General features: G+C 36.0%; 4 protein-coding genes across 4 annotated transcripts; 3 read left to right on the top strand and 1 right to left on the bottom strand.

The window, feature by feature from the left end:
• The first annotated feature begins 9202 nt into the window (after positions 1-9202).
• Positions 9203-16098, top strand: LOC141683465 (PGR5-like protein 1A, chloroplastic). Its single transcript, XM_074488198.1, has 11 exons — positions 9203-9473; positions 10484-10596; positions 11320-11416; positions 11498-11598; positions 12192-12248; positions 13419-13495; positions 14341-14392; positions 15191-15301; positions 15384-15481; positions 15564-15633; positions 15809-16098. Exons 1-10 carry the CDS (start codon positions 9278-9280, stop codon positions 15625-15627), a joined length of 966 nt encoding a protein of 321 aa, XP_074344299.1. The 5' UTR covers positions 9203-9277; the 3' UTR covers positions 15628-15633; positions 15809-16098.
• Positions 16099-16403: 305 nt separating this feature from the next.
• Positions 16404-18031, top strand: LOC141684432 (expansin-A7). The gene is made up of 3 exons (XM_074489417.1): positions 16404-16920; positions 17127-17442; positions 17564-18031. The coding sequence occupies exons 1-3, from the start codon at positions 16776-16778 to the stop codon at positions 17874-17876; spliced, it is 774 nt and encodes a 257-aa protein (XP_074345518.1). The 5' UTR covers positions 16404-16775; the 3' UTR covers positions 17877-18031.
• Positions 18032-18354: 323 nt separating this feature from the next.
• LOC141684071 (uncharacterized) lies at positions 18355-20671 on the top strand. The gene has a single exon (XM_074488905.1). The coding sequence runs from the start codon at positions 18947-18949 to the stop codon at positions 19880-19882; it is 936 nt and encodes a 311-aa protein (XP_074345006.1). The 5' UTR covers positions 18355-18946; the 3' UTR covers positions 19883-20671.
• On the bottom strand, positions 20308-22362 carry LOC141684072 (protein STAY-GREEN homolog, chloroplastic-like). The gene is made up of 4 exons (XM_074488906.1): positions 21902-22362; positions 21649-21822; positions 20878-21045; positions 20308-20793 (listed from the first exon to the last, which is right to left on the bottom strand). Exons 1-4 carry the CDS (start codon positions 22031-22033, stop codon positions 20449-20451), a joined length of 819 nt encoding a protein of 272 aa, XP_074345007.1. The 5' UTR covers positions 22034-22362; the 3' UTR covers positions 20308-20448.
• Positions 22363-60948: the final 38586 nt, after the last annotated feature.

Below are 60948 nucleotides of genomic sequence, written 5' to 3'. Positions count from 1 at the left end.
TCACTATTATGATCTCATCATAATCCATAAAAAGCTTTACTCTAAACTATGGTATATCTTATTTAAACACTTAAATAGATAGAGCCCGTAATAAAAACAAAATAAGTCTTTTTTTAATATCAATGAAATCAAAACAGATTACATAAAAGTTATTCCTAAATCCTAATACATGATTGGACTTAGGACATATTCCTTTCAATCTCCCACTTGTACTAAAGCCAATCACTCTGGTATCTAATACCCATCTAGTCTTTATGACGATCAAAGTGACTTTCATAAAGTAGCTTTGTGAGTGGGTCTGCTATGTTGTTATGTGTGTCAACTCTATTTCAATACAATACAAGAAATGTTATTGCGCTCCCACTGACCCTTTTGTAGACGCATGGTTCATCTACGTTTTTGATAAAATCAAACTCTTTGATTGTCTCATCAAAACGAATGTTCCATCTTTCGAGAAGCTTGCTTTAAACCACATATGGTTTGCAGTAGCTTACATACTAGGTTTTCATTTCCCTCGGAAAGAAAACCATCTAGCTAATTGCCAGATCTCATAGTCGTAGTAAGCAGCAATCGCAAGCAAAATCCGAACTGATTATAACAGGGCTACAGGTAAAAGGTTTCATCAAAGTCAATCCATTGCCTTTATTTGAATTCTTTTGCCACAAGCATGGCCTTAAAGGTCTCCACCTGGCCATCTGCTCTAATCATTCCTTTGTATCCTGTATACATAGATTTCATTCCGGATTTCATGGCACTATGCCATTTCTCTGAGTCAACACTACTCATAGCCTCATTATAGGTCACGGGGTCATCATCATCAATGATCGACAACTCATTGTCATTCTCAATGACAAGGCCATATTATCTCTCAGGTTGGCGAGACACTCTCCCTGACCTACGAATGGGTTGTTCCACAGAAGGTTGTTCAGTCAGAACAGGTGTTTCCACTTGATCCGTAGTAGTTTGTGCTTCTTGAACTTCATCAAGTTCAATTTTGCTCCCACTGTTTCCTTCAAGGATAAACTCCTTTTCCAAGAAGGTAGCATGTCTGGAGACAAACACCCGATGATCGGTGTAAAAGTAATACCCTAAAGTCTCTTTAGGATATCCCACAAAACTATATTTTACGGATCGATATTCCAGCTTATCTGGGTCAACTTACTTGACATAAGCTGGACATCCCCAAATCTTAACGTGTTTAAGACCCGGTTTCCTTTCTTTCCATATCTCATACGGAGTTTGAGGAACAGATTTGGAAGGCACCTTATTCAGTAAATATGCTGAGGTTTCCAATGCATAACCCCATAGGAATACTGGAAGATTCTCATAGCTCATCATGGACCGAACTATGTCTAACAAAGTTCGATTTCTCCTTTCAGATACCAATCTGGAGGAGTCCACTGGGAGACTATACCATTTACTTTGAGATAATTCAGAAACTCTCCATTCAAGTATTCACCACCTCGATCTAATCGAAGAATTATAATACTATGTTTGGTTTGTTTCTCCACTTCATACTTATACTCTTTGAACTTTTCAAAGGCTTCAGACTTGTGTTTCATCAAACACATATCCGAATCCAGATCTATCATCTATGAAAGTAATGAAGTATGAAAAACCACCCATGGCTTGCTTAGACATTGGTCCACATACATCTGTGTGTACCATTCCTAGCAAATTTGCAGTCCTCTCTCCATGTCTTCTAAATGGAGACTACAGTGCCACTATAAAGTGAGATTTTCATCATCCCTTTTCTTTTATTAGTTTGTTCAATCTGAAGTAAATTATGTCACATATATACAGACCATTATTTAAAGCACCACGTCCATAAAGAATATTATCTCTAAGAATAGAACATTCATTATTCTCAATAATAAATGAAAATCCAACCAAGTCTAACATGGGAATAATATTCCTCACAATCGAGGGGACAAAATAACAATTATTTAAAAAACAATAGTCTTGCCCGTAGGCATATGTAAATGAAATGATTCTACATCTTCAGCAGCAACTCTTGCTCCATTTCCTATCAGTAGAATCACCTCCTCTTCCTCAAGAGTCCTACTTCTCCTTAGTCCCTGCAACAAATTGCAGATGTCAGAATCATAGGCGGTATCTAATACCCAAGTAGAAATTTGGCTTAATGACATATTCACTTCTATCATGAACATACCTGAATCAGAAGCGGCAGTCTCACTACCCTTCTTCTTCTTCAATTCTGCAAGGTAAACCTTGCAGTTCCTCTTCCAGTGCCCCACCTTGTTATAGTGAAAGCAAACAACTTTGCTCTTAGGGTCTTCAACTTTTGGTGGAACCGGCGTTTTCTCACCTACTTTCTTCTTCTTGGAAGGGTTCCTCTTCCTTTTCTTAGGATTGGAACCTTCACCAATTAGAAGAACAGAACTCTTCTTAGGGGAAAAATTCGATTCCGCAGTCTTCAACATGTTGTGGAGTTCAGGCAGGCTGACATCCAACTTATTCATGTGAAAGTTCACAACAAACTGCGAGAACGAACTTGGAAGCCATTGCAAGACCAAGTCTTGGCTCAGCTCCCCATCCATGGCAAAACCAAGTTCTCCAAGACGTTCAATCAAATTGATCATCTTAAGTACATGGTCATTCACAGATGATCCCTCAGACATCCTACAACCGAACAGCTCCTTCGATATCTCATATCGAGCTGTCCTCCCTGCCACATCATACAACTCTTGTAGATGCATGAGGATAGTGTGAGCATCCATATGCTCATGTTGCTTATGTAGCTCAATGTTCATGGAAGCTAGCATGATGCATTGAGCAACATTTGCATCATCTATCCAACTACGATACACAACATGTTCATCATTATGTGCATCACTAGCAGGTTCAGTAGGCTTAGGTGAGTCAATCACGTATTCCAGCTTCTCAATCCTGAGAACAATTCTCAAGTTTCGAAGCCAGTCAGCATAATTAGGACCAGTCAATTTGTGAGCATCCAGTATGCTCCTGAGTGATAGTGCAGAAGACATAATGTATATTGTAAATATGTAAATGATAAACACATAACAACACTCAGCAAATATTCGATTTCATTTTAAAACACTATATGAATCGGGTCTTTATTCATAAGTGGCTCTCACTAGTTTATCTAATTTATTCAACCCCTACGTGAAAAATTAAGCATTCATAATGCTAGTGGGAATAGGGATCCTACATTCCATTACACAACCCCGGCTGTAGCACGAACCGCCATGTAATGTTCAATAGGCAGACAACTCTTGTCAATTACATCTTATGTTATTCCCTAATCAAACTTTAGCCTCTTGAATAATTGAGTATCGGTTGTGGCACGACAAACTCAATATTCTAAGTCAAGTCTAACCCAACATTCCGTACAGTTGAATCAGTCCCCAAAGGCCCACGGCTGTGGCACATACCGACCTTTAGATTCTTATTCAATGTACACATCTCTATGTAATAGACAAGTATTTCTTATTTCGAAATCAAAGCCCTCGGCTGTAGCACGAACCGACAATGATTCAAAAATAAGAACTACTTTTCTATCATGTTGGAAGGCTATGACCGACACAAGCCCGTTGTATCATTGGCCAATTACTACTTGATATTATTTAATTTTAGAGGGATTATATTACGTTACAATCATAATCATATTATAAAGAGATTCTTCCTTTTAAATTAAATATTTCAAATCAGTAATCAATAATCAGATGATTCCCAGATCGGGTGGAGCATTGTCAAGAGGCGTCACTTAATAACCATTTCTTACAGATAGAAATCTGTTGTTGACAGAATCATCCTTTCTCTCATATCAAAAATTCATATTCAATTACGTGTTTCATAAATACAAGAATCTCATGATTGTATTCATAATATTATTATTAAGGTTATGAAACAATTTCACTATACTAGGTTGTCTAACAAACGCCTTATGTTCATTTAAGTTCGCCTAAATCTATCATCGCATGATAAACTAAGCATATATCACATATATAAACATGAATAAACATCAAGGTAGGCATATTATATCATCTAGCACATTAGTCTAAGCATTATACATCTCTATGTATCACATGAAGCATTTAAAAACAGTTAAAACAGTTAAAAACAGCTTTAAAACACTTTCGGAAATATAAACAGTTCAAAACTTTTATATAAACTAAAATTTGATCACTCCATTAGATCCGTCTCGGAAAAACGAATCCAACGATATATTGCACGCCTAAAACGGAGTTACGAAACTCCCAGAAATCAAATTTAAAAATAACAGACGGGCTGTAACGCATTACAGGAACGCGTTACAAGCCCTGTAACGCATTCCGGTAATGCGTTACAACCCTTTTAAGCCATTAAAAGGTGTAACGCATTCCGTGAATGCGCCATAGGGTGTAACGCATTCCCGGAATGCGCAACACCCTCCCGTGCGCGCGTGCCCTACACGCGCCTGCACCTGCCGCCGCCTGACAGTCTTCTACTCGAACAGCGTGTTGTTCTGTTTCTTTGTCTTGCTGTGTCTTCTCTTCCGTGCATTCAACAGTACAACAACCAACACAGCAGCAACACAGATATATATATGTATACATACTTACAATTTATATATGTATATGATTATTTAATTACAAATTTAATTACAACAACTTCAAAAATTCATAATAAAAAATCTATACATCATAAAATTATAAAAAAAAATACCCAGACGATCTACAACACTTGTAGAACCCAGATCAACATTCAAAATTATTATGAGAAACGATTTCTCATCAGACAAAATTAATCCATAATATAACTTGTAAAAATCATAATTAATTCATACAAGCACATAAAATTCTGAAATTTTTACCACAGATCTATATGCATACAACCTAAGCTCTGATACCATTGTTGGATTTTAATCGCAGCGGAGGCATGGCAAAACAATTTTACACATACAAAATCCAAATAAAAGCATATAAATCGTGGTAAAAACATAGGGATCGATTACTAACCTTTAATATGCGATCCAAGAGCAACGATCGGAGATCCTTAGCAGCTGCTCCTCAAACGTGAAGCACTCCACCGGTATCCACCAAGAAAACGGCGTTAAGGTGGAGGAGGAGGTGGAGAGAATTGGGTTTTTCTAAAACTTTTGGGTTTTGGGTTAGAATAAAAATAGGGTTTATAATAGTATATTTATAGGCAAAATTTTCAGCTGAAATTTTCCCATAAATATTATTATTATCCCATTTATAATACTCATTAATAATTAAAACACCTTTTAATTATTAATCCTTTTTCTAAACACTTTAGAAATAATTCTCTCTCTTGATTTAATTTCTAAAAATTAAATTCTTAATTAATAATATTAAGAACTTTTCTTAATTAATTTATAATCAATTAAATCTCATTTAATCAATTATTAGATTTGCCAATTAATTATTTATTTCATAAATAAATAATTATCAGCCATTATTAATTAATTCCTCCACCATTAAATCATTCTATTTTTATGGTGTGACCCTGTAGGTTCAATATTAAGCCGGTAGTAGAAATAAATAATAATAAAACTATTTTATCATTATTTATATAAATTCTCTAATTTATTAAATATGATTAATTAATTAATCATATTTATTCTACATCGTGATGGATACTTCTCAGTATATAGCGACTATCCGGATAATACGAATTCACTGCTTAGAATACCAAGAACCTATTCAGTGAATAGTTACCGTACAATAAACTCCTTCTACCCTACAATGTCCTGATTAAATACAAGGCATGGATCTTGTGTCAAGCCTATCTAATTTAATCACTTGCTTATCATTTACTATGCTTAGTTCTATGCAAATTAAAAACTCCTTTCTAATTTCATTCACTCTGGCCAGAGATTCCTGAACTAGCATAAGTGGATCAGCCTTGAACATTCGCTTCCTTCACTGGAAGGGGTAGATCCTTTATTGATCATACACTATCTTCGTGTACAAATTCCTATACCCAGTAGAGCCCTAATAATTGTCCCTGGAGACTAAGAACTAAACCAAAGCATAGTTCAGTGTACACAAGATGACTATGATGACCTCAAGTCTAAGGATACTTGTACAACTATCACTATGTGAACAACTGCTGACACGTGAGTGAACTCCATCAGTTGTTCAGCTGTGCGAGTCATGTTCAGTGAACTTATTCTATAATAAGCACCTACATACTAGCTATAGTGTAACCACACAAATATCTATGAGAACAGACATCCTTCAAAATGAAGCAAGCATAGCATGTACCGATCTTTGCGGATTATTAATTACCAGTTAGTAATCCTATGACCAGGAACTATTTAAGTTTAGAGTTATCATCTTTTAGGTCTCACTATTATGATTTCATCATAATCCATAAAAAGCTTTACTCTAAACTATGGTATATCTTATTTAAACACTTAAATAGATAGAGCCCGTAATAAAAACAAAACAAGTCTTTTATTAATATCAATGTAATCAAAACAGATTACATAAAAGTTATTCCTAAATTCTAATACATGATTGGACTTAGGACATATTCCTTTCATGAACAAAGTTAATTAAATCTTGTAGTGAAATGTGTTACTGCATAAATTAAACATGCAATAATCAAGAACACAGATCTTTCAAAACTCACTTAATTTTATATTAAAATTAAGAATGTTTTGCTACAAAATTTCTAAACTCTTTGTTAATAAAGAGCTTAGCTTCTTCTTGAGACTGTTATAAGATTTTTTATCTCAAAATATTGCAACTAACTAAAGGACCACTGGTAACTTTATAATTTTGTTAACTACTGGTTTACACAGTGTACAATAAGACATGTTATTAACTTTTGTAAACTGTCACTTGTCATTTCCATTTTAGGAAAAATGTATCTTCTCTTTCCTATTTAGCATATCTTAGCATCCTGTGTTTACTTTGATCTTCCTTTGTCAGTTAATCTTCACCATTGATCTTGCACATCCTTCAAGCTGCTTTTTGTAGACTTGTCAATCCAGCTGTTTGGATTGTTTGTTGATTGTAAATCTTGGATATTGAACTGATCTGCAAATTAAACTTTGAAATTTTTCCTCGAGATCTCCATTTGGTCTATAGAGAACTTGACATATCGATAAGTATATTGGCTTATCGAGATCTCTAGTACTCCATAGTAAATTTGACTTGTAGAGGTCCCTGAGTTCTCTATAGGAAAATTTTGGCTTGTCGAGATCTCTAGTCTTCATATCTTCACTTTGACTTATCGATATCTCCGAGTTCTCTAGTGGCTTATTGACTTATCGATAACTCAAAGTTCTCTAGTCAAATTTGACTTGTTGATAACTCAGAGTTCTCTAGTGAATTTTGGCTTATCGATATCTCTGAGTTCTCTAGTGGAATTTGACTTATAGACAACTGAGAGTTCTCTAATGAATGTTGACTTGTCGATAACTCTAAGTTCTCTGGTGAAGAAATGACTTGTCGATATCTCCAATCTTCATGTCTTCAATTTGACTTGTCGATATCTCTGTGAGTTCTCTATAAGCTTTTCTGACTTCCCGATAAGTCATTTGGAGTTCTCGAGTGACTTCTCTATAACACTAAATTTGTGACTTGTAGAGATCTTTGACTTAAGATATTTTTATCTAAACAGATTTATTCAACTTCAAACTTCTTCATAATTCTTCTGAGGCATGATCTTCTTCCAGATAGAATCCTTAGGCTTGATACTGTTTAAATAAAAAGACTCCAGTATGCTCTTTTACATTTTTACAGACTTTAAATGTTACAAGTACAAATGCAAACTAAGATTACAATACAACTTACTTAGAGTTGTCAATTTGACTTAGTTTTGTTAAAGTACAGACAGGTCTTGCACAATAGCTCTAAATAACCACATTTTAATAATAATGACCCAAAATACTCAACATCATTTTTACTAGCCTAAGATACCTACAAGATACTCCATTTACAATAGAGTATTAACTTGATACTCCTTTATTGATGGTGTTGGAGGTGAGATACTTTTTTTTCAGTGGAGTATCATCAAAAAAATTAAAATAATAAATTAAAGTTCACATTTTAGCCAGGATTCTACAAGGTTTCTATATTAAAATTTTTAATTACTACTAAATTGTTGAAGTCTATATATATATATATATATCGTAGCAAACCCGCAACCGCTACCCTTCGGATGCGCACTAGGTAAACCCACGGGCTCACGCAATAGCATTCAAATCATGTGAACCAACGTAAACCGCATTTAAGCGACAAACTCTGACTCAGGATATACAATCATAAATTCTCCTCACGTGAGATTCGAACATGTGACCAAAATGATAGTTATCCCCTCTTTTAACCAACCGAGTCAACTTTGCGGGCTAATATAATATATTTTGAATTGAATATTTTGGGTAAGTGAACTCTAAAAAAGACATTTTTTTAAATTTTTAGTTTTTTTGTAAAACAAATTTTAAGTTTTGTTTAAAAGGGTTCTCCTAAAACTTAGGGATCTCTTAAAACTTTATTTCAGTAGTTCGAGTTTGATTTTCAATTTTTTAATTTTATTCAATTCGATTTAAATTCAGTATTGATAAAAAATTTAAAATATTAATAAGATATTAATTTTTACCGAATTAAACCAAACGTAGGGTTGACATCCGTATCGCACAGTCATCACGCCTTCCTAAATCAATTCTTACCCGAACTAAAAAACGGACTACTTTTCTAAATTTAATATGTTTAGAGGGCGTTTGAACTTACATTTCATTTCAAACGAGGAATTTTAAATGACATGATTTGAGTTGTCATTTCAAATTTTCATGTTTATACTAATATTTGAATGTCATGTATTTCAAATGAAATCCAAATTCAAATTCTCAAATAACGTATTTGATCAAATTCAGAATTTCAAATGAAATTCAGTTTTCCAAACGGGCCATTAAAGGAATTTTCTTTTTATATTTAATTTGCACAAAAAATGTAAGCACACGTGGGACGCGGAGCACACAGGAAAAACAAGAAAGCACATGAGATGAAACAAGGAGCACGTGATACTGCCAGGTAAGCATAGTCCTACATTTCCTGTTGCTGACCTGGCACACAATAATAATGTAAGAAATACAAAACATAGACACACATGATACTACATGTAAAGAGATTTGGTTCACAAATTTCCCTCCACACACGAAGAAAGTAGCCTTATCTTTTTATTGATTTTAGTATTTTTGTAATTTGTAAAAATAATATCAAATGCACCCCTCATTTTTCTCTTGCTCATCACCACCATTTCTTGAGCTTGACCAGCAAAAATGGCCTCCAAGATGGGGTTTACCATAACTACCCCTAAGTTCTTTAATGCCCCTTTTCGTAAACCTTTCATTTGTTCATCTTCTTCACCATGTTCAACAAGGGCTCATCAGTCAATTCACTTTATTAGAAGAGACCACCTGTCTACTAGCAGAAGATTTATCTTACTCTCTCCTAAGGCTACTACTGATCAACCAGGTCTGTTCCTCTTTTTATCTGTTTTTCCTATTTTTCTTGAATTTTAGATGCTTTTTTAAGTTTATAGCAGCGGCGGAACCAGAATTTCGATAAATTCGGTGCTAAAAATCTGTATTGTAAATTTCTGGAAGACAGATGGTGCATAAAATATTTATTTATTGTTTTTACCTTATAATCAAGGTTTGAAAAAAATATTTATTCTATTGATGTATTAGGTTTGGTTGAGATTGTAAAATAGGCTAGCTTCCCTCAGGTTCTTGCAGTGCATGCTAATATTGAAAAACTGAATTTGTAACCTTATTTAAGTGAAACTGAATGTCTATGTTAATCCAACTAATTCGCTTTTGTGTCGGACTCTCGGACATGACACTTGTTACTTGTTAGTTTTAGTTTCTTTTGTTGTAACTTGGACACTTTGAGCCTCTGGAAGAGAAAAAAAGAGAAGGGAAATGAGAAAATGAAGAGGAAAAGAAGATAGCTGTCTTGGAATTTATAAAAAGATGTGTAAATAATGTAAATTTAAGATTTGAGGGGGAAAACATTGTAATTTGCCAAGCATTTACAAGATTATGTTTATTTCAACTATTATATGAAATTTACTTGATTACTAAAAAGAATGCGATGTGTTCCCGCCCCATTTCCAGAATAAGAAAAGAATCTTCATTTCGCCAAATTTTAGTATGCGTGAGTCCGAAACTCAGATTCGTGTGACTGTGTCACATACTGACTATCTGTACCCAAGCTCAAGCAAACTAGACTATAATTAATACTTTGCAAGTAAAACCAGCACATATTGCCGTGAATCAGCAGACACTCTAATATGAATTTGTTGTTTCTGTGGATAAACATGTACCTTAAACATCATCTGTGATAATTTAATTGGAGAGTAACATTGCCATGACAATTAATTCTAAAAATGTTGAAAAAAAACATTATATGCGTGTCTGGGTGGTATTGCTTGCAAATGATTTTTCTCATACATACATTTCCCAACCCCCCTGTCCTTGCAGGTCAGGTCAAGGAAGATGAGGTCCAGGACAGTAATGTACTGCCCTATTGCAGCTTAGAGAAAAAGAAGAAGACAATGGGGGAAATGGAACAAGAATTTCTACAAGCACTACAAGTATTATACATAAATTAGATTCACCTGCTACTTGTATCTATTTTAATTCAAACAAAATAAATAATCTATATTATAGTTTCATTCTTCAGAAGATGTTTATAAAATATTTGGTTTAACCAAGCGCAGGTGCTTCTATATAGGCTTGAAGTTGCAGATAATTTTGAATGCAAGTCAATTGCCATAGTGATATACTCATATTCTAACCCCCCTTACCATGTTATTATATCCGGTCTGTTAAACTAGTAACTAAGATACCAGTCTGTGGATTATGTTCCCCCACTCAAGTTTTTTTGAGCTTAGAAATTGTAGGCTTCGAGTTGCAGTACAATTGGGAAGTAATTCAATCAATATTTGTCATTAATATCATTTTACCTTGACATCTCCTCTATTTGCAATATTTTAGATAGCATTATGAAGTTCACTATATCTTTAAAATCTCTAGATTATTTACCCACGTATCTTTCCAATTTAATCGGTTCAGAGCAGCCTAGCTTTATCACAACTGAGACATTACTATTAACATCTATGCTCAAGCACCTAAACTTTTTACGATTTCCTATTTTCCGGAGTTTATATGCAAGATATTGACTAAAATATAATGCTATTAATTATAAAAATATTATGCTATCATGTAGTTACGAATATTCTTCCGCTGCATAAATATACACTCTTCCAAATATTTATTCTGTGGTATATTGACTTTTCTCATTTGTTCTGTTGCAGTCGTTCTATTATGAAGGAACGGCTATAATGTCAAATGAGGAATTTGATAACCTCAAGGAAGAGCTAATGTGGGAAGGAAGCAGTGTCGTTATGCTAAGTATGCTGTACTTCCCTCCCTTGTGTGTGAGGCATGGATCTTTTCATTAGATATTATTAATGTTGAGTAATTGAATTGCAGGCTCTGATGAGCAGAAGTTCTTGGAAGCATCCATGGCTTATGTATCAGGAAAACCTATTTTGACCGACGAAGAATTTGACAAATTGAAGCTGCAATTAAAGGTTTGTAGGTTTAACTATCCGTTTTCACAACCTTCCACTTGAATTCAATTAAGAGGCGCATTTGTTTTTATGATAACTTAAACATACAGTATCATATGTCTCAGATTTCTCACCGAGAAAAAATAACCCACTAGAACCTACAAAAAAGGAGTTGTGTAAAAAAGGTGAAAAAGTCGGGATGAATAAAAAGAAGCTTCTCATGTCTAAAAAGTTAAATTAGAAATTTTGACTGTAATTGTTGTTACTAATCAATTTTTTTTGAAGTTTTTTTTGGTGTATATACATGTTGACTTCAGATCATAGCCACTCAGCTTATCGCAATCAAAAAATGACATTGTTACAACTTATTTCTCTGAAACAAACATAAAACAATATTGCTAAAAAATCCTTGTGGTTTAGTACACCTATTTCTCCATTCAGGCTTCACAAAAGTAATACGTGTCCTGAAATCTGGAGACAAACTATTTGCTTAATACAACGTGAAAAATAATAGTTCCATGATAAAATGTAGTAATTTTTTTTTCCTGTTTGATTGTTCTCTGTATCAGCTTTTATTATTTATTAACGCCTAACAAGTTTAATCTGGTCTTTAGATGGATGGAAGTGATATTGTTGTTGAAGGACCACGGTGCAGTCTTCGTAGTAGAAAGGTGTGTGCATGCATTTTACAAATAATATGCATTTTATAGACTGATTCCACTAACTTTCTTGTATTGTAATGCATATACAAGCGAAGGTGACAACTGCGCTTTCTAATTACAGCAATCACACATCTATCATTTAAGAAAAAAATACTTAAAAAATAGTAGTACTTGATCTCTACTTCTTTGATTATTCACCGTAAACTATATTAGGTGATGCAAATTCATCCTCCCTACATAAACATGAGATAGTCTTCATTCTGAAATAGTTGAGGAATGTCTGACAAAATGGTTCAGGCTCAACTCCTAAAATTCAAAATGTATCTCCACTCCTAAAAAGTGGATTCGGGTGCTTTATCCCTTTGATTTTGACTTAGTAACATACGATTATACAAATGTTAATAACATATGTTAATGTTGTTTGCATCTCAAGGAAGTTGGTGATCTTTTGTTTTCTTACAATAGCATTCCACATAGAGTTGTTACTTATGCCTATTGGAGTACGGGTGCACTCGATCCAACCATATATTTCTAGGCTCGAGCTCGACTAAATAGTTGAGGCTCGAACTCAAGTTCAACCAAACCATATATTTTAGGCTCAAAGCTCGGCTCGGCAATAGTTCAATAAGTTCATGTTCAGCTCAAATACTCAAATTTTGTACTAAATGTTGACAAAAGCTCAATTTTAATTCGACCTATTATATATGTAAGATCTGTATTATGTCTAAATATTTATGTAAGGATATATCAATAATATGAAATAAGTGAAAATAATAAATTCTCATTTAGGGCTTGCGAGCCATACAAGCCGAGTAATTTGAACTGCGAGCTTGACTCAATTATTTATATGAATAGCTCAAGCTCTGATAGATCATTGTGTAGTCGAATTTGATTTTTTTATGAACTAAAACTCGAATAGCTTACTATTAATATAACTCGTTTATAATCCTTATGTGATATGCTACTGTATATCTTATCATAGAACTTTAAATGGCGCTTAGATCTACAGATTTTCCTATTATTCTTTTTGTAAGTATATTTCAAATGAGCAAGGATGGAAAGTTGAATTCTTAAGGTACTGAATAGTAAATTTCTAAACTGATCAAAATTTTGCGCCTTTGTGTGAACTTGTGAAGTTTGTGTTAGTGTTATGCCTAAATGGATAATTTTGTCCTGCAGGTGTACAGTGACTTATATGTTGACTATCTCAAAATGTTCCTGTTGAATGTCCCTGCAGCTGTGGTTGCTGTAGGATTGTGAGTATCTGCATACTTTATTGCATAATTGCATTTCGATTATTTTAAGTCTTCTGCAGTCCATCAGTCTAGGTTTTCCTGGTTATTAATAAATGTGGCTACCGTCACTTCTGTGCATATTTTAAGTACTACAAATGCTTAAAAGTGGCGGGATGGGATGTGTTGTGTGAACTATTTTGATGGGTTCTGTCAGTAAAATATTATGTCTCTGTCCAAGGTACTTCTGTTCATTAGTTCATATTTGGTCAAGAAACAACAAATTTCATAAAAGCTTCCATTTTTTGCACTACTGCTGGACAGTAGAAACTTATTAAAATAATTATAAATAATTTTTATTTTTTTTTGGAAATATTTATTAATAATATTGTGAAGTCATCAAAAGTGAAATATATCTGACAAAGATTAAAAAACTGAATAATTGATAGTAAGAACAAGAACACTAACTTCTATTGCTACATGATACTAGAAAACAAGAGAAAGTAAATGGATTTTCACATCATCCTCATCGAAGTACTCAGTTTTTTCCCTGAAACCAAGTACTTAGTTTATTTGAAAGTACGGATTATGATCCCTTTCTTAAGTTCTCTCTGCTTTTCCTTGAAAAGATCTTGTTCTTTACAATGTGGTGTTTTTTACATTCCTGGTTATTAAATGCAAAGATTTCTTTACATACAAAATGCAAATATCTCTATACATGTAAAAGCTTTGCTGCTCCGGCTGATTTTTATATACAGTTTGGAGGTTTCTGCAGTTCTGTACATGGTGAAAATAATGTAATTTGTCTATATTCAGCGACACCTGGAACTCTCTGCAGGTCTTTAACTGTTTGTCTTTTGTGTTGATAGATTTTTCTTCCTGGATGATTTGACGGGATTCGAGATTACATATCTATTGGAGGTATTAGATCTCTCTGAAGTGATAGTTTACATTAATATGTGCTGTTATTAATAGCTATGTTCGACTGGAGAACTAATACATAGACCAAGTTTGATGCCAAGTCTCTTTACTAAAACAGTTGGCTCCATGTAAACATGCGATTTGATGAAAAACATGCATCTTTTCTGCCAGACAAGTGCCAACTTGCCACATCAGCCGTGCATTCAAAATACATCATGAGATCTGTATACCAGTTTTCCTTATTTCACTGGGTCTATATGCCATTTTTCCTTATTTCACTGCCATTTCTAACTTATAGGCCGGTTTCATTAGTCTTCAAATTATTTTTATAGTATAAAATTAAGAATACAGTATGAACGTTATTTTCCATTACAAATAGACGCGAGAAAGGTGGAAAAAGGTTAACTTATAAATTATTAATATATTAATTATCTATTGTTGTTTATTTATTTGCATATAATTAAAAACTTGTTTGAATTTGTTATAGTTTTTGGAGCTCAAAATCCATAGTCAGCTAATGATAACATATAATGGAAGGTATTTAAAGGACAATTTGTGGGAATTACTATTTTTGAATAACTGCAAGATAGTATTGTTTTAACCTTCATATTTTCAATTTAATGAATCTATTTTATACAGTCTGCATTTAAAGCTTGATATAGGACGGTTCACTTACAAATGTTTGTACAGAGCTTATTTGTTGTTAGATATTGTATTTGTTTGTTCTTCTTCATGTGACTAATTCATTAATCAAAATTTCTTGTAGAATCATTGTTTCTGATTTCTTGAGTTGTGCAGCTTCCAGAGCCATATAGCTTTATTTTCACGTGGTTTGCTGCTTTGCCGGTGATATTGTATTTGTCTCAAACATTTACAAACTTTATTATTAAAGACTTTCTAATCTTAAAGGTGAAGCATTGTCTTTTACTAGTAAGAGGTTTCCATGTGACGATCTTGGTACATTGTACTAACAAAAACCATCATCTTTTAGGGTCCCTGCCCAAATTGCGGTACAGAGAACACTTCTTTCTTTGGGACCATCCTTACAATATCTAATGGTGGTTCAAGCAACACCATTAAGTGCACAAAGTAAGTACTTCGGGTTGAGATTGGTGTATCTTTGGCATGTTTTTCCTAGTGATGAGTAAATGACTTCTTATTCTTCTTTCAGCTGTCAGACACCCTTGGTCTACGATTCAAAAACACGCTTGATAACACTTCCAGAAGGAGCTTAAGTTGAGGTATTCTTCTTTATCTAATAGCTAAACTATTTTCAGCCAGGGTATCTAAAAAGAAACAGTTAACTCAAATTTCTGAAGATGTAGTTTGACATCCCCCCCCAGAAAACTGCTCACTTTGAATTTGCTATACGTAAGTCATCAGTTGATCAATTACTAACAAAAGGTCTCAATGCAGCGTCAAAATATGCGACTTGAGGAGCTACGCAAATGGCATGGATAGTTTCGCGGTACATGCATATATAGTATTAGGAAGAAACTTTGGTCCTAAGAAAAAGAGGTTTCTATGTGGATGTGGCAGTTGTGTTGTCTGTTTATAGCACATTAGTGATGTTTGTTTTTGATGTATAGGCGTCGTCCCTCTGCAAGCCTGAATTGCAGTCAACTGCGATTTAAACCTTCTATTATGTTCTATGGTACTATACATGTACAAATATCAAGCTGCTATCAAATCATTTTACATATCCATTCCGGTGAATTTATAGTAAAATACTATTTCATTTTGTTCTCAATAATGCTAAAATTGCATAGGTGAGGCTGGAGATACATTCTATCAGCAAATTATAATAGAAGATATTGGTCAAATTTTTATTCATATTGCATTCTGAACATTTGTTTTGAAATAAATTAAGCTGTCGTTTTTACGCATCGTCTTAATTAAGAATCACGTGGAGGATTTCAGGGTGATCAACATTTCGTTATTACAGTGCTCTAAGTAGGATAAACTTGGTATGTTTGGTTTGGTTTGACTATCTCGACAAGGTGGTGAGTGAGAGCAATCCAGACACATTTGCACTGGTTGACTTGAAATGATTGAACTTCAGATGTATGATCTGACAACTTGTGTACATGATTCTAAAATATACAATTGCATAGTACCTGCCCGCACGTTGTGTTTCGTTTCATATTTTCATACAATGCTCTGTTTTCTAACAGATAAGTGGCACAAGACTAAGTTTATGCAACATTCTTTAGCTAATCTACCATAACAAAACATGCAACATATATTGACTTCTGTAAACAATTAGTCATCTTCGTGATTGGCACGAAGGCAATCTTCTTTGGATTTTGCAGCAGCTGGATTGATTATATATAAGGACTATATATCTAATAGCAAACAACTTCTTAAGCTTAACACTAGAGCCATGGCTTCTTTCCTCACATTCCTATTGGTGTTAGTTTTCGCGACATGTCTGAGTAAATCCGTAGCTGTTCAAATATATCGACCTGGCCCGTGGTCTCTTGCACATGCCACATTTTACGGTGATGAGTCTGCATCTGCGACAATGGGTACGAGTGATGTTTCAATGCATCAGATTTTATTTATATTTTGTTTTTTAAAGAATGCATCAGATTTTCATACAAATGCAGTTACAGAAGTTACTTGTGTTGCTTTTTTTGTCCCACATAGAACCACATACAAGCATCACATGCTGTTACAAACATCTGAATATTTTCATTTTGTAATGTAAATTCATATTTGTTTTCATTTACAGGAGGAGCTTGTGGATACGGAAACTTGTTTAATAATGGATATGGTGTAGATACAGCAGCACTGAGCACAACCTTATTCAAGAATGGATATGCATGTGGAACTTGTTATCAGATAAAGTGTGTCAACTCTCCTTGGTGCTATAAAGGGTCGCCTTACGCGACAATTACAGCCACCAATATTTGTCCTCCCAACTGGTCTCAAGACTCCAACAATGGTGGTTGGTGCAACCCACCCCGTACCCACTTCGACATGGCCAAGCCTGCTTTCATGAAAATTGCTCAGTGGAAGGCTGGCATTGTCCCTGTTATGTACCGCAGGTAAATACACATGTTACAAGCTTCTAATCCCTGCATTCTATTTCTACATTGCACTGAATCATCATTAGTCATCTTAATGATCTAAATATATACTTATTCTAATTAACATTGATTCTTGCAGAGTGCCATGTGTCAAAAAAGACGGCCTTCGGTTCACTTTCCAAGGGAATGGCTACTGGCTATTGGTGTATGTGATGAATGTAGCTGGAGGAGGTGATGTTGCTAACATGTGGGTAAAAGGAAGCAAAACAGGGTGGATTAGCATGAGCCACAACTGGGGAGCTTCCTACCAAGCTTTTGCAACATTAGGAGGTCAAGCTCTTTCATTCAAGCTCACTTCATATACTTCCAGAGAAACCATTATTGCCTGGAACGTTGCGCCTGCAAACTGGAATGTTGGATTAACTTACAAGTCATGGACAAATTTTCACTAAACTGTGCTTTGGCACATTGATCACTTGTAGATATTTAATTTTTCAGTTTGAAGCCTCAAGGCATTTGGCTTTTAACTCCAGGCACTGTTTTTCGAGCTTTAAGTATCATCTGCCTTTCATTTATTCAGTTAGTCATGAGAGGGCAGGGCTGTATCAAGAAATATTAGTGTCCATCTCCCTAGCCTTATTGCAATTTATACTTTTTGGTATTCACATTTATGCTTAAACGTTTTCTACCAACCAAACCAAGCCAAACCGTAATCAGTATATCTCACTCGGAAAGTGAGATCTAAAGATGATAAAATGTACGCAGACCTTTCCTCTTGAATAATATATAGAATGAGAAGCAGCAAGTAGAGGGAGTGGAGGGACATGTTACCAAACACAATAATATAATGTTGCCCCACTGCATAGAGGCAGAGAGATGTTTAAAGAAGCTTACCCTTTACTTTGTTCCCTGAGCACGCCTCCCCTTGTTTTGACTCTAAAATCTCATCATCAACCCCAGTTCTCAAACATCATTTCTCCAACCTTCTAACTACCTTTTCTAAATTCTAATTTTCAGCTCAAGGTCTTTAGTCAATTGAATCAAACTTCTTTTGCTATGGATTTATATTTGCAAAACTTCCTTTTTAAGGATAACATTTTTGATAACTAAAAATGATGATAAACTTATTACTAAGCAACACAAAAGCTTTTTAAAAGTAGTACTCATCTCTGCTTTTGCCATGCCAACAAACATCCTGTTGGAAAAGAATTTCTCAGGCCACCAAATGTTAGTGCTTCAGGAAAATCCACATGTAATGTTATATAAACAAGTTAAAGCTTTACTTTTTCTTTTTTACCTGCATTATTCTTGAAAGCTTCTTTGCATTGCATTTAACAATTCTTCTTATAGATCTCTAACTTTCTCTTGCATCTCCATCCCATCTTTTGCATAATTCACAAAACAAAAAACTTGGCTAGATCAAAATTTCAATACATCAAATATGCCAACAGACTGCTGAAGTTGAGCAGAATCTACTGTACTAGCTACATATTCTTGGATATACATCCATCCATTCCCTCAAATGGGCTGCATTCATGTTATAATTTTCATTGTTCTGTCATTAGTCTCATTGAAGCCAATGACATGTACTGCTGAGGCTCAAGTGAGTATCAAATCGGCTCGTCTTCTTGATCTTGTCATTCGAGATTACACATTCCAGTCATACAGCAACCGTATTGGAACAGGCAAGTTACACACAATTCATCTACCAACAAACCTCTCAGGCATTAATGTTTACACCATAAGGTTTCGTTGTGGAAGTCTGCGTAGGTATGGTGCAAAATTCAAAGAATTCCACTTAGGTATTGGTATTACTGTCTACCCTTGTGCTGAAAGAGTTCTTGTAGTGACACAAAATCTGGGATACAACTGGTCATCTATTTACTACGATAACTATGAACTAACAGGTTATCAGCTTATTTCTCCTGTATTAGGCCTTCTAGCCTATAACGCGGGTGATGATATGAATTTCAGCACTCCGTATGAGATTGGAATCAAAGCAGGAGAAAGACCAATCAAGATAGATTTCAGTAACACTACATGGCTTGTCAACTCCACCGGAGGAACTATACCAATGTGTGCTAATTTCGGACACGATGGAAAGGTCACACTAAGTCATCAAGTGTCCCATAATGTTTGTATTTCAAAGGGACATGGTCATTTTGGATTGGTTGTTCAATCTCCGTTAATGCCATCGAGAAAGAAGGTGATCACAAGGTGGAAAATAGTGATTGGGAGCGCAGTTGGAGCTGCGATTGGTGCTTCACTTCTGGGATTGCTTCTGATTGCCATGTTTGTGAAGGTAAAGAAGAAAAAGAGAATAGATGAAATGGAAAGAAGGGCTTATGAAGAGGAGGCCCTACAAGTGTCAATGGTAGGGCATGTAAGAGCTTTCACTGCAACTCCCACTAGAACAGTTCCTGTGATAGAGCATGAGTATAGACCTCCTCCTCCATAAGGTTCATGTCTACAACTTGTACATTTTTATGTATGATTGAACAGAGACTATACAGATTAAAACTGAATAGAATGTATAGCTGTGTATTGCCTTCTTTTTAGGGTGTTCGTTTGTGTAATTCTATATCAAAAAGATTTTAGCAATGGTACTCAAGTCAGATTATGTGGCTCTCAAAATTCCTAAATCGGATACGAGTGTCAAAAAATTTCTTATTTTTTTTTGCTAAGCATCAGTGTGACTTCAATAATATGCAACATTATATGATCCAGTGCTGACCTGCAAGAGCCACACTTATGAGAGCCCTTTCACAGAGTCTCTTTTTTCCTTTAGGCAGAACCGACCTTTGCCAAAGACAGACAAAAAAGTTAGCTAAACAGTTACCAAACATTTTGTCTGTACATCTGAAAATCAACTTGGGACCATAATCATGTAAAATCCCATCTGATATTTTCTTAACATGATGTCTTGTATGCTAGGTTGTTGTTTCTATGTACATTTACAATAAACAATATCATAAATTACAAATACCATATGTGTTGCAGAGTATATGAACAAATAACATAGTCTTATTGCTCTTGAGGCAAGCTCTGAATAGCCTCATCACTGCTCTGCTCAACAGGACTTGTAAGTTGCTGAGGCCATGGGATTGAACTCATTGGTGGGAAGCAACAACTACAAGCCTCTTGACATGCCTGTGGTAAATTCCAGTTACTTGATGGACTTTCTTCGTTCTGATTGGCTGCGACTCTGAACCCGCTAGATGGTGCAGCTGCCTCCATGAGTGGACCCCAGCACTCCACTCTGTTGAACTCCGGAAGGCTTGAGTGAAAATATACCCAAACCATAGCTTCTTGTAGTTCTGGGTAATTGTTTAACAAATTTACATCACCGTGGACAAAAGCCCTCAAAACCTGATGCATGCATAAAGTAAATCTTGATTAATTGTGTAAAGTAATTTGTGTTATCTTGTTAAGGAGGAGGCAAGTGAAAAGTACCACAGGGAGCTCTTTGGAGAAAATGAAGAATCTGAGCCTAGCAAAGAGATCTAATAGGAAATGACCACCACTTATGTGACAGTGAACATGTAGTGACATTTTCCCTTTCACTTTCTTCCATTCTGCTACTACTTCATCTCTTTGAAGTTTATTGTACCACCCTTGTATCTGAAAGTTTAAACCAAACAAAATTTACGACAATTCTTTTTCCTATGGTATTCTGTTTAGGCCATTCATTCAACATACTTGATGAAGAAAATAAAACTGGACCGACACATATGCTTCTTATAGTAAGCATTAGTCTCCTGTTTCACTGCAGAGGAGTCCTAAATCAAAAGCTTATTTCAGAATCCAATCAACTTTTCATCAAAGTGACAATAGCCTATAAACGAACACTCAATGAAAATTATAAGAACTTAAGCTTTGTATTGGTGAAAATTGTTCAAATTTGTTGGAATTTCATGTATTTAATTCATCGAGATTAAAAAAACACTGTCTTTCCTATGTTAATTATCGAGGTTATTACCTTCTCAATTATTAATTTTCTTAGGTTATACTACATCAATTTTCATTTCTTTCTCCGATCCATCCCCTGATCTGAACCAGATCTCTCCATTCTCCTTACTCATTTTCTTTGCAAACATTCATCAAAGAATTATATATCATTTTTGCTACCTCTGTACCTCACAAAAAAATAAGATATTTGACATGATCAACTCTATCAGTTATTCATAAAAACATGTCAAATACACATATATCCATAAAACATACCTGAGAATTGTTAATGGTCTGAGAAATAGCAAGAGTAAGCTTAGAGGTAATATCACTATGAGTAAGTGTATAAGTTCTTGGAAGATTCCCAGGATGCTTCTTTTCATCAACTCCTAAAAATAGAACCTTCAGCTTTGATGCTTCAAATATAGCTGGCCCAAATAACCTAGCAACCTGATCAAATCAAACCAATAATTTTAAAAAAATACAAAAATAATAATTTAAAACAGATAAATAAATAAGCATAACTTACAGGAAATAAAGAAGAATATTTCTTGGGTCTTTTTGTGTAGAAATAAAAAGATCTTTGAGCTTGGTGATTAGTAGTATTAGGTTTGAACTTGGGAGGAAGAAGAGAAAGAGAATTAGCAGTCAAAGTAGCCATATCTCTCAACCTTCTAGACACCCTAAAATCCAAACCTCTTTTCTTGAATCTCCAAGATTTTAGGACACAACTTTATCTGAATTTATGTTAAAACTGAAAATATGGATCATGTAATAAGTATAGTTACTTGGTTAGGTTTGGTTTGGAGAAGTAATGATCAGAGAGTGCGAAGGCAGTTTTGGCAAAGAAAGTGTGTTGTTGTGTGTACTTGAGAACTGGAGACTTGAGTTGAGTGTAATGGAATCCTAATCTAAACAGTAAATCAGGGTTTTGCGTGTGTGCTGTGGACTCGTAGGTACTTAACTTATATTTCGCTGTTACGGAGGTTGCTTGCCCCGCTAAACTTGTGTTTGCGTTGACACTACATATTGCTACAGATCCCCCACGTAGGTACGCTCAACAAAACATAGTTAACCGATAGTGACGAAATTTGTTATACTTGTTTTTTACGGAGGGAACTGATTGTGTTAGTTGGGAGATTATGTTCAAATACAATTTTAAAAATTTACCGAAGATGCATGTGATGCAATAATTTTGTGCAAATGTAAATTGTACTCTTAACGTAGATGAACATAAAAAAGTTTATTCTATTAAAAAATGTTACAATCACATGTCAGTGATCATTTTTTAACATACTACTTCTATGTTGTTGATCGAAAATTCAACGGTACATATTTTAAAAGAAAATTATGACAAATTATAGAATAATATTAAAGTATGGAGTAATTATTACCATTTATTATTGGCATAACCTGATGTGATTATTTATATTAGAAATAAAAAATATTTTCAGCTCAGTATTAGGCCAATTGTTAGTATAACTGTTTTCCCGCTTATTGTAATTTAGACAAATATAATAGTATATAGCATTTTGTACATTCTCTCCGATAACTTGTAATTAAAATTTTTACTGTTAATAAAATTTTCATTATACTCTCTCAACTATAAATCCGTGTTCATTGATTTTCTTCGATTTTTCAAGTCTAACATAGTATCAGAGCAGAAAATTCAACAAGATATTGGATGATTAATCATTAGTAAGCGTTTTCGTGATGAAGAATGTGTATATACATCATTGATCTTATCCGATCTATCTTTCTACCGATTTGATCAATCTTTTCGGCGACCTCTACGTCTTCTTCTCTCGTGATTTGTTGAGAGTATTACGATCTTCACCGTATAAGACATCTCAGGTGATTTCGTTTTATTTTCTCATGAACTCATATCATCTCTCTACAATTTCAACTTATCTCTCAGATTATCTATTTCTTTACTCTTTTTGTTTGTGAACTCATAACTACTTACGATCTTGCAAATTGATACATCAATTCAATCGCCGCGTAATTGATTTTCTCAAAACTCTAAGAGTTTACATATCAAACACATTTTGTTCATTAGTTAATTGATATTATTGACTTAATATTTAGTATGACGTCGTCTTCTGAAAATCACACTGAAACTAATTATACAGAAACTCATCATCATGACACACAATCTTCGTTTTGATCAAGATAATCCTCTTCACCTTCAAAACTCGGATAGACCAGGAGTGAAACTTGTTAATGACAGTTTTGACGGAATCGAATTTAGTAACTGAAAAAAGTCTATGACTATTACACTTTCTGCTCGCAATAAACTTGAATTTGTTGATGGTTCTATTTCTAAACCTCCCCTCGATTCACCTTCATTTAAGAGATGGTCGTGTTGTAATGACATGATGATTTCTTGGATCCTTACTGGACTTTCGAAATGAATGGGATGTAGTGTGATCTATTCTAACTCTGCTCATCAAATATGGAATGAACTAAATAAATATTATGGCGTATCTAATAGTGCTCAATTGTTTGGTATGCACAAAAAAAATTAATGAGATCAGTCAAGATAATTGTAATATTGCAGATTATTTTACAAAGTTGAAATGCTCTATGATGACATTGATTCCCTCTCTCTTACGCTGTACTCCAGAGTTTGAAAACGAAGAAAAGAGAAGAGAAAAGAAAAGATAAATTTTCCTTCTTGGGCGTGCTCCCGAGTTTTTTGGCGAGAGAAGAGAAATGATCGGGAGAGAAAATTTTCTATAATTTCCCCCCAAAACTTTCTTCCCAAAAATGGAAAGATTTGAAAAAATCCTCTCACATTATCTTCTTTTTATTGGTCAGTTTCTCTCCTTTTTTACACAAACTCGGGAGCACATGACTGATTTGTGTTAGGTAATGTATACAACAAAAAGGGGCGGGGCGGGGCGGGGCGGGGCGGGGCGGGGCGGGGCGGGGGGGGGGGGGGGGGGGTGGGGGGTAATGCATTTTAGACAAATCTAAGGGCTTTTTGATTTTCTTTAACTTGGTGATCAAAGCAGATAAGAAATGTAACAATATTATGCTAACTGAAATAAAGACAATGCACACAATATTTCAAAACTCACTTTATTTTATATAAAAATCAAGCTAGTGTTTTGCTACAAATTCTGGATTTTTGTATGTTAAGAACCCAGCTTCTTACTTGAGAGAGTTACAAGAAAAATTAGATATGTTTGATACATTGAAAAGCAAAGAACCGGTGTTTACTTTATAGATTAGTAAAACACCTGTTTACATGACATGCAAAGAAATGTACTAAACCTTACTTTAAGTTATCTCTAAAACTTTCCATTTCTGGCCTAGCAAATCTCTACATATCCTGTTGAATTGTGACACTCCTCTGTCAGTTAATATTGACCTTTGATCTTGCACTCTTCAAGCTGCTTTTATAGACTTGTCAATCTAACTGATTAGATCGTTTGTTGATTGATAATCTTGGATCTTTAACTTTTCTGCATTCTGTACTTGAGCTTCATTTGAGATTTCCAGTTTGTTGTATAGAGAACTGACATCTCGATAAGTATAGTGGCTTATCGAGATCTCTTAGTTCTCTATACGTGTCTTTGACTTGTCGATGTCTCTTGAATCTTCATAAGTGAACTTGGCTTGTCGAGGTCTCCAAATTTCTGCATGTAGAATTGACTTGTCGATATTTCAGAGATCTCTATATGAATTTTGACTTGTAGATATCTCTGAGATCTCTAGTGATACTTTGACTTGTCGATATCTCCAATCTTCATGTCTTCATTTTGACTTGTCGATATCTCTGAATTCTCTAGTGCAGAAATGACTTGTCAATATCTCATAGATCTCTATATGAATTTTGACTTGTAGATATCTCTGAGATCTCTAGTGATACTTTAACTTGTCGATATCTCCAATCTTCACATCTTCATTTGGCTTGTCGATATCTATGAGACTTCTCTATAAGCTATCTAGGACTTCTCGATAAGTCATTCTGGAGTTCACGAATGACTTCTCTATATGACTTGATCCGTGACTTGTAGATATCTTGACTTAGAATATTTTTCCTAAAACAGATTTATTCAACTCCAAACTTCTTCACAATTTCTCTGAGGCATGATCTTCTTGATCTTCTTCCAGAGTTTATTCTTAGGCTTGAGTCTGTTTACAGAAAAATACTCCACTCTAATCGTTCACATTTTTACAGACTCAAGTAATACAATACAAAATACAAATTTGATTATCAAACAACTAATTCTTGGGGTTGTCAGTTTGACTTAGTCTTGTTATGATACATGCATGTCTTGCACAACAATCTCCCCCAATTTGTGAGAAGATTGTTTATCATAAATTAATGCCTGGTAACAAGACTAACCCCAAGTTTCAATGAACAATAAAATATTATATACAAAATTGACGGAATTTCAACTTTTATACAATAAGTGATTACTAGAGTTTGAGAGGCACATCCATCACATAAATTTCTCATAGCCTGTTTCTTGTCTAATGAGGTCCTTTCAATCTACAAGTACTTGCAATTCTTCTATGATTTGAGTCCCTCTTAGAGCTTCCACAAGATTGAGCCACTCATCTAGTGAATAACCATTCAAGTAACCAACTCTAAATCTTGAGAATCTGTCAGCCTTAATGTTTAAAAAGTGCCCATCCTTTAATATTCTGCTCATCCCCCTTGCCTTGAGTTCTTCAGACCTTTTCTCAAATATTTTTATCTCTTCAATATATTTTCTTTCTCTCTCTTCTCTTTCAGCCTTTTCTTTTGCTCTTCTTTCTTCCCTTACTACTTACCATACAGCCAATACAGACCTCCATGCCATTGTTCCAGTATCCTTATCCTTCAGTAAGCTGATCACCCTTTCAATTTCTGTGGTTGAAAGTGTGTCCATCAAATTTCTGCTAAGTAAGGTATAGGATCCATCTTGATAGTAGATTATTACTTCCCTCAATGATGCAACCCAAACTCTGACTACATCTTCAGCTAATTGTTGAAAGTAGTCTTCATTTGTGGGGGGGGTAATGCATTTTAGACAAATCTAAGGGCTTTTTGATTTTCTTTAACTTGGTGATCAAAGCAGATAAGAAATGTAACAATATTATGCTAACTGAAATAAAGACAATGCACACAATATTTCAAAACTTACTTTATTTTATATAAAAATCAAGCTAGTGTTTTGCTACAAATTCTGGATTTTTGTATGTTAAGAACCCAGCTTCTTACTTGAGAGAGTTACAAGAAAAATTAGATCTGTTTGATACATTTAAAAGCAAAGGACCGGTGTTTACTTTATAGATTAGTAAAACACCTGTTTACACGACATGCAAAGAAATGTACTAAACCTTACTTTAAGTTATCTCTAAAACTTTCCATTTCTGGCCTAGCAAATCTCTACATATCCTGTTGAATTGTGACACTCCTCTGTCAGTTAATATTGACCTTTGATCTTGCACTCTTCAAGCTGCTTTTATAGACTTGTCAATCTAACTGATTAGATCGTTTGTTGATTGATAATCTTGGATCTTTAACTTTTCTGCATTCTGTACTTGAGCTTCATTCGAGATTTCCAGTTTGTTGTATAGAGAACTGACATCTCGATAAGTATAGTGGCTTATCAAGATCTCTTAGTTCTCTATACGTGTCTTTGACTTGTCGATGTCTCTTGAATCTTCATAAGTGAACTTGGCTTGTCGAGGTCTCCAAATTTCTGCATGTAGAATTGACTTGTCGATATTTCAGAGATCTCTATATGAATTTTGACTTGTAGATATCTCTGAGATCTCTAGTGATACTTTGACTTGTCGATATCTCCAATCTTCATGTCTTCATTTTGACTTGTCGATATCTCTGAATTCTCTAGTGCAGAAATGACTTGTCAATATCTCATAGATCTCTATATGAATTTTGACTTGTAGATATCTCTGAGATCTCTAGTGATACTTTGACTTGTCGATATCTCCAATCTTCACATCTTCATTTGGCTTGTCGATATCTATGAGACTTCTCTATAAGCTATCTAAGACTTCTCGATAAGTCATTCTGGAGTTCACGAATGACTTCTTTATATGACTTGATCCGTGACTTGTAGATATCTTGACTTAGAATATTTTTCCTAAAACAGATTTATTCAACTCCAAACTTCTTCACAATTTCTCTGAGGCATGATCTTCTTGATCTTCTTCCAGAGTTTATTCTTAGGCTTGAGTCTGTTTACAGAAAAATACTCCACTCTAATCTTTCACATTTTTACAGACTCAAGTAATACAATACAAAATATAAATTTGATTATCAAACAACTAATTCTTAGGGTTGTCAGTTTGACTTAGTCATGTTATGATACATGCATGTCTTGCACAACAATCTCCCCCAATTTGTGAGAAGATTGTTTATCATAAATTAATGCCTGGTAACAAGACTAACCCCAAGTTTCAATGAACAATAAAACATTACATACAAAATTGACGGAATTTCAACTTTTATACAATAAGTGATTACTAGAGTTTGAGAGGCACATCCATCACACAAATTTCTCATAGCCTGTTTCTTGTCTAATGAGGTCCTTTCAATCTACAAGTACTTGCAATTCTTCTATGATTTGAGTCCCTCTTAGAGCTTCCACAAGATTGAGCCACTCATCTAGTGAATAACCATTCAAGTAACCAACTCTAAATCTTGAGAATCTGTCAGCCTTAATGTTTAAAAAGTGCCCATCCTTTAATATTCTGCTCATCCCCCTTGCCTTGAGTTCTTCAGACCTTTTCTCAAATATTTCTATCTCTTCAATATATTTTCTTTCTCTCTCTTCTCTTTTAGCCTTTTCTTTTGCTCTTCTTTCTTCCCTTACTACTTACCATACAGCCAATACAGACCTCCATGCCATTGTTCCAGTATCCTTATCCTTCAGTAAGCTGATCACCCTTTCAATTTCTGTGGTTGAAAGTGTGTCCATCAAATTTCTGCTAATTAAGGTATAGGATCCATCTTGATAGTAGATTCTTACTTCCCTCAATGATACAACCCAAACTCTGACTACATCTTCAGCTAATTGTTGAAAGTAGTCTTCATTGTGATGTACCATTTCAGAGGTAGAAAATCATTTTGATTGAAACAATTCCAGATGGTCCTCTCTGTAGCTTACATTTTCTTTGATTTTCTTGCAACAGATTTTTAATGAGTTTTAGATGGTAGCTTAAGAGAAGGTAGGTTTGAGATTTTCTTTAGAGAAGTTTGGTTTGAGGTGATTGGTATTTTCCGATTTTGGTGTTAGCTGTGTGTTTTTACAAGAATTTTGGATTAGAGGTTTGAGGTAATAGAGTGTTTGAGTTTGTTGGCTTAGGGGTTTGAGTTTGATTGATTTGGATTTGTAGGGTATTTTTTGTGGTTCTGAACCATCCTCCTTCTTCTTCCTTCTCCTTTCTTCTTCTCTCTTCACCCTTTTTCTCATCATTTCCTTTCTTCTTTGTATCTATTTTCTTATCTCCTTCTCCGCTGTGAGTTTCCTTAGAGGATTGACTTGGATTTAAGCCAGAAGATTTTTGATCATCTTTCTTCTTCTCATCATCATCCAAGTCATCCTTATTGATTTGAGTTTTAGGAAAATTATCTTTAGGATTCCTCAAGTATCTCCCCCACAACTTGATCATTTCTTCATCCTCAACAATCTTGTACTACTTAGTCTTCAAGTCAGTCTCCAAGGTCATAATGAGTTTTTTGTTTGCCATGACACATTGCTTAGAGATTTGGAAGTGTTTGCATTATTTGGTGGTAGGACAGATGTATACCACTCCCTTACTTGGCTGTAAATATGCTTCTGGAAAAGCAGCTACTTGAGCCTTCTTCAATTCAGTTAGAAAGAGAGTGTCTTCATGAATCACTCTGTTGACTTTATTTATCAGAATGTCTAACTCAGATTCCCTTCTTGTTATGAGATAGTTAAGGGACACCTGTATACACCTGTCCACCCCGAGTCATTTATGTTGATCACAATCCTTTTCTCCTGGAAATTATCCCTTGTCACCAAGATCACCCTTATAAAATTTATTTTCTAATCCAAAGCTTTCTTGTAAGTGAAGAAATTATTGTTTAGAGAAGCCCTGAGAGCTTTGAGCAATGCTCAAACTAGGTCCCTCAGCTGCTTTGATAAGCCTCTCCATACCAACATCAACTTCTTGAGATTTGCCTTTACTAGCAGCTTGAATAGTTTGGATAAATGATCTTACTAACGTAGCCTCTATCTCCCCCTTAGGGTTGTTGGCAGGCATGATAAGAGAAATAGGGATTTCAGGACTCACAGCTTCTGGAAGTGCAGGAAGAGGAATGTTTAGTGCACCCATGGTGGCTCCCAAAGTCACTGAATTTTGCATTTAGAGGTGCTTGTGAGAGTCCACCAGAGTTTGAATATCAGCTTGTTGACTTACCACCATTGTTGTGAGCTGAGAGACTTGATTTGTTAGAGGCTCATTGGCTGATTATAGAGTGAAGACTTGATTTTGGAGAGCTTGGATCTGCAAGTTTGTCGATGTAGAGATGAGTTGTTGAGAGTTTGAAGGGATTGAGGTTTCAAAAGTAGCTTGCACAGCTTCCTTTATTCCTTCCATCAGAAGAGCTGAAGGCTCATATCTGCTTTGATGAAGCTGATTCAACTTGAGTTTGGTGTCATTTGAGTTTGCAATGTGTTGTTGAACCACCTCATGCAAATCCACAAAAGATTTTCTAAGATTTTTGACATTTGTATCTACTGAAGTTAGATCAAATCTTATCATTTGGTCAACAAAATGTTGGAATCTTGATTGAATCTTGACTTGTGAAGGAATGATTTCATCCATCTTATCCCATACCATCTTTCTGATCTTGTCTTGATGACCAGTCAAAGTCACTTCTATTGCTTTACCAAATAGGTGAAAAGCTTTGATTTGAGCCTTGTAGACTTCATTAACTGCATCATATACTTCTTGTGGAGTTAGGACCTTGGCATTACTTCCCAAAATGGTGACATATTCCTCCCTGAATCTTGCCAAGACTTGATCCATTTCCAGTCTGAAGTCTTTAGATAGCCAGGCATCCACATTGCCATCCCGCTCGGCTTCATTCACTATTTTCTGCTTTTTTTCTCAACATCATCATTATAAGTGAGCATAATTTTCTGATAGTCTTGATTTGTCATATCTGAAGTGAGCAGATGATGTGAGATTTAGCAAGACTAGAAATTTGATCAACCAGAAGATCATCCATAATGCTTGGTTGGGATTGAGAATTTTGTAGCCACTGTTGGATTGGAGGAGATGGTTGTTGTGTGGGATTGGATGATGAAATAATATCTGTGGGATGTGAGGTGGAGGGTGGAGTTTCAGTAGAACCACCTGTGACAGATGTCATAGTTTGACTCACAGGGTGACCTGTGGTTGTGACAGTTTATTGTTCTCCACTTGTGGTGGGATCCTCAATTAGAATTGGAGGGGAGTTAACTAGGTTACTGTCATGTAATCTAGTCTCAAACCCTAGTGTTTCTTTCAAAATACTGTCACTTGAAAGTGATGTACTTGCCTCCTCCATAGCAGGATCATGGGCAATTGAACTCCTAGTTTTAACTGTGAGTGCAATCTCAGCTAGGGTTTTGAGGAGAGCTGTTCTCACAAGAGGAACCTCCAATTAAATTGGAGAGGATTTAGATAGCTCCCCCTCAGGAGTACTACCCTCAAACATTACAACCTGTGAAAGTTGATTTACACATGAAGGTGCATTTGTATTTATCACATGATCTTCAGTGAAAACTAATAAAACCCCTGTATTTGTGTTGGTGTCATCAAGGTCTACCCCAGCATATATCCTCTCACCAACTAAATTTTGGTTCTGGGTAGTGAGCATAGTTTCTTGAGCCATGTCACTTGATTTTTATAACACTTGAGAATCAGATTTAAGTGCTTTATTAAATGAAGAAGAAATTTGAGAGATAATATTTTGGATCTCAGAATTGAGTATTGGCAGCTCCCCCCGAATAGATGAGGAATCTTCAATAGATATGCTCTCTTTGTGTGTGCCATCCTTATTTCTTCTTTCATACACTTGAATTTGTTCAAGTGTAGGTGCAAACTCTGTACAAGATGCACTAGGGAGAATGCTCTTTCAATAGAGACACCCTGTCAAGAGGATGCCCCCATAATCTGTTTTTGTTCCTCTTTTTCAACTACACCCTTTTGAGATGATGCAGAGGTGGCTTGAGTGGTCAGCTCAGTTTGTTTAGTCTTTTTTGTCTTTCTGACCAAGGGTGACTCTGGTTCTGTTTGTTCCTCACCACTCTCATTTATGATTAACAGAGCCACACCTTTGACATTGTTTTCTTGGAGCATCTGCAGCAAATACAAAGTTATTGCTTTTGTTTACCCCTACTTTCCCATTTTTTTTTTCTTCTTCTTTCATGCATTCTCAATTTTGACTTCCTTCATTGGTTTCTTGGGTGTTTGATCCACCATGGGCTTCTTCTCAGCTTTAGGAGTTGTAGTTGATTTTTTGCATTTCTTTTCTTTCTCTTCATCAGCAAGTTCTCGCTTTATTAGCAACTCAACTTCACTAAAATTTTCTTCACATGCTTTGAACAAAGGTGCATCCACTTTCCTCAGGATAACTGGGACATCTTCATCTACTTTGGTTTTGCCTCTGTCACCTTCAACCTTTTTGTTGTTGTTCAAAGCATCATAATCCAGGCCAATAACTATGTTTGCACATTGTTTATTCTTCTCATGGTACTGACCCAATAACTGAGATGCATTCCTGAATGATTTCAGTTTCACCTCATTCTTCTCAATCTTCTCTCTTAACACAACTTCAATCTTATTGGCACACTTCATCTTATTCTTTAGATACTCATTTTCTTGCTTGACTGCCTCAAGCTCTACAAGCAAAATCTCAAACTCCTATTTCTCACTCTCAAGCTTCTCATTAGCCTTAGTTAGCCTAATGACCTCCTCAGTAGCTACTACCATGCTAGTGTGGATATGAAACAATTCTATGCTCATCTTTTTAACAGTCTCCTTATATTGATGTTAGATATATTTGATAATGTCATGGCTAATATAATTTATGTTTAGATTTCAGATCTTACTTAACAGGACAAATCAGTACTTAACCGTTGATCAGTACTTATACTGGAAGTCAGGACTTAAGGATATCAGTACTTATATTATCAGGAGATAATCATCAGAAGTTAGATATCAGAACTTAAGTGCTGAAGGACGATCAGATAAGGATAGTAGCTGATTAAAGGAAAGAAGATCAAGATAAACATAAGAAGAGATATGCATGAAGAAGGAGTTCCGTGAAGAATGGAATACTTGGAAGAAAAGATATCTGATTGATATATTTTAGGAAGCAGAATTATATTCCATATCAATTAGCGATTATCTTGTAACTGTGTAGTATATAAACACAGACATAGGGTTTACACTATAAGTGTTATCATATTCGAGAAGATTATTCATTGTAACCCTAGCAGCTCTCGTGATATTTGTTCATCACTGAGAGGTAACAGTTCCATACTGTAACAAAGTTTATTGTTTCAATAAAGTTTGTTTTCTGTTACTTAAGATATTAAAGTTCGATTTGAGTGAATTATACACTGTATTCACCCCCTCTACAGTGTGTGTGACCTAACAAGTGGTATTAGAGCCTATCTGTTAACACACATACAGTTAAAGATCCAAACACAATCATGTCTGACATAGAAACTCCAACTAAGCCTACCAAAACTGAGGAACCACCAAAGACACAAATTCAGAGTCGGTATGAGACCATCAGAGTTCCCATACTGAGACTATCTGAATATCCCATATGGAAGGTGAGAATGACCATGTTCCTGGAAGCAACAGATCCAGAATACCTTGATAGAATCAAGGAAGGGCCTCACAAACCAACCAAGCTTGCTGTTGCAGTTGCAGGTGAAGCAGCAAAGACTGTACCAAAGGAAAAAAGTGATTATACTGCTGAAGATATAGCATCAATTGCTAAGGATGCTAAGGTACGACACTTACTGCATAGTGCCATTGATAATGTAATGTCAAACAGGGTAATCAACTGCAAGACTGCTAAGGAGATATGGGATGCTCTGGAAATAAGATGTCAGGCAACTGACACAATTAAGAAGAACAGGAAGACAATACTCACTCAAGAGTATGAACACTTTGACTCAAAGACTAATGAGTCATTGAATGATCTATATGATAGATTTGTCAAACTTTTGAATGATTTGTCATTGGTTGATAAAGAGTATGATCTTGAAGATTCAAACCTTAAATTCCTGTTAGCTCTTCCTGAATGCTGGGATTTGAAGGCAACAACAATAAGAGATAACTACAATCTTGATGAAATCTATGGAATGCTCAAGACTCATGAACTTGAGATGGAACAAAGAAGCAAGAGGAAAGGAGGAAAGTCAAGGACAATTGCTCTTAAGGCTGAAGAAGAATCCCCTAAAGCAGCTTCCTCAAGGAAAGACAAGGGTAAAGCTCTTTTCATAAAGTCTGATACTGAGTCATCAAGTTCTGAAAGTGATGATGACTCATATTTTGAAAGCTTGCCTGAGACTGATGCTGATGAGGAGATGATGAAGCTATGCGCTCTTATGGTGAAAGGAATCACAAAGATTGCATACAGGAAGTTCAGGAAGGGAAAGAAGTTTTCCAAGAAAGGCATAAGTTCTGATAAGAAGAATTTCAGAAGATCTGAAGGCAGAGGAGGAAAGTCTGACAGAGGAGATTATACCAATGTTAAATGCTATAACTGTGGTGAGAAAGGCCACATATCTCCTGACTGCAAGAAGGTAAAGGGTGACAAAGGCAAGGCTCTTTTCACAAAGCAGAAAAGCTGGACCGACACCTCAGACTCTGAAAGTGAGGAAAACTATGCATTGATGGCAAATGCTGATAAAGAAAGTGCTGAGAGCAGTTCTGAAGCTGCTGAAACAAAGGTACCTCAGACTACTTATGCTTTTCATACTGATGATATTAATGAGTTGAGAAGATATTTTAAAACTATGTTTGTTAGTTATAGAGATCAAACTTTAACATGTGAAAGATTAACTTCTGAAAATCTTGCTTTTAAGAAAAGAAATGATTTCTTAGAAAAAGAGTTAGTCATGTTCCATCAATCTCAGAAGGATAGAGATGATGCTTTTTATGTTAGGGATGAAGTGCTAAAAATGAATGAATCTCTAAAAACTGAGTTAGAAAAGGAAAGAGAGATTATCAGGACTTGGACTAACTCTGGTAAAACAACTCAAAATCTGCTAAGTAGTGGAAACTGGAAAGAGGGCTTAGGATATGGAGAGGATAAGAATGATAAAGAAACTGAAGAGATTAAGCCTGTTGTTAAGCAAAAGCCAAAGTTAAAACCTGTTAAGTTTGTAACTGTAAAGTCTGAAAATAAGAAATCAGAAGTTAAAGAGGAATTAACTTCTGACAAACTAAAACAGGAAAAGACAGCTGAAGTAAACATAGGCTTAATGACAAAGAAGCAGCTTAAGCATAAGCTGAAAGATGTTAAGAATGCAAACAAGGTAAAATCACCTAGGAAAAATAGGGATGGAAAGGAAGGTGTGAATAAAAGCAATGATTATAAACCTGTTCCTGATGCTCCTAGGAAAACATGTCATAACTGTGGAAGTTCTAATCATCTGGCTTCTTTTTGCAGGAAGAATAAGAATATTAACTCCTTACCTTCAAAATCAGGAGTTAAGAGTCAGTCTGTTAGATACAAACCACAAAATCCTTGTTTTTATTGTGGTAGTTTATGGCATTCCATTTATACTTGTAAGGAATATCATAGTTTGTACTATGATTATTATCAAATAAAACCTTCTTTGAAGAAAGTTTCCATTGTTCCTTCTAGTGTAAATTCTGATTCAAAGTCTGATAATGTAAGTTCTGACAATAAAAATGTTAGCATAAACTCTGATGCTAAATCCGCTGCAAATGTTAACAAACTTAATAAGACCAAAGGATCCAAGCAAGTCTGGGTCCTTAAAACTAATAATTAGTGGTCTTTGTGATTGCAGGGTAACATGAAAAATATTCTAGTTCTGGACAGTGGATGTTCAAGACATATGACTGGAAATAAGGCCCTGCTATCAGACTTTGGGGAGAAAGCTGACCCAAGTGTTTCCTATGGAGATGGCAACATTGGAAAAACATTGGGATATGGCAATATCAATCTTGGGAATGTCATAATTAAAGACGTAGCTCTGGTCTCAGGACTTAAACATAATCTGCTGAGTATAAGTCAAATCTGTGACAGAGGTTATCATGTTGATTTCTTTGAAGAATACTGTGAAATTGTGAGTAAATCTAAAGGCAAAGTTGTTTTGAAAGGATACAGGCGTTGTAACATTTATGAAGCTAAGCTTTCAACAAGTACTGATGGTTCTGCAATTTGTCTGATGAGTAGAGCATCAATTGAAGAAAGCTAGAATTTGCACAAGAAACTCTCTCTTTTAAATTTCACCAATATAAATGAACTAGTCAAGAAAGATCTTGTGAGAGGATTGCCAAAGTCAGTATTTGCTCCTGATGGTCTTTGTGATTCATGTCAGAAGGCCAAACAAAGAAAATCTTCCTTCAAGAGCAAGACTGAATCATCAATTCTTGAGCCTTATCATCTACTACATGTTGATCTATTTGGTCCAGTAAATGTCATGTCTATTGCAAAGAAAAAATATGCGTTGGTCATAGTGGATGAGTTCACCAGATACATATGGGTGTATTTCTTGCACACAAAAAGTGAAACTGCATCTATCTTGATTGATCATGTCAAACATCTGGATAAATTGGTCAAAGATTCTGTGAAAATCTTAAGGAGTGATAATGGCACTGAGTTCAAGAATTTGATAATGGAAGAGTTCTGCAAAAACCATGGAATAAAGCAGGAATTTTCTGCTCCTGGAACTCCACAACAAAATGGAGTTGTTGAAAGGAAGAATAGAACTCTCATTGAAGCTGCACGAACTATGCTTGAAGAAGCACAACTTCCAACTTATTTCTGGGCTGAAGCTGTGCAGACTGCTTTTTTTACTCAAAATGCAACACTTATTAACAAGCATGGAAAAACACCATATGAGATGGTGAAGAGAAAGAAGCCAAATCTGAAGTACTTTCATGTATTTGGATGCAAGTGTTTTGTTCTCAAGACTCATCCTGAACAGATATCCAAGTTTGATCTAAAAGCTGATGAAGGAATCTTTGTTGGATATCCACTTTCCACAAAAGCCTTCAGAGTCTATAATTTGAGAACAAAAGTGGTCATGGAATCTATCAATGTCTCTTTTGATGACAAGAAGATTACTGGTCTTGAAGATTTCATTGATCATGATCAGCTGAGATTTGAAAATGAAGACTCAAATTCTGATACTGAAAATCCTGACAGTCTAAGTCCTGATACTGTAAACTCTGATGTTATTGAAACTGTGAAGACTACGTCAAAGGAAGATGCACCAATGCAGGGGGAGCATACTCAAGATCCTACCACATCTCAAGAAACATCAGAACATACATCTGGCTCTTCAAGTTCTGCTTCATCAAGTTCTGTTTCGTCAAGTTCTGATAAGCCAAGTTCTGATAGTACTGAAAATCTAAATTCTGAAGAATCCAACTCAGAGAGCATAGTTTCAGGGGGAGCATCAGAAAATGAAAATAAAGACAACATGGATCATGGGGGAGCATCCAGTTCTAGAGAAAACCTTCCATCTGCAAGGAAGTGGACAAAGTCACATACACCTGATTTGATAATTGGAAATCCTGATGCAGGTGTTAGAACTAGAACATGTACTTCAAATGAATGTCTTTACAATTCTTTTCTCTCTCAGACTGAGCCAAAAAAAGTGGAAGAAGCTTTTTAAGATGCTGATTGGGTGCAAGCAATGCAGAAAGAGTTAAATGAATTTGAAAGAAATAAAGTCTGGACCCTAGTGCCAAGACCAAAGAATAGATCTGTTGTTAGTACAAAGTGGGTATTCAGAAACAAAACTGACAGTGATGGCATAATTACAAGGAATAAGGCAAGGCTGGTTGCAAAAAGATATTCTCAACAGGAGGTGTTAGGTCACACACACACTGTAGAGGGGGTGAATACAGTGTATAGTACACTCAAATCGAACTTTAAGAACTTAAGTAACAGAAAACAAACTTTATTGAAACAATAAACTCTGTTACAGTATGGAACTGTTACCTCTCAGTGATGAACAAATATCACGAGAGCTGCTAGGGTTACAATGAATAATCTTCTCTAATAATGATAACACTTATAGTGTAAACCCTATGTCTGTGTTTATATACTACACAGTTACAAGATAATCGCTAATTGATATGGAATATAATTCTGCTTCCTAAAATATATCAATCAGATATCTTTTCTTCCAAGTATTCCATTCTTACGGAATTCCTTCTTCATACATATCTCTTCTTATGTTTATCTTGATCTTCTTTCCTTTAATCAGCTACTGTCCTTATCTGATTGTCCTTCAGCACTTAAGTTCTGATATTTATCTTCTGATGATTATCTCCTGATAACATAAGTACTGATATCCTTAAATCCTGACTTCCAGTATAAGTACTGATCAACAGTTAAGTACTGATTTATCCTGTTCAAGTAAGATCTGAAAGCTAAACATAAAACATATTAGCCATGACATTATCAAATATATCTAACAAACTCCCCCAACTTGTAAATTAACATAATATACAAGTTTAACAGATATTTGATGATGTCAAAAACATTAAGTACAAATACATGAGAATTAGACTAGATAACTACAACTTACAGTCCTTAAAGCTTTTACCAATTTCAACTTCTGATAACAACTTCAGTCTGTATAAATATCAGTATTTAAGCAGTTGTAGATCTTCGACTTGGCTTCATCATTTTCTGATCTCTCTGATGTCAGGAGTTGTTCTGAGATAGTTATTCAACAAACATTTCTCAGCATATCTTAGTTCATCAATCATTCTCCTTTTGACATCTTGAAGCTCTGCAGTATCTTCACCAGTTTGAAAGATTGCAGCTCTGAGATCATTGATCTTTGCTTTTCTCAACTCCTGATCTAGTCTTATGACATAAGCTTTGTCAGACTCCAGATTGAATTCAAGTCCCTTAATACCAAGATATGTTCTGATCTGTGCAGTATTAGGCTTCATATCAACAATATCACCATTGTGATCTCTGTGCTTTGGAACATATATGCTGTCAGACTTAACAGAATAAAGCCTTTTCTGTCTCTGAATCTGTTCTTTTAAGTAGTTTACAGCAGTCTCTGTTATTCAGTCATCCACTTGAAGTAAGAAAAGTACATGCTCTAATTCTTCAAAATACTTCAATGGAATGGCATTTTGTCTTATATGATAAACCCTACCATCTGTCATGAAATACAACATGATGTATTCTTTCAAGTAGGTATGGTAAACCATCTGTACAGATTCCAGTTGATTCAATCTCTCAGGAGTTGCTCCAACACCTGGTTCACTCAAGGAAGTTGGATCATTGGTAGTGTTGTGTACTCTTCTTTCATCAGCACTTCCCAATCCAGTTTTATCTCTAGCTTCCTTTCCAGTAACTACTCTTGCTTCAAAACCACTTGCAGTAGTCTTCAAAGATTGAGTCTATTTTGCTTTAGTGAATCCTGGTAAGAGTGTCTTTGATCTATTTTCTGATATCAAGTTAACTTGAGCTCTGTCAGAGGTTACTTGCTTCTTCTGAATATCAGAACTTACAATTTCTTGACTCTGAACAACTTGAGCCATGTCAGAGGTTGTTTTAAGAACTTTTCTTGAAATCAGAGCAAGATCATCCTTTTCATCAGTAATTTCTTCTTCCTCAGGAGGTACATAAACCTTGATAGGTTCACCAACCTTTTCTTTACCCTTGGATCTTGGATCTATCTGTGGTTGTGATCTAGCCAACGTTGCTTCAGTATGTGTCCTTTCTTTGATCATAATGCCTTTGAGTTTTGGAAGTGAATTTTTACGAGAAGCTTCAGATTTAGATGTGACTTTCTCTGATTTAAGTCTAGCTTTTTCTTCCTTTAAACTTTCCAAGTCCATTCCTGGATTTTCTGGAAGAAATAAATATCTTGACATTTCCTCATCAAGATCTAGAAGTTCATCAGAACTTATCCTTTTACCAGCAGCAGAACTTATTCTTTTCCCAATATCAGAACTTGTCCTGTGACTAGCTTGTCTTGATGTAAACCTTCTACCTTGACTATGACCGCTACCCATTCCAGAGTATCCTTGATCATCATTTCCATCATCCTTTCCTTGCAGCGTCTTGTTAGTGTTGCATTTGGACTTAATTACCTTCTCCCCCTTTTGGCATCAGCAGGTAGTAAAAGAGAGATAAGTAATTCCACTGAGGATTGGATTTCAGTAAGTTGCGATTGCTGAGAAGCTTGATTTGTCAGAATGTCATCAATCTGAGCTTGTTGTTTCTCTTGAGTTTTCTCAATATAAGCAATCCTGTCAATGGTAGGTTGAAAGAACTTTTTCTTATCAATTTTCCAAACTTGTTCTTGTTTGATAAAGTTCTCCTAAATCTTGTGTAGCTCTGCATGAGTAGTTGAATGAAGACCTTGTAGATGTTTAATACTCAATACAGTGACTCTAAGCTGGGTTTTTAAATCATCAGAATTTAACATTTCATCAGCTTTAGTCAAGTGCTCAGCAAGATGTATTGCAGTTGGAACACATGAAACTGAGTTCCATTCCTTAGTCCACTCCTGACCTGCAGGAGTTTCACTCCAAGGTACTGGTGCAGCCCCGGTAACAAACTTCCGTACCAGTTCAGACTTAGGAAGAGTCTGTTGAGGAGTATGTCCTGAAGGACCTGCTTCATCAGCATCTACAGTTGGAGCAGCATCACCAGTATCTCCAGCATTTACAGCATCAGAACTTAAAGAATCAGTATCTTCTGATAAGACAACAGTGTGAGTAGCAATGGAGGCTTCAGCATCCTCTAATTGCTGATCTGATACTAAGTTCTGATCAACAGCCATATCCTGATGCTCACCTAAAGTCTGATCATCAGCATCTTGATGCAGAGAAGGTGTTGTTGATAACTCTGGAGTTTGAACAGCATCAGTAACAGGTGTTGTGGAAGGATTATTTGCTGTTGGAGCTTCTAAGAGAAATACTTCAGACACAACCAAGTGTTGAACATCAATATCAGCACTTGTGCCTGGATCAACAAGAGACACATATGGTGAGTTAGCCTTGTCAGATACAGCTTCCTGAGATGGAGTTGATGGAGAAGAAGTGACTGGAGCAAATTCCTTGTCTTGTGAGATCAGAGATTCCTGATCCCCTTCCTTAGCTGCTTCCTCTTCATCATCTGAAACTGGCCTTTGTGCCCTCTGTTTCTTGTACTTCCTTGTTGATTTGGATTCCTTGGGAGTTTCAGGAACTGTCATTCGTCTAAGCCTCTTGAGAAGCCTAGAACCCCCAATTTCAGAATCCTTCTGAGAAATCTCTTTCTCAGCTTCAGATACAACAGGTTCTCTAGCAGGAACCGGTTCCTCAGAATCAGATTCATCGCTCAATGCAATCCTCCTTCTCTTTTGAGATGTTTGAGGAACATTCTTTATCCTCTTTGGCTTGGAAGATGAAGATTTCACAGTAGGTGCTGAAGATGAAGGTCGAGCAGTCTGTGAAGTTGAGAGATAGGATTTGAGATATGTTCAGAGGGTAGGTTGAGTAGAATGAGAGGTAGGTACTGAGGTTGATGGATTTTGGGTGTTTGGAGTTGGTTGGACATCAGAGTAAACAGATCTATAAGTATCAGGATCAGCATTTACCAGGATCTGTTTTACAGACTTAGGAATCTGTATTGGTCTAACCACTTTTTTCTTAGTATCAGTATTAAGTCATCTTCTTCTTCCTACTCTCGACAAACAGAATGGCGAGTCTGATGATTCGCTCTTGCTGGCGGAGAGCTTCCAGCCTTTCCTCCTCCAATCGCTCCAGATGGCGATGGTAGCTTCACATTCATTGGAAAGAGGAATCATGGTTTAAAACGCACAAGAAACAAGAAACAATGGACTGTTCAAGTACGAATACCATTAATCCTAATCATAGTGACTATTAATCTTCCACTTCAACATATTCTAGTTCGAATTGAGACTGTTATCAAATTTTATTCACAGATAAGCCAAGTAAAGGATTAGACTGAGAAATCAGAACTTAGACCTATACCAGAACTTAACAGTCATCAGAACATAATTTCTTAACTCAAAAAATGAATGCCCATCTTAGTAAATCCTCATACAAGTTCTGAGTTATAGACGTCAGAACTTAATCATCAGAACGTGTAACTAGAACTTGTCCTCAGAATTTGTGCAGTAATGACACAATGACTGTTTATCTAAAATAACATAGACCACCACAGAAATTTTCATCATTCAGATGGAGTGATTAGTGTGTGCATTAAGCTAAATAACAAACAAAGAGTAAAGTCTGACTCACTTCAGTACATCTTAGAAATAAGGCATAATTAAAATTTTGCTAAAGAGCTGTCATTGTCCTGAAACCTACTGATGAATGAGTTCATGTTTGAGTCCACCTCAACTGTTTTGTGCTAATGTTATGCATCTTTTGAAATTCTATTTTACAGTGGCTTCTCAGTGTAAGTGAGTCACGACTGTTTATCAGAATTTATGCTATTATCAGAGTATTTCTCCAGTAATCATAGAGTGTGAAAAGTCACCAAGAAAATATTTTGCTTTTCTAATGCATATCTACTTAATACCAGCAATGCACTTGGGTCGTCCCTTCCATATTTTTACTCTAGATCTCAAAGGAGTACCTGATTTTATTCTTTGATCTTTTTGCTTTTTCTTTCGATAAGTGAGGTTTATCAGCACTTAGTATATTCAGCAGTTTTACTAGTATCAGAACTTAACAGATGAGTAGCATTATTCTAATTTGTGACTTAGTAATAAGATATACAAAGTAAACTTAACTAAGCTCAATTATCAGAATTTGCTAGTGTCATAGGGTTTCCACTGAAATAATTACTTCTTACATGGAATCATTTGTTTATTGAAGACTACTAGGTCAGTATCTAGCACAGTTATCCTCATAGGATTGAATAGTTACTTGAACAGACATATCACTTATCAGAGTTTAGAAACATATATCAAACAACAGTCAGTACTTAAAGACATTTATCAATTAAGCACCGAATACACAATGAGATTAATTCTGTAAATACTGAGCATAAAGTCTGATAACACAGAACAAGACTGAGCAGATTTAGAGAAAGAACCTGAAACCATTCCAAGTTCATTTACCAATCTTGTAAAAGTAGCTTCACACAGTGGTTTTGTGAAGATATCTGCTAGTTATTGATCTGTGGGAACAAAATGCAATTCCACTGTACCTTCATCCACATGTTCCCTGATGAAGTGGTACCTGATGCTGATGTGCTTTGTCATTGAGTGTTGAACTGGATTACCTGTCATAGCAATAGCACTTTGATTATCACAGTAAATAGGGATTTTGAAATATGTTAACCCATAATCCATTAACTGATTCTTCATCCAAAGAATCTGTGTACAACAGCTTTCTGCAGCAATATACTCTGCTTCTACAGTTGATGTGGAAATTGACTTTTGTTTCTTGCTGTACCAAGAAACCAATCTGCCTCCAAGAAATTGGCAGCTTCCACTTGTGCTTTTCCTGTCAATTTTGCAACCTGCAAAATCTGCATCTGAGTAACCTATTAGTTTAAAATCTGATTCTCTAGGATACCATAATCCCAGAGCAGCTGTTCCTTTAAGATACTGAAAGATTCTTTTTACAGCTGTTAAGTGAGGTTCTCTTGGATCTGCTTGAAATCTTGCACAAAGACAGGTAGCATACATGATATCAGGTCTACTAGCAGTTAGATAGAGTAGAGAGCCAATCATACCTCTGTAGTCAGTAATATCTACTGATTTACCGGTATCCTTATCCAGTTTTGTCGTAGTGGCCATTGGAGTGGATGCACTTGAACAATCTTACATTTCAAATTTCTTCAGCAAGTTTCTGGTGTACTTGGTTTGACAAATAAAAGTGCCTTCCTCATTCTGTTTGACTTGAAGGCCCAGAAAATAGCTAAGTTCCCCCATCATACTCATCTGATATCTTGACTGCATTAGTTTGGCAAACTTTTTGCAAAGTTTGTCATTTGTAGATCCAAAAATGATATCATCAACATAAATCTGGACCAGAAGTAAGTCCTTTCCATGGTTGAGGTAGAACAGTGTTTTGTCTATTGTCCCTCTGTTGAATCCACTTTCCAGAAGAAACTGAGATAAAGTCTCATACCATGCTCTAGGAGCTTGCTTAAGTCCATAAAGTGCTTTATCAAGCCTGTAGACATAATTTGGATGTTTGGTATCTACAAAACCTGGAGGTTGTTCAACATATACCTCCTCCTCCAATTCTCCATTGAGAAAAGCACTTTTCACATCCATTTGAAAGACAATAAACTTTTTGTGAGCAACATAAACCAAGAATATCCTTATGGCTTCTAACCTAGCAACTGGTGCAAATGTTTCATCATAATCAATTCCCTCCTGTTGAGAATATCCTTTTGCAACCAGCCTTGCCTTATTCCTTGTAATTATGCCATCACTGTCAGTTTTGTTTCTGAATACCCACTTTGTACCAACAACAGATCTATTCTTTGGTCTTGGCACTAAGGTCCAGACTTTGTTTCTTTCAAATTCATTCAACTCTTCCTGCATTGCTTGCACCCAATCAGCATCTTGAAGAGCTTCTTCCACTTTCTTTGGCTCAGTCTGAGAGAGAAAAGAATTGTAAAGACATTCATTTGAAGTATCTGTTCTAGTTCTGACACCTGTATCAGGATTTCCAATTATCAAATCAGGTGTATGTGATTTTGTCCACTTCCTTGCAGATGGAAGGTTTTCTCTAGAACTGGATGCTTCCCCATGATCCATGCTATTTTCATTTTCATTTTCTGATGCTCCCCCTGAAACTATGCTCTCTGAATTGGATTCTTCAGTATTTAGATTTTCAGCACTATCAGAACTTGGCTTATCAGAACTTGACGAATCAGAACTTGAAGAGCCAGATGCATGTTCTGATGTTTCTTGAGATGTGGTAGGATCTTGAGTATGCTCCCCTTGCATAGGTGCATCTTCCTTTGACGTAGTCTCCACAGTTTCAATAACATCAGAGTTTAATCCATCAGAGTTTACAGTATCAGGACTTAGACTGTCAGGATTTTCTGTATCAGAATTTGAGTCTTCATTTTCAAATCTCAGCTGATCATGGTAAATGAAATCTTCAAGACCAGTAATCTTTTTGTCATCAAAAGAGACATTGATAGATTCCATGACCACTTTTGTTCTCAAATTATAGACTCTGAAGGCTTTTGTGGAAAGTGGATATCCAACAAAGATTCCTTCATCAGCTTTTAGATCAAACTTTGATAGCTGTTCAGGATGAGTCTTGAGAACAAAACATTTGCATCCAAATACATGAAAATATTTCAGATTTGGCTTCTTTTTCTTCACCATCTCATATGGTGTTTTTCCATGCTTGTTAATGAGTGTTGCATTTTGAGTAAAACAAGCAGTCTGCACAGCTTCAGCCCAGAAATAGGTTGGAAGCTTTGCTTCTTCAAGCATTGTACGTGCAGCTTCAATGAGATATCTATTCTTCCTTTCAACAACTCCATTTTGCTGTGGAGTTCCAGGAGCAGAAAATTCCTGCTTTATTCCATGGCTTTTGCAGAACTCTTCCATTATCAAATTCTTGAACTCAGTGCCATTATCACTCCTTAAAACTTTCACAGAGTCTTTGACCATTTTATCCAGATGTTTGATATGATCAATCAAGGTTGATGCAGTTTCACTTTTTGTATGCAAGTAATACACCCATTTGTATCTGGTGAACTCATTCACTATGACCAACGCATACTTCTTCTTTGCAATAGACATGACATTTACTGGACCAAATAGATCAACATGTAGTAGATGATAAGGCTCAAGAATTGATGATTCAGTCTTGCTCTTGAATGAAGATTTTCTTTGTTTGGCTTTCTGACATGAATCACAAAGACCATCAGGAGCAAATACTGTGTTTGGCAATCCTCTCACAAGATCTTTCTTGACCAGTTCATTTATATTGTTGAAATTTAAATGAGAGAGTTTCTTATGCCAATTCCAGCTTTCTTCAATTGATGCTCTACTCATCAGACAGATTGCAGAACCATCAGTACTTGTTGAAAGCTTAGCTTGATAAATGTTACCACGCCTGTATCCTTTCAGAACAACTTTGCCTTTAGATTTACTTACAATTTCACAGTGTTCTTCAAAGAAATCAACATGATAACCTCTGTCACAGATTTGACTTATACTCAATAGGTTGTGTTTAAGTCCTGAGACTAGAGCTACTTGTTTAATTATGACATTTCCAAGATTGATATTGCCATATCCCAATGTTTTTCCAATGTTGCCATCTCCATAAGAAACACTTGGGCCAGCTTTCTCCACAAAGTCTGATAGCAGGGCCTTATTTCCTGTCATATGTCCTGAACATCCACTGTCCAGAACTAGAATATTTTTCCTGTTGCCCTGCAATCACAAAGACCACTAATTATTAATTTTAAGGACCCAGACTTGCTTGGATCCTTTGGCCTTATTAAGTTTGTTAACATTTGCAGCGGATTTAGCATCTGAGTTTATGTTAACATTTTTCTTATCAGAACTTACACTATCAGACTTTGAATCAGAATTTACACTAGAAGGAACAATGGAAATTTTCTTCAAAGAAGGTTTTATTTGATAATAATCATAGTACAAACTATGATATTCCTTACAAGTATAAATGGAATGCCATAAACTACCACAATGAAAACAAGGATTTTGTGGTTTGTATTTAACAAACTGACTCTTAACTCCTGATTTTGAAGGTAAGGAGTTAATATTTTTATTCTTCCTGCAAAAAGAAGCCAGATGGTTAGAACTTCCACAGTTATGACATGTTTTCCTAGGAGCATCAGGAACAGTGTTATTCCTAGAAGACTAACAATGAGATTTACAGAAGGGGGGTTGAATGTAAATCTCAAAACTTTTTCAAGTTTTGAGCAGTTTATAAAGTTGTGTGTTCAAGAAGAACAAGTGTGTGAATTGCTTTAAGCTAATACAGACAGATATATATTCAAGCACAAATGTAAAGAACACAACAGACCTTAAAAACTTTTCTGGTGGATTTGTTGTTCCACCAGAGATGGTATATTAGAAAATCTGTGTTCAACAATGTTGATCACAGCTGCATCCTAGTACAAACTAGATGAATTTTCTCTCAAGATATTTCTTAACAGCTCTGGAAAAATCTCTCTAATTACTAGCTTCTTCTTGGTTCATATATATTACCAAGTGTACAAGTGAAAAACAATATAAAATTACAATAGTAAAATAAGTTCTTCACTTGCTTCTTTTCCTGTTCACTCAAGTACTTTGTTGACTATTGCAACTTTGTACAAAAGAAGAACGGCTGCTTTTTCTGTTGATCCTGAAATTCGGCTACCACATCTCAGTTTTCTCTGTCAACCCACGTGCCTCTGCTTGTAGGTACAACTACCACTTATCAACGGCTGATTAGCAGAACATCCGTTGAAGCTTTCATCCGTTGATGACTTCATCCGTTGAAGGATGTTATCCGTTGAAGCTTTCATCCGTTGATGCTCTCATCCGTTGAAGGATGTTATCCGTTGAAGCTTTAGAGACATCCGTTGAAGCTTAGCTTCTCATCCGTTGAAGGTCTTTTAAGTCATCCGTTGATACCACTTCATTTATACAAAATTACAAGGCATGAAATATTTACAATTGGCCTTCCTATCTGCATATCATCTAGTAGTCAACATGACTCATAGTTTCTCTCAACTTCTAAGAATTACAATTTTAAATACAGAGACTGAAATATGCTACAATACTAGACTTATTTCTAAGTAAAGCTACACCATCAACGGATAGCCAAAGTGGTCTTATCCGTTGAGGCTACAGACACTAAATTTCTACTTAAGTGTTTTGTTAAACATATCATCAAACTAATGCACATATATTCCTAACAATCTCCCCCTATTTATGTCTATAAGAACTGTAGGCATAAATTCAGAGTTAACTTGATGATAACAAAACACTTAACAAATATTTGAATTGAAACTAAGTAGAAATATAAAAAGTGCTGCAAAAGTGTATGTACTAGGAGGTAATTGAAGATTTACAGTATTTCCAAGGGTGCTCCTCTAGCCTGAGCAAAACATCATTTTCTTCTTTGTTCCCTGGTTTTCTTTCCTAGCCCTTTGTCATTTCCCTCAATTTGGAGTTGGAGTTTTCTGAAGAATTCAGCTTCATCTTCATCACTGATATCCAACTTAGATTGCATTTCCTTGAGAGTTTCATTGCTGGCAATCTTGAGTTGGTCTTCAAGTCTGAAAAATCTTCTGACTCCTCTGTCATCTCTAAATTCCATCAACCAATGAGGTGATTTGTGAATTTTAGTTCCCCTTTCTTGTATGAGTAAGGTTCTGGGCAAAGCATTTGGTTCCCTCCAAGTCTTCCTTATGTTGGCAATCTTGTTGAGAATTTCAGTCTTGGCTGTTCTGGTAAAGCCAGAATCCTTTTTGATGGCTGAAAAGACTCTGATCAAGGTAGAGTAGCCTTCATTTAGAATCCTGTGGAGAGGCCATGTTCTTTCCCCAGCTCCTTTATATCTGAACACTAATCTTTCTGGTAACTGTCTGTAGGCAGCTATTCCCCTTACATCCTCCAGCTCATCCAGATAGAGTTCAATGTCTGAAATTTCTTTTATGTCACAGATGTGAACATAATCATCTTTAGAAATGGGTGACTTAGGTTTAGGTTTTTGTTTTTGAGTGAATTTCTTAGAGGTTGTGGGAGGTGTAGATTTTGGTTTTCTTTTCTGTTTCTTTGGTGGTGGAAGAGTGGTTAGAAAGGTAGGCAATGTGATGTTGTCCCAATCAATAGGTTCCTCTTTTGGAATGATTGGTTCACCATGGATATTTATAGAGGGATCAGTAACAAAAGGTTCAGGTATGGAAGGTAGTGGTTTAGATGTAGATTTGGTATCTTCAGGGTTATCTTCACTCCTTCTGTGTGCCTTGGCCTTTCTTCTGTTTCCCTTCTGCCATTCCTCTCTTTCCTCCATATTTTCACCAAATATGCTCCCAAGAACCTCATCTAAGTTAGCAATCTTTTCTTCACCCCTGACTTCAATTCCTTTCATTTCTTCAACTTGGCTTGACTTTAGCTGTTTTTCAAGCTTTGCTTGTGCTCTTTTGTCAGCCTTTAATTGCTTGGCTTCTTCTTTCTTAGCTATTGAGAATTTGGGATGTCCTTGCATCACACATATGCTCTTTCCCTCTCTAATGATAATAGCTCTATTTCTCCTTACAGCCTCATCCATGGACTTTTTGAGATAGGCAATACTCCTGCCTAAGATCTTGTTCTCATCATCTTTTGAAGGAGGAAAGTCCACTTCTTTTAAAGGATTCTTTGTTGAGTCCTTATTGGATCTTTCATTGGGCTTGAGGATTATAGCTTGTAGCTCTTTGGAAGAAGCTTCTCCATCCTTAAGACTCCCTACTGGCATGAGCTCCATGTTGATTGGTTCAATCTTTGTGCTAAATTTCACAGATGTTGATTTGTTTTGTGTAGAACCAAACACCAATTGCAACCTTTCATCAATTCTCCTCCATTGTTCTTTCATTTGTATTTCAGCTGCTGCTAGCTGAATCAAATCAATTCCATCAGATTTTCCCTTGATTTGAATGATTGGAGAGGTAGTGATGGCAGGAACTAGCACTTTAGATATCTGAATCTTTGTAGAGGGCTCTCCTTCCCCTTCCCTGTTATTCTCCCCCTTTTTGTTATCATCAAGGAGAGGGGTCAAGCCTTGTGCTTTTGCCAGCTGCATTAGGAGATTGGTTTGAGATTGTTGGTTGAGAAGAAGGGTGGCCACAGAATCTTCAATTCCTTGAACTCTGTCTTCCAACTTGGCCAGCCTTTGTTCAGTAACTGATTCCTTTTTCAATCTCGAAACCAAGTCCTGCAAAGTACCATAGGGCATGACTGAATCCAATTTTTCTGAAGTGAAGGATTTCAAGTCAGCAATATCTTTCCTGAGATCATTTAGACTCATATCTTGCTTTACTTTCTGCAACTTCATGAGATGCAGTGAGTCCAGGTGAGCTTGGAGGATAGCCTTGATATTTGCATTTGAAGTGTTCTGAATGGCCTGTTGAATAGTGATGATTTGTTTGACCAGGTGGACATTGAATTCACCTGTTCTATGCTCCTTAGTCAGGGCCCATTCAGGTAGATTAGAAATGGAACTAGGGTCTTCATCTCCCCCTATGTTCATGCTTCCATCAGAAGAAATAGAGTCATCATCATCAGAATTTACTCCAAATTCCTCAGATGGCTCACCAGCTGTAGAAGGCATCCTGTTAATAGCAGCTTTATCCCTTTGAAGAGATTCTGTTGAGTGCACTAGATGTAGTGTCCTCTCTGCCTCCTCATTGCCCTGAGCAGCCAACAGTTGATAGGCTGTCACAGGATGAGTAAAAGTGTCAGCATCCAAGGAAATGTTATCAATTACAGCTTTGTAATGTTGCTGAAATTGTCTTTCCTTTTCAGCATCATCCACAATCATTGACTCATGAGCAATGGCTGGTTCCACCCTTGTATCAACTGTACCTGCTTTTCTCTCTTTTTCTCTATGTTCTTGCATCAGGGGCTCCCCCTGGCTCACACATCTCACTCCCTCACCTTCACCTTCTAAGGTGGTACTCCACTCACTGACTTTTGCCATGCTGGAAGAAATAGCATGCATTTTTGTGCTCTCAATCTCTCCTTTTGCCTGGGAGCAACCCAGCCTCTCACTCAAATTTTCACTCCCTGCCCTCAATCCTAAAAGTGATTGCACAGTATTCATGTCTTCTACACTTGGAATCATTTCAGTTGTTTGTGTAGAGACTATCAACGGATGTGGAATATCCGTTGAAGTTGAAACTGTTGTTATCAACGGATAACTGCTGTTAAGCTTATCCGTTGAAGAGCAACCACTTGTCAACGGATGAGTGATATCCATTGAAGAAGGAAAAGAAGATGAAATTGAAAGTGATATAACTGTTGAATCTGTATAGATTGATTTGATATGTGTTGATACAGATCCTTCAATTATATCTGAAAGAATTTGCGGGTGATCCAACAAATCATCTAAAAGATGATGATCACCTGTATTTGAGTGGGGCTCCTCCCTGAGTTGTAAAGAGGGAGAATCAGGAATTGATGGGAATAGCATATCCACATCCAGAGATGGTGAAGAAGCATTTGGTGATTGATGTGTAGTTATTGTGAGAGAATGGGGCTGTGACTCCACATTTATTGGAGTCACATCAAACTGAGTTTGAGAAGGCACAGAGACAGATGGATGTTTCTGTGCAGTGTGTGCACCCTGTGTAGAAGATTGGGTTCTAGCCTTCTTTCTTCTAATAAAGGCTTTTGTAGGTGAGTGTTTGGCTTTAGTGTCCCTCCCTCTTTTGTTCTGTGTTCCTGGATGGGAACTCTTTTCAATAGTAACATCCTTTTGGGAGGATGCTACTAGGGATGTGCTAGAGACCTTTTCAACCACCACAGCTTTTTGAGAAACTGGGGCTTGGCTAGCTTGGGAAGCACTCAACTCTCCTTCCTTATCCTGGGGGTTTCTTTGATGTTCACCCCTCCCCTCACCACTCACACCCTGATCACTTCCCTCAGGGTTAATGGTTGTTGTTACAACTGTTGTCTTTTGAGAAACAACAGAGGTGGTTTTCTTTGTCTTGGATTTTGAAAGTTTGGATTTGGTGACTTTGGTAGAAATCTGTTGGGGCATTGACACAGATTTCATGGCCACACTAGAAGATAAAGAAATAGAGGGGTTGGAAGAAGTAGGAGTTGTAGAAGCAATTACCTCACCTACCTGGGGTGCATTCATGATTGGTAAATATACCAATTGCACACTGCTGTTAAGATCCATTCTCTTCAAGTCTGCAAGAACTCTTTTCTCTTGTGCCCAGCACTTGAGTTTATTATTCTCATTGATTATGACTAAACCTTCAGCAACATGGTTAGCCAATAACATAAAGAATCTAGCATAATAGATGTTATTAGGTCTATTAGCTTTGTTACCTAATCTAGTACCTAATTCTAGCATCACATAGTTGCTAAAGTTAAAGTACCTATCAGAAACAAGCATATAGAACATGTTAACAAGAGATGAAGTTATGGCATCAAAATTACTAATTTTCCCAGAGAAAACCTTTATGAAGGCATCCCCAAGAAAACTCCATTCTTTCCTAAGGCCTTTTCGTCTAATACCCCCTAAATTAGCAGAGTTAAGAGAGTAACCTATGGAATCTAACATGCTGGATACATCACTATCAGTGTGTGGTGTCATGGCATTGTTCTCAGGTAATTTAAAACATGCTTGTAAGTCATCACAGTTTATACAGTGATTTTTACCTTTGAGAGTGAAGGAGATAGTCATATCCATGGAGTTGAACTCAGCAGTTGTCCAAATCTCCTCAACTACTTCACAGAAAATCGTTGGGGCTTCCAGCATTGCATAGCTAAGTTTACAGTTTTTGATGAAGTCCATCATTTTGTGATAATCTGAGTGGGCTTCATTCTTCTCTACCAGAGCTATGAAATTATTCTTCTCGTAGATGAACCCAGATTGAGACATAATCTTCACGACTGGTGCCATTGTTGTGAGTAGAAATTGCAGAGAATAACTTGAGGGTTTTGCAGAGAGAAAATGGTAAATGCTTGAAATTCTAAGAAAGCGTAAAGTAATAATGAACAATCAGAAGGGCTTATATGCTTTCAAAAAAAAAATAAATAAAGGATTAATCAATAAATAGGTGTTAGTGAATTTCAGCCGTTTAAGAATAAACTGTAAGTATTCTAATAACTACCTTTAAAACCAATACATACAGATGTATGTATGGTATCAACGGTTAAGAAAATAGAATCAACGGCTGTGAAACACCTCAAACGTCTGATGTGACATTTCAACGGATAATGTAAATTGTCATCCGTTGAAAGGTACTTCAGCTTTATCCGTTGACGGATAAAAGTTCCAGAGATATACTTGTCTTTCAACGGATAATGAATATCCGTTGATAGAGCAATTTTGACTTTCAACGGATAGGGAACATCCGTTGATGGAATAAACTTTGTTAAAAGTCAAATTTGTTCTAGCAACTAATATATTTCATGCTCCACATCAAATTGCAAAGAAGACATGAATTTTAAGAGTAATTAAGCATACCTAGCTCACTTACCAATCTTGTGAATGTTGATTCATCAAGTGGCTTGGTAAATATGTCAGCAATTTGTTGTTCACTTGGAACAAAATGTAGTTCTACTGTACCATTCATGACATGCTCCCTGATGAAGTGGTACTTAATATCAATGTGCTTGGTCCTTGAGTGCTGCACAGGATTCTCTGTTATGGCTATGGCACTTGTGTTGTCACAAAAGATAGGTACTCTATCAACATGAAGTCCATAATCAAGGAGTTGATTCCTCATCCATAACATTTGAGAACAGCAACTTCCAGCAGCAATGTATTCAGCCTCAGCTGTAGAAGTAGAGACTGAATTTTGCTTTTTGCTAAACCATGATACAAGCTTGTTTCCCAGGAATTGACAGGAGCCTGTTGTACTTTTCCTGTCTATTTTGCAACCTGCATAGTCTGCATCTGAATAACCAATTAGATCAAAGCCAGATTCTCTAGGATACCAAATTCCTAAATTTGGTGTACCCTTGAGATATCTGAAAATTCTCTTGATAGCAATTAAGTGAGACTCCCTAGGATCAGCTTGAAATCTCGCACACAGACATGTAGCAAACATTATATCTGGTCTGCTAGCAGTTAAATATAAAAGTGAACCAACCATGCCTCTATAACTTGTAATGTCCACAGACCTTTCAGTCTTATTTAATTCAAGTTTGGTGGCAGTGGCCATGGGAGTTTTTGCAGATGAACATTCCATTAAGTCAAACTTCTTTAAAAGATCATGAATATATTTAGTTTGACTAATGAAAATTCCATTACTAACTTGTTTAATTTGTAAACCAAGAAAATAGGTTAGTTCTCCCATTAGGCTCATTTCATAATTGCTTTGCATTAGCTTAGCAAACTTCTTACAAAGATTATTATCTTTAGAACCAAATATTATGTCATCTACATAAATTTGAACAAGTATACTAGAGCCATTAACATTTCTAAAGAAGAGAGTTTTATCAACAGTACCTCTAGTGAAGTGATTCTCCAAAAGAAATTTTGATAATGTTTCATACCAGGCTCTAGGTGCTTGCTTCAGTCCATAGAGTGCTTTCAACAGATAATACACATAGTCTGGAAAATTTGGATCTTCAAATCCTGGAGGTTGACTTACATAGACTTCTTCCTCTAATTTCCCATTTAGAAATGCACTCTTGACATCCATTTGATAGACTTTGAAATTGGCATGGGCTGCATAGGCTAGAAAGATTCTGATAGCTTCAAGTCTTGCAACAGGAGCATATGTCTCATCAAAATCTATTCCCTCTTGCTGAGAATAGCCTTTAGCAACCAATCTGGCTTTATTCCTTATGATAATGCCATTTTCATCCATCTTATTTCTGAATACCCATTTTGTATCAATAGGACTCTTGTTCTTTGGTTTGGGTACCAGCTTCCAAACTTGGTTTCTCTCAAATTGGTTTAGCTCTTCCTGCATAGCTAATATCCAATCTGGATCCAATAAGGCTTCTTCCACTTTCTTAGGTTCCTCCTGAGATAGAAAACTACTATACAGACATTCATCTTGAGTAGCTCTTCTTGTTTGCACTTTAGATGATGCATCACCAATGATCAGTTCAAAGGGATGATTCTTGGTCCATTTCCTTTGAGGTGGAAGATGAGCTCTAGATGAGGTGATCTCAGTATTGTCATGATGTGAGATAGAGTTTTGATTAGTTGAAACTCCCCCTGAGTTGTTGGTCCTTTGCAGGGAACTTGGAGTTCCATCAATTAATGATGTAAATTGATTATCAGTTGATGAGCTATGATCAACGGATGTTTCATTAAGTACTTCAACGGATGATGCACAATGTCTTTCAACGGATGCTGAATTTTGTGCATTATCCAGGAGCAAATTTTGTATTCCTTTTGAAGTGTCGTCTCCATCAATCTCTTCTTCACTATCATCACAATATATTTCAATATTGTCAAATTTGAGTCTCTCATAATGTTCCTCATCTGTTAGTCCATCAATCTTTTTATCATCAAACACAACATGCACAGATTCCATAACAATGTTGGTTCTTAGATTGTAGACCCTATAAGATTTTCCAGCTGAATAACCAACAAATATTCCTTCATCAGCCTTTGCATCAAACTTCCCTTTATGGTCAGATTGATTCCTTAGTATAAAACATTTACATCCAAAGACATGAAGAAAGTTTAGAGTTGGTTTTCTTTTCTTGAACAACTGATAAGGAGTCATGCCTTTAGCTTGATTGATCAGAGAAATATTTTGAGTGAAACAGGCACAATTAACAGCTTCAGCCCAAAAATATGTTGGTAACTTTGATTCTTCAAGCATTGTTCTGGCAGCCTCAATTAAAGATCTGTTCTTTCTTTCAACTACCCCATTTTGCTGAGGTGTTCTTGGAGCTGAGAACTCATGCATGATTCCATTTTCTTCACAGAACAGCCTTAATGTCAAATTCTTGAATTCAGTTCCATTGTCACTCCTGATGTTTCTTACTTTTAAGTCAGGATGATTATTGACTTGCCTGATGTGATTGATAATGATTTCACTTGCTTCATCCTTTGATCCAAGAAAATAGACCCATGTGAACTTTGAGAAATCATCTACAATCACTAAACAATATCTTTTTCTTGCTATTGACAATACATTGACTGGTCCAAACAAATCCATATGTAACAGCTGTAATGGTTCATCAATTGTTGTTTCAAGCTTCTTCTGAAATGATGCTTTCCTTTGTTTGCCTTTCTGACAAGCATCACACAGACCATCCCTTGAGAATTCAACAAGAGGAATTCCTCTTACTAAGTCCTTTTTGACTAGATCATTCATTGTCTTGAAATTCAAATGGGATAGCTTCTTGTGCCATAGCCAACTCTCAACTGAACTTGCTTTGCTGAAAAGACAAGTAATAGATTCTGCATCTGTAGAGTTGAAGTCAGCTAAGTACACATTTCCTTTTCTAACTCCAGTTAGAACCACTTTGTTGTCTTTCTTACTAGTGACAACACAGGCTTCAGAATTGAAGGAAACTGTATTCCCTCTATCACATAGTTGACTGATACTCAGTAAGTTGTGCTTGAGACCATCAACTAATGCAACTTCTTCAATGATGACATTCCTTGTTGAAATCAAGCCATATCCCATAGTAAACCCTTTGCTGTCATCTCCAAAGGTTATGCTGGGGCCAGCTCTCTCTTTAAACTCTGTGAGCAGGGAGAAATCTCCAGTCATGTGTCTTGAACAGCCACTGTCCAAGTACCATAGATTTCTTCTATTTTCCTGCACACCACAAAATCAATCAATTTGATTTTGGTACCCAAGTTTCCTTGGGTCCATTCTTGTTAGCCTTTCTCCTAGACTTCATTCCTCCTGCATCTTTAGACTTAGGTGAGTTTGAGTCAACCTTGGTCTTAGATGTGGTTGGTTGAGGTGTAGGGTTAGTCACAACATTATCCAGCACATTTATAGTATTATTAGGCATGGATTGTGCATACATGTTATTCCACATTGGCATATTGTATGGAAATTGAGGCATACTGAATGCAGCAAGATAAGAATTGTTAAAATATGGCATGTTTGCAAAATGTGCATAAGGATTTTGTTGAGACATAACAGGCAGAGCATGTAGAGGTGATACAGACATGTTAGGCATGGAAGAGGGTACAGTTATGGGAGATTTCTTAATAGATTTACAGTTAGCAGATAGATGATTAACACTACTACAATGCACACAGCTTTTTCTAGGAGCATACTTGTCAGGTGTGTAATTGTTATGTTTGTTAACTCCTACCTTCCCATTTCTGTTGGATTTCCTTTTGGATTCCTTTTTATCCTCAACCATCTTGAGCCTATTGTTTAACTGTTCTAAGGTCATGTGCCCTACATTCACCTTTCTGACATCTTTGGATGTGCTTGCTCCTTCTTTGACAAAGTTCTTTGAAGTTGAACCAAACTTTTTGTTGAGTTTCTTTAGATTTTCTCTTTTAGAAACATCTGCCTGTTTTAATTGAGGAACCTTCAACGGATGTTCCTTTTCTTCCTTCAACGGATAACTTTCATCATCCGTTGATTCCACATCCGTTGACAGTCCATCAATTAATTCCAGTTTCTTTTTATTTTTATCCCAGGCAGTTTCACAGAATGATTCAATTCCTTGGACTTTGGCAATTTGAGCACTTACATCCCTAGATGTTTTCCAGGCTTTAATCACCTCTTGCTCTTTCTCTAATTGATTGGAAAGTATTTCTACTTTCTTAATAGATTCAGCTAGTTCATTTTCAACAGATACACAATGCAGCTTAGTCTTTTCTAGGTCAATTAACTTATCTTCTAACACAGCATTTCTATTACTTAAAAACAGATTGTTCTCTTTAATCCTACTATTTTCTTTAGCAAGAGATTTAAGAGATACACGCAAATGATACAGTTCAGTAGACATGTCATTAAAAGCATCATTGCACTCTTCTTTAGTAAGCTGTGTTATATCAGTAGTAATTACCTGGTTGCTTGATGAACTAACTTCATTCTCCTCAGAATCAGCCATGAGAGCCAAGTTAACATATTCCATGTCTTCATCCTCTTCTTCTCCATCAGCTGCCCAGTCTCTTTCTTGAGTAATGAAAGCCCTTTCCTTCTGTTTGAGCAGATCAAAATATTTCTTTTTGTAATCTACTTGTTCAAATTTCTTCTTTTCAGAGGTTGGCTTTCTGCACTCACTTGCAAAGTGTCCACTCATACCACAATTAAAACACTTGAACTTGGATTTGTCCACCATGTTCTTATGGGGTTTAGTGGCTCTAGTGTTTTTCCTGAACTTCATCTTTGCAAATCTCCTGGACAGAAATGCAAGATGCTCATCAATACCATCAGAGTCATCTTGACTGGAGTTGTCTTCATTTTCAGCAACTTGCCCTTTACCCTTGTCTGATTCTGGATTTCTTACACCATCTTTGGAGCTTGATGTAGATCTCACAGTTTCTTTTCTGCATTCTTTCTCATTTTCAGCTACCAATGCAACTGAACCTCCTTTCTTTCTCCCCCTCTCCAATACCTCATCCTGTTCCAACTCTAGTTCATAAGTCTTCAAGATTCCATATAATCTTTCAAGAGTAAAGTCCTTATAATCTTGAGAGTTTCTTAAGGAAACAGTCATGGGTTTCCATTCCTTTGGTAAGGATCTCAAAAATTTAAGATTTGAATCCTTCACCTGGTACACTCTACCATACAGCTTCAGTCCATTCAACAGTTTTTGGAATCTATTGAATGTGTCATTTAAAGATTCATTTTCTTCAAAATGAAAGTGCTCATACTGTTGAATGAGAAGCTGCATTTTGTTCTCTCTTACTTGTTCTGTACCTTCACACAGCAGCTGAACTGTGTCCCAAACCTCTTTGGCAGTTGAACAATTTATCACATTATCAAACATATCCTTGTCAAGACCATTAAACAAAATGTTCATAGCCTTCTTATCCTTGTGGACTTCTTCTGTGTCTTCCATTGTCCATTCTGCTCTGGGTTTTGGAATGGATTGACCAACAGCAATTGTGGCCGTAGCAACTGTGGCTACTTTGTGGGGAATGTGAGGACCATTCTCAATGCAGTTTACATAACCTTCATCTTGGGAGAGTAGATGAAGGTGCATTTTCACCTTCCAGTGGTGATAACTGTCTTTGTCAAGAACTGGGATCTTTACTCCAATATCCTTCTTACTCATCTTTGTTAGATTCCAAGATCTTTAAACTCTTTGTGTGTCAAGAGCCTGCTCTGATACCAATTGTTATTCCTAGAAGACTAACAATGAGATTTACAGAAGGGGGGTTGAATGTAAATCTCAAAACTTTTTCAAGTTTTGAGCAGTTTATAAAGTTGTGTGTTCAAGAAGAACAAGTGTGTGAATTGCTTTAAGCTAATACAGACAGATATATATTCAAGCACAAATGTAAAGAACACAACAGACCTTAAAAACTTTTCTGGTGGATTTGTTGTTCCACCAGAGATGGTATATTAGAAAATCTGTGTTCAACAATGTTGATCACAGCTGCATCCTAGTACAAACTAGATGAATTTTCTCTCAAGATATTTCTTAACAGCTCTGGAAAAATCTCTCTAATTACTAGCTTCTTCTTGGTTCATATATATTACCAAGTGTACAAGTGAAAAACAATATAAAATTACAATAGTAAAATAAGTTCTTCACTTGCTTCTTTTCCTGTTCACTCAAGTACTTTGTTGACTATTGCAACTTTGTACAAAAGAAGAACGGCTGCTTTTTCTGTTGATCCTGAAATTCGGCTACCACATCTCAGTTTTCTCTGTCAACCCACGTGCCTCTGCTTGTAGGTACAACTACCACTTATCAACGGCTGATTAGCAGAACATCCGTTGAAGCTTTCATCCGTTGATGACTTCATCCGTTGAAGGATGTTATCCGTTGAAGCTTTCATCCGTTGATGCTCTCATCCGTTGAAGGATGTTATCCGTTGAAGCTTTAGAGACATCCGTTGAAGCTTAGCTTCTCATCCGTTGAAGGTCTTTTAAGTCATCCGTTGATACCACTTCATTTATACAAAATTACAAGGCATGAAATATTTACAATTGGCCTTCCTATCTGCATATCATCTAGTAGTCAACATGACTCATAGTTTCTCTCAACTTCTAAGAATTACAATTTTAAATACAGAGACTGAAATATGCTACAATACTAGACTTATTTCTAAGTAAAGCTACACCATCAACGGATAGCCAAAGTGGTCTTATCCGTTGAGGCTACAGACACTAAATTTCTACTTAAGTGTTTTGTTAAACATATCATCAAACTAATGCACATATATTCCTAACAAACAGGTTTATAATCATTGCTTTTATTCACACCTTCCTTTCCATTCCTATATTTCCTAGGTGATTTTACCTTGTTTGCATTCTTGACATCTTTCAGCTTATGCTTAAGCTGCTTCTTTGTCATTAAGCCTATGTTCACTTCAGCTGTCTTTTCCTGTTTTAGTTTGTCAGGAGTTGATTCCTTTGTAACTTCTGATTTTTCATTTTCAGACTTTACAGTTACAAACTTAACATGTTTTAACTTTGGCTTTTGCTTATCAACAGACTTAATTTCTTCAGTTCCTTTATCTTTCTTATCTTCTCCATAACCTAAGCCCTCTTTCCAGTTTCCACTACTTAGCAAATTTTGAGTTGTTTTGCCAGAGTTAGTCCAAGTCCTGATAATCTCTCTTTCCTTTTCTAACTCAGTTTTTAGAGATTCATTTAATTTTAGCACTTCATTCCTAACATAAAAAGCATCATCTCCATCCTTCTGAGTTTGATGGAACATGACTAACTCTTTTTCTAAGAAATCATTTCTTTTCTTAAATGCAAGATTTTCAGAAGTTAATCTTTCACATGTTAAAGTTTGATCTCTATAACTAACAAACATGGTTTTAAGATATCTTCTCAACTCATTAATATCATCAGTATGAAAAGCATAAGTAGTCTGAGGTACCTTTGTTTCAGCAGCTTCAGAACTGCTCTCAGCACTTTCTTTATCAGCATTTGCCATCAATGTATAGTTTTCCTCACTTTCAGAGTCTGAGGTGTCTGTCCATCTTTTCTGCTTTGTGACAAGAGCCTTGCCTTTGTCACCCTTTACCTTCTTGCAGTCAGGAGATATGTGGCCTTTCTCACCACATTTATAGCATTTAACATTGGTGTAATCTCCTCTGTCAGACTTTCCTCCTCTGCCTTCAGATCTTCTGAAATTCTTTTTATCAGAACTTATGCCTTTCCTGGAAAACTTTTTTCCCTTCCTGAACTTCCTGTATGCAATCTTTGTGATTCCTTTCACAATAAGAGCACACAGCTTCATCATCTCCTCATCAGCATCAGTCTCAGGCAAGCTTTCAGAATCTGAGTCATCATCACTCTCAGAACTTGATGACTCAGTATCAGACTTTATGAAAAGAACTTTACCCTTGTCTTTCTTTGAGAAAGCTGCTTTGGGGAATTCTTCTTCAGCCTTAAGAGCAACTGTCCTTGACTTTCCTCCTTTCCTCTTGCTTCTTTGTTCCATCTCCAGCTCATGAGTCTTGAGCATTCCATAGATTTCGTCAAGAGTTGTTTTATCAAGATTGTAGTTATCTCTTATTGTCGTTGCCTTCAAATCCCAGCATTCAGGAAGAGCTAACAGGAACTTAAGGTTTGAATCTTCAAGATAATAC

Source organism: Apium graveolens, chromosome 9 (genome assembly GCF_009905375.1).
Source record: "Apium graveolens cultivar Ventura chromosome 9, ASM990537v1, whole genome shotgun sequence".
Taxonomy (NCBI): Eukaryota; Viridiplantae; Streptophyta; class Magnoliopsida; order Apiales; family Apiaceae; genus Apium; species Apium graveolens.
Note: the sequence above shows the minus strand (reverse complement) of the source record. Positions and strands in the feature narration are given on the sequence as shown.

Coding starts and splice junctions, on each gene's coding strand:
- LOC141683465 (XM_074488198.1), top strand. CDS start 9,278: ATGGCCTCCAAGATGGGGTTTACCATAACTACCCCTAAGTTCTTTAAT. Junction 11,599..12,191: donor AATTGAAGCTGCAATTAAAG/GTTTGTAGGTTT, acceptor TCTGGTCTTTAG/ATGGATGGAAGTGATATTGT. Junction 13,496..14,340: donor GCTGTGGTTGCTGTAGGATT/GTGAGTATCTGC, acceptor TTGTGTTGATAG/ATTTTTCTTCCTGGATGATT.
- LOC141684432 (XM_074489417.1), top strand. CDS start 16,776: ATGGCTTCTTTCCTCACATTCCTATTGGTGTTAGTTTTCGCGACATGT. Junction 16,921..17,126: donor GTCTGCATCTGCGACAATGG/GTACGAGTGATG, acceptor TTTCATTTACAG/GAGGAGCTTGTGGATACGGA. Junction 17,443..17,563: donor GTCCCTGTTATGTACCGCAG/GTAAATACACAT, acceptor TGATTCTTGCAG/AGTGCCATGTGTCAAAAAAG.
- LOC141684071 (XM_074488905.1), top strand. CDS start 18,947: ATGGGCTGCATTCATGTTATAATTTTCATTGTTCTGTCATTAGTCTCA.
- LOC141684072 (XM_074488906.1), bottom strand. CDS start 22,033: ATGGCTACTTTGACTGCTAATTCTCTTTCTCTTCTTCCTCCCAAGTTC. Junction 21,823..21,901: donor AATATTCTTCTTTATTTCCT/GTAAGTTATGCT, acceptor TGATTTGATCAG/GTTGCTAGGTTATTTGGGCC. Junction 20,794..20,877: donor TCTCCAAAGAGCTCCCTGTG/GTACTTTTCACT, acceptor TGCATGCATCAG/GTTTTGAGGGCTTTTGTCCA.